Below are 70,796 nucleotides of genomic sequence, written 5' to 3'. Positions count from 1 at the left end.
GATTCTCACAGAAGAGAAGAGTTGGGTTGGTCAAGTTCAAGGATGCTTATTGTAGCAAGCATTCAGTTAAAAACACTCCTCTCTGAGAGTCCTCATTGTTCTTCCACTGGAATTATTTTGTGGTTATAATTTAATTAAAATTACTATCGAGCTCTGTCTCTGCGAGGCTTTTGAAATGAAACCATTGTAAAGAGTGTCACCCTACCTCAGACATGCTACAAAAGAAGAAAAAATGGAGAAGATGATACAAATATGCTATCCAAAGACCATTATTAGCAGAGACCATATCCAATCTTAACACAAAGGAAAGAAAGGATAAAGGCCACACACATTCAACACAGGTTTTGTTGTGGTTGTTTATGGTATTTTCTACACTCAATTCAAGAGGATGTGATACAAGGGCTTGTTGCCATTTTGAAATGGAATGTTAATACTTTCAGAAAAACAGCAGCTGGTAGATTTCTACCTCTCCCTCATCCCCCCAAATTTTGTTTTTTAAAGTTCATGTCACTTTAAAAATCTGAGAGTGACTATTTTTACCTGGGGGTTAAATACCAGTAGTACATGATGGAGGCTTTACAAGCTAAATTTCCTCAATATGATGGAGGAAAATTAATTGTAGCTTCATCAAATTGCAAAATGGGAAAGGGCCTTAGGGATCTATCTAGTTCCCTGTTTTTGCAGGTGAAGGAACTAAGACCTAGAGATATGAGGAGACCTGTCCATAGTTACACTGGCTAGTTAGCTGCAGATGTAACTAGGTATGGTATTCTTGGCTTTGCCTCAGGGTCCTGAATGTAGAGGGCACTGACTTCTTTTGTAGCCCTTCAGCAGCATAGAAAAAAGAAGAGCTCACCACCAAAAGAGCAAGAATAATTGTTATGATGGGGGCAACCAAGTGGTGCAGTGAATAGAGCACCAGCCCTGGAGTCAGGAGGACCTGAGTTCAAATTCGGCCTCAGACACTTAACACTTACTAGCTGTGTGACCTTGGGCAAGTCACTTAACCCCAATTACCTTGCCTTCCCCCCTCCAAAAAAAAATAAGAAAAAAAGAAGAATTGTTATGAATCCTTTCCCATCCCTATGTCATCCTCAACTGAGGGTATACCACTTCTGTTTGTTGCTATTTGCCTCCCATAACAGTTTGTGAATGTAGTTTCTCCCAGTGCAAAGATTCCTAGTTATGTCCTTGATGCCAGACCTCAGAGTAGAACCCAGGGCTTCTAACTTGCCAGGAGGGGTATTCTGGAGCCATTGCTAAATTTTCTAGGTGAATATTTACACTTCAGAAATCAGCAAAGGTTACAAAATCAAGGCTTGATTTATTTTGCTGGTTGTCCAGATTTAAGAAAGAGAGAGAGAAAACATTAATGATGCAGATTCAATCTAAAAGCGAGTTTTCCTGTGTGCTATCCCCTCCCCCCTGCCTCACTCACCCCAGAGACCCTGTTGTTAAACATTTACTCGACAACCTTGCTTGAAAGTCAGTGTTAGTTCTCTGTGGTGAATAGCTGCCTCAATCTCACTTGAATTGTATCTCCTGCCCCAACCCTGTACCTACAGTGCTCTGCACACAGCAGGAATTCCATAAATGTTTGCTGAACTAAATAGAACTGAAGAAGCTCCTCTTTAGTCCTCCCTTCTTTTACCTGGATTTTCTCCTTTGAATTAACTTGGACACGATCCCTCCATAGCTCTCTTTGTTTGGCAATTCCTCCTTCCTCCTGGATCCATGTTGCCTGGAGCCACGGCATTCGGAAATCTTCCTCATGTTGGTACACACTCATTTCCTGCCTAGCCTTCACCTGCTTTTGAGGTGGCTGCAGGGCAGGTGGCTATAACTAAACCCCCCAGGCCTTTTTGCTTTTGCCCCACCCCTTCTTCAAGTTCCCCCTAATCTCTGAGTATTGGACCTATAGAAGCAAGGACCCCATAGTGTGACACCCTTGGACATGATGAAAAGGGCCTGCAAAATCCTAAAAGGCAAGGGACCCAACTAGCTACTGGGGCTCTTACTCCTGCTCTCCAGGAGGGTCCAGAATGTTACTGAGTTGAAGAGAAAGGGAATTTGGAATTAGTTGATGGAAACAACAAGTTCGTTGTATCTGGATGAGACATGGATTTTCAGAGGCAAGTTGACTTGGGAGGCTGGAGTAGGGCTTAAAGGTATTTAATTAAAATACTTGCTTAAAGGTGCATATTATAGCTGCCTTGGCAAAACCTGTTCTCAGCTAGTTGTGAAGTCGGAATGGGGCTGCTGAACTAATTCACACTATGGTGTAAATGCCTAATACCAAATTATTGTGTAAATGACTAACAACTTAAAGGCCAGTTCCCTCCTAAGGAGAATTTGAATCTTAATGGGGTAAAACCTGAACCCACATATATGAAATTCTAATGGACGAATTTCAAACATTAGTGATGGGTCACTGGTGAAGATTTGGAAGCAGATAGCGTATGAAATGGAGTTGGAAACGTCAAGCCTTCCTAGAGCCCTTCAAATCACAACATATAAGCAGTTGCTTACATTGCCTACTCATTAGCAACCTTGCTCTCTTCTCTCCTCAGCATCGGAGCAGTGTGGCCACAGTGGAAGGATCTCAGGACTGGGAAGCAGGGCGGGAGGGGAGGCTCTCTTGCTTCCTAGTTAACTAACTTTATTTATGACTTTGGACCAGTCAGTCTCTTTAAGCTTCCTCTTTAAATGAGGATAATGATACCTAACCTGCTCACTTCCAACCTGTCAGGGTCCCGGTGCAGATCAAATGGGTGCACTGTATGTGAAAGTGCTTTTCAAAACATCAAAGGGAAGTCACCATAACCTAAGGAAGACTTGGTAGATCATAGAGAGGACCTACGGGCCTTCTCATTCTCGTTTCACAGAGTTGCCCAAGCTCACTTAGAGGGTCAGTGTTGAGGGTAGGGTCGTGAACTCAGGTCCTTTGACTCCAGTCAGTGATCTTTTCACTGGACCAGGCTTACGAGCCCCAGGGAAGTAATGTGATTTGCCCTGGGTTTTCCAAGGTACGCAGTTGCCAGGCTCAAGATTCGAACCCCCATCTTTTTGGTTCCAAGTGAAGCACTGTATCTATTATGCCAATGTTGCCTCTCAGCCACAAAGGGCTGCCCGTATGTAGGCATCATTTATTACGGGAACACGGAGCGTTCCTAATGGAAGAACAGGCTGTAACAGCTATTTCCTGTTGGCACTCTGATCACCGTCAGGATTGCTCCACTTTAATCGCCTGCTGGGGTACACTACCCAACAGATGGAAATGGTCCCTTCCCTCACAGCGCTGCATCATCCTTAGCCCTCCTCCGGCTGATTTCCTTTGGGTATATGTAGGAGAGGTGGGGGTGGGGAGAGAGTGGGAAGGAGAAGGCACCCTTCTTCTCTTCTGAGCTGGGGTGAGGAAGCAGAATTCCTTTCCCTGAGATCAGCTGAAGAATCAGGAAGCAATCTGGGGTGGAGAAAACCCAGTGTAATGACTTCTTTAGTTCTGTTGGGTTTTAATCCAGTACCTAAACTGATAGAATCTTCTCATCAAGGGACCCGAATTCCCATCTCCTCCCTAATGACATTCCATGAGGACTGGAATAAATTATAGAGAAACTGTCCACAAAAATAATCATTTTTTCACATAGCTAGCTTTAATTTTTTTTTTTACAACACTTTTACACACTCCATCTCATCACTTCCCTTCTCAATAAACTACAGTGACTCCCTATTACCTTTAGGATAAACAATGAGCTTCTCTGCCTAGAATTTAAAACCCTTTACAACCTGGCCCCAACCTACCTCATTATTTTATTATATTATTATATATTATTACCCCGCCTTATTATATATTACTCCCCTTCAAGTTCCATATGGTCCAGTCAAACTGGCCTTCTTACTCATCTTCATACAAGGCATCATTTCCTCATCTCTGAGTCTATTACCTGTCTTTTTTTCTTGGAGGCAATCAGGAGTTTAAGTGACTTACCCAGGGTCACACAGCTAGTAAGTGTCTAAGGCTAGATTTGAACTCAAGTCCTCCTGTCTCCAGGGCCGGTGTTCTATCTGCTGGCCACCTAGCTGCTCCACTAATCTTTTTCAAGATTCAGTTCAAGCAATACCTCTTACATCAGTCCTTTTCTGATCCCGAGAGCTGCTAGTGTCCTCCTACCAATCACCTTATAATTACTTTTAAGCCATTTTATATACCTACATATATACATGTATTATTTTTAATCCATTTTTATATACCTACATATACACATATTCTCTCCCCCAACAGAATGTAAGCCCCTTGAGGGCAGGGATTGTTTTCCTTGTGTCTTTTTAACCTTGTCACCTAACAGTGCCTAGCTCATAGGGCACTTGATGAATTGTTGTCAATTTATTGACTAACTGTGGGTATCCTCCAAGGTTCTGTCCTGGACTCCTCTCTGTTTTCTCTCTAGACTCTTTCACTCAGTAGCTGGTAATCTGTTTGACTCCTATGAGTTTAATAATCATCTCCATGCAGGTGATTCCCAGATCTCTATATCTAGTCCTAGCTTCTCTCCTGAGCTCTGGTCCTGCAACACCATTTTGAATGAGATGCCCCATAGACATATTAAACTCGACATGTCCACATGTCCAAAGGAGAATTTATCATCTTTACCCCCAAACCCTCCTCTTTTCTCAGCTTCCCTATTAACTTTCAAGGGCACCACTATTCTTTCTGCCATGAAGGTTCGCCACCTTGGGTATTATCCACAACTCCTTCTAGTCCAATCTGTTGCCAAATCCTGCTGCTTCTATCTTCCTAACATTTCTCACATAGATTCTTTTCTCTATACTCACAAAGCTACCTCCCTGGGACAGGCCCTCATTACCTCTCACCTGTGCTATTGCAATAGACTTCTGGTTGGTCTCCTTGCGTCAGGACCATCCATCCTCCACTTAGCTGCCAAAGTGAGCTTCTTAAAGTGTGAGTGTGACTATGTCACCCCCTCTCCTCAATAAACTCTAGTTTATTAACCTTATAACCTAATATAGTGCCTAGCTCATAGGGCACTTAATGAGTTCTTGTCAATTGATTGACTAACTGTGGGTATCCTCCAAGGTTTTGTTCTGGACTCCTTTCTGTTTTCTCTCTAGATTCTCTCACTCGATAGCTGGTAATCTCTTTGGCTCCTATGAGTTTAATGATCATCTTCATGCAGGTGATTCCCAGATATCTGGGCTCCCTATTACCGCCAGTATGAAGTATGAAATCCTGTTTGACATTTGAAGCCCTCCATAACCTTGCATGTCCTGTCTTTTCGGTCTTTTTACGCCTTCATTCTACACTTTAGTCCTAGAGGCAAATTTGCTATTCCTAGCATACAATAACCTTGTCTTACTACTTTTTTGATGGCTCTTCCCCAAGCTGGGAATGCTCTTATTTTTGACCTTCACCTTTTAGAGTAACTGAGTTTCTTTAGGACTCACTTTAAGTATCACCTTTTTTAGGAGCCTTTCTTTGGTCCCTCTTCTCCCCTCCAGCCGCTAGTCCTACCCTTTCTAAGGTTAGTTTCTATCTACTCAGTATTTATTTTGTTTGTTCCAATTCATACATGCTGCCTCTCCCAATAGAATATAAGCTCCCTGTGGGCAGGCACTGTTTTTTTTTATTTTTCTTTGTATTCCCAGAGCTTGGCATGGTACCAGGCATGTGGTAAGCACTTATTAACTGCTTGTTGACTGACATCCTTTGCAATGTTGTGAGGTAGGTAGGGCTGCTGTCTTGGTCTTCTTTGAGAACCAAGGATAGACAACAGTAGGTTGGGCAGGTGTTACCGTTTCCCTTTGGAATATGGCGAAATTGAGTCTCAGAGAAATGACAATAGCTAGCATTTACACAGCACTTTAAGGTTTGTGAAACCCTTTGCAAATCTTGTCTCATCCTCCCACAACCTATTTTACAGATGAGGAAGCTGAGTCAGATAGAGGTTAGATGGTGTGCCGAGGGTCACTCAGCTAAGAAGTGTCTGAGGCTAGATTTCCTGACTGCAGATCTACTGTTCTACTCTCCACTCTGCCAACTAAGTGACTTGTCCAGGATCACACAGCAAATGTGTGAGCGGGACCGTGACAAGAACCTACAAGTCCCCTAACACTCCTCATTTTTTTTTTTACCATCTTGAGTTTCATCCTAGTTATAACCAGAGACAGAGATGAAAAAGCTTCCTCTGAGAATGATGGGCTCGTAGGATTTAGATCGGAAAGGGATGTTTACAGTCACCTGCGGGGGTGGATCCTTTTAGGATTTGTTCTGTGAAGTTTGGATTCAGTCAAAGGGACGCACTTGAGGACCTAGAGGGGCACATGTGGCCTCGAGGCCACAAGTTCCCCACCCCCGAGACCATTTCCCCCATATTCCAGATAAGAAAACTGAGACCTGGAGAGGCTGGTCTTACAGTTCCAGATCTGTAGTAAAACATTTGATGTCAGAAGATTTGGATTCTTATTCCGTCTTTGCAACTTTATCACTTCGGGCAAGTCTTTTAATTTTTCCCGGCCTCAGTTTCCTCATCTGTCAGATGAAGGGTCCGAAGGAGGTGGCCCTAGAGGTCTGCCTAGACCTCGATCCCACAATCCTGCGAAATCCAGGGCTCTGGCCACTGCCCCATGGCTGCCTCCACTAACGCCAGCCCTGGACGGATTCCCTTTCGAATAAACACAGACCCCTTTCATTGCTTCTCATGGGAAGCTGCTTGATAGTAGGAAGCAGTTCTCCACTTGGGAATTTCCCCCATTCAGCCCACTGGCTCGGTTCCTTCCCTCTTGTGCCACCTTCCACAATAATGCCCTTCCTCGAGCTTGTTCTCAGACACTGGACTTCCCTGAGCGGCTTCCAGGGCCCTCCTTCGCACGTCTCTGGGCGCCTCCATTCAGTCCCATCTTTCTCTCGCCCTGCCCCCAGCCCCAGCCTCCCCCCAGCCAGAGCCGCTGGTCTCTCCGGCCGGCGGTTGCCTCTGCTCTCCCCTCGGGCGTCCTCCGCGGCTGCTCTTCCCTCCATTACTCAGAGTACCTTTCCTGCTCTCCTCTGGCGCCTCTGCCACAGCCCAAGCCCACCCCCCTCCCCTGGCCCCATTCAGCCTCTTCCTGCGGCTTTTCTTCTCCTCTCAAGTTCAGCATGCGCTCCCGAGCCCTCTCCCCGTCGCTCAGTGCTGATTTGTTCCTCTTTCCCCAACCCTCCCCTTGGCCTCCTGCCCGCAGCCTCTGCCTCGAGGCTTCATGTTCCCGCTCTCCCTGCAGGCCGTCACGCCGCAGCCAGCACCAAGGCAGGGGCAGCCTTCCCCGACTCGGGGATCCGCGGGCCCGCGTTTTCTCTTTGCCCCATCGCCTTCCCAGGGTGACCAGAGGTGGGATGCGGCGGGTGGGGGTGGGGAGTGCGGGAAGCCAGGCTATGGCTGTTGGCCTTGATGGGCAGAAACCCACGGGGGCTCTGTTTGCCACAAAAGCGACTGAGACCAAATGATTCAAACAGATGCCATTTGTTCCCTCCTCACTTTCCCTCCCTTGTTTGGATCACTCCCCCTCTTTCTTTCCATCTGCTTGGATAATTCCCTTTTTATTACTGTGCAATCGGACCCACGGCAGGCCCCTGCCCCTTTAAGAGGGCCTGTCTAGTGAATGTCAGTCAACCCAGCTGCAGAGCTTCTGGGCTAGGTTCTTTACTTGCTAAAAGTGTCTGCGTTGGGGTCAGGGTCCCTTCTATCCAAGAGATGGGAGAGCCTCATGAGTCAGCCAGGAAAGAAGAGTAGGGCCGTTGTGACTAACTCTGGCTCCAAGACCAAATCTGATCATTAAATTCAGCAAACATATATGAATGAATGAAGGAAAAACATCTATATATCTGCTCTATTTTTATCATCCATTTATCTATCTATCTATCTATCTACCTCTCTATCTGACTCTCTATCTGCCTCTCTCTCTCTCTCTCTCTCTCTCTCTCTCTCTCTCTCTCTCTCTCTCTCTCACTCTGTCTCTTTCTCTCATACACACACACACACACACACACACACACATTTATCATACCTAATCTCTCTGATGACTTCCAGTCTCTCATCCACACCTGCCTATTGGACATCTTGAACTGGATCTTAAACTTGACATGTGCAAAACTGAACTCATCATCTTCCCCCTCACCTCAAACCTTCCTCTCTTCCAAACTTCCCTACCCTTCACTCACTCGGGCTTGCAATCTAGGAATCATCCTGGATTCCTCATTCTCTTGTACCTTCCATAGCCAATCTCTTACCATGTTTTACTCACATTCTACCTTGGCAACATTTTTCATAGATTTCCTCCTTCTCTGATGCTGCCACCAGCCTGGATCAAGCCTTCATCATCTCCCGCCTGGACTACTGCACTAGTAGTACTATTTGGTCTCTCTGTAATACTATTTGGTCTCTCTGCCTCGAGTCTCTTCCTGCTTCCATCCATCTTTCAGTCAGCTATCAGTGATCTTTCAAATTGGTGGGTCTTAACTATGACTAGGCCACTGCTAGTCAATAAATTCCAGGTTCCCCTTTACCTCCAGGGTCAAACATAGAATTCTCCATTTGGATTTTAAAGACTTTTATATCCTGGCTTCTTCCTATCTTTCCAGTATTCTTACATCTTACTGTTTTCCATGTACTCTGTAATCCAGAAATTACATCCACCTTAGTTATTTCTCACATACGATGCTCCACCTCCTGACTCAGGGCATTTTCACTGGCTCCAAAGCCTGGAATTTTCTTCCTTCTCATCTGTACCTCCTGGTTTCCCTGACTTCCTTCAAGAATCAAATAAAATTCTACCTTCTTCAAGAAGTCTTTCCTCTGATCTCCCTTAATGCAAGTGCCTTCCCTCTGTAATTATATAAATATATACATATATGCATGCATTTAAATATATACACACATTATGTATTATGTTTTTATATCACATATTTACATGTTATATATTACATTTATGTATATGGACATTCTATACTATATTTATTTATATACATACCTTATATATTACACATATATACATATATACACATATGTATATATCTTATTTGTAAATAATTGTGCCTCATCCCTCTTAAATCTTTTCTTCCTCCTAACCACAACCTTCAATCACTCCACCCCACCTCAATGCTTTTCTAAGCCATCTCATTTTCTGACTTTACCTTTAGCCCCTTCAAAATCTCAATCTTTTGATTAATCAGGGCAACTTTGACATAAGGTTATAGACTTAGAGCTGGAAAGAACCACTGAGTCTAATTTCATAATTTTATATATAAAGAGACTGAGGTCAAGACTTGCCCATGGTCACACAGCTAGTATCTAAGGAAGTATTTGAACCAGCTCTTCCAACATCCACATGCAACACCCTACCTGCTACACCATGCTAGAATTTGGAATCCCACTGTCCTATTACCATGCATCTTTTTTTCCAAACCCTAGCTTATCTTGGTACACTGGAGCATCACCATTCTTCCAGTCATCTGGGCTCAAAACATAGGAGTCGTTCTTAACTCTTCATTCTCACTCATTCCCCATATCCAATTAGTTGCTGAGTCTTGCAGATTTCCCCTGCACAACCTGTTTCACATGTGTCCCTTTCCCTCCACTAATACTGCAGCTGCCCCAGTCCAGGAACCAGTTACGACTTTTTTGGAGTATTTCAGTAGCCTCCTAATTGGCCTCTCTACATCCAGTCTCCCCTGCCTCTGAGCCATCCCCCAAGCCATAGCTACCTAATGGATACTAACTAGGTCCTGGTCTGACCATGTCCTTCCTCTGCTCAGACACTGTCAATGGCTCTCCTATTTGCTCATTAGGATAAGATATAAAGTGTTTTGCTTGGAATTTAAAGAGCTTTAAGATCTGGGTCCAGACCATCCTTCTAGGCTGATGATCCATTACTCTCCTTCATGTACTCTCTTCTCAGCCAATGCGTCTTCCCATTCCTTATACACAGCATCCTGCTCTCTATACCTAGAATGCACCCTCTCTCCAATATGGCCTCTTGGAATACCATTGTCTCTTCAGGGCTCTGCTCTGGTGCCACCTCTTTCAAAAGGCCTTTTCTGACTCCTCCAGCTGTTAGTTCCTTCCCACCCAAATTAAGATGTATTTACTTTGTATATATCCTGAATTTACTTCTTTGTGAACGTGTAAGCATCCCCTTGGTTGAATGTGAGCTCCTTGAGGCCAGGGGCTCTCTCACTTTCATCTTTGCTGGCCTATGTTTACCGTAGTTCCTGGCCTGTTGTAGTCACTTAATAAATGCTTATTGATCAATGAATTGAATAGATATAACTGACGTGGGACTGTGCTTATTTGCCCTTCACATGGTCTATTAAAGAATCACTTTGATAGTGGATTGTTTCGATGAGTGTTTTTTTTTTTTAAAAAAAAAACCAAACATTTATACCAACAAGGCCAATTCGTTGCCAGAAGCTCAGAAAACAAATACATTGCCTCTTTCCAGTGGATTTACAGTATGAAACAGAAGGATCTACTCAGTGAGTTCAAACTTCTGATGGACAAAACTGAGAGATTTGGGGACTATCTGAAATGCTGTAGCTTTAAATGCATTCATTTTTGGTCAGGAAAGAGGGGTGGAGACATTCGGGTGTGAAGATCAGAAGTAAAAGAATATGGCGAGAAGGAAGCTAAGTAACTACTCTGCCTTGGAGCCAGCGTCAGGAAAGAGAAGAGACAGGACGCACAGAAGAGCAAGGCTGTAGTTTGAGAGAAAATCTGCAAAAAGGTCTTGGAGGTGGGGGAGGGGGTGACAGCTCCAGCCCTGTCTGCCAGCTCTAGCTGCACTTCAGGCCTGTATCCTAGCAGCTTTAATTCTCTGGATTTCAGAACAGGGGGATGAAACATCAATCAGGTAAAGGTGAGGTACTAGCAAATACGCCCTTATTTGGAAAAGCAGCTAAGGCTTCATCTGATGGGAGCCTTATAAAGTTTCCGTGTTGAGGCAGGTAGGTGGTACAATGGATAAAGCCCTGGGCCAGATATCAGGAAGACTGGAATTCAGATATAACCTCAGATACTGACTGGCTGTGTGACCCTGGACAAATCACTTAATCTCTGTTTGCCTCAGTTTCCTCACCTGTAAATTGGGGATAATCACAGCACTTACCTCTCAGGGTTATGGGGAGCAATGCGATGCTTATAAAAGGGACTTAGCACAGTGCCTGGCACATAGTAGGTGCTCTATAAATGTCATCTCTCCTTTTGAAATTCTACCCCTCTATTACACACACCCACATCCACACACCCACACATGCACACACACACACACACACACACACACACACACACATGCCTGTACAGAGTATCAGTCTGGCATCATCTTGGCTCTTCATCCATTTCTCAGAAGGAAGAGAAGACCACATTGTGCGGGTGAATATGGATACAACAGTGAAGTAGACAGAAGTTATCTTCAGGGCTCTCGCTTCCTTTACTGTTGTTGCAATTGGGTTGGGAAGGTATTTTAAGTTCCATTGTCCTTTAAGAAATATGATTGGTTCTGCTATGCACATGGCATGCTTTTTTTTCTTTCTTACTTTGTATTTAAGTTTCAATATTTAAGTTTACATTATGTTTTTGTTTTTTTCTCTATTTTGTATTTGTGTTCTAGTAAAATAAAAAAAGAAATTAAAAAAAGAAATATGATCAGGCACAGGCTGGGATCTTTGAATTTGTTTTTTTAGATATTTTGATAATTGTATTTCAATATAATTGATTTCCTTTGTAATTCTACGTATTTTATTTTAAACATTTTAAAACATAGGTATCCATAGTCCTGGACTGGAAAAAGGATCCTTGACAGAAAAAAAAGGCCAAGTCTCCAAAAGGAGACTTAATAATGAAATCCTAAACAATGAGTGAGTCAAAGAGCAAATCACAGAAACAATTAATTATGGGAAAGAAAATGATACTGATGAAACAATATAGCAAAATTTCTGGGATGCAGCTACAGAAATCCTCAGGGGGAAAAGTCTATTCTACAAACATACATGAACAAAATAGAAAAAGAGAAGATTAGTGAACTGAATGTTCATTTGAAAATTAGAAAGCCAACAAATAAACTAACCTAAAATAAGTACAAAAGGAGATATGTTAAAAATTAAAGGAGATATAAGTCAATTGGAAAAAAATTCTAGAAATGATAAATAAAACTAAAAACTGGTTGTTTGAAAAGACTACAAAAAAATGACAAACCTTTAGACAATTGATTAAAATGAAGAGGGCCGAAAAATCAAATCAGCAAAATAGCAAACGGGCAAGGTGAAAGCACAACAGAACTAGAAGAAATAAAAAGACTGATCAGAACCTGACATGTACAATTATGTGTGAACAAAACAGAGACCACAAAAGAAAGAGAGGAATACTTTCAAAATCATAAAATACTCAAACTAGTAGAAGATCAAACAGAGACCTTAAGTCACCCAATCTCAAGAAATGAAATAGAACTATCTGTAAAGGAACTATGGAAATGGGAAAAGAAAATTCCTGGACCTGATGGATTTACAGGAGACTTTTGTCAAACGTTTCAAGAACAATTAGTACCAATACTATTCAAATTATTCTCAAAAATTGAGAAAGAAAGCACCTACCAGATTTCTTTTACATACCCAAGCCAGAGAAATGGATAAAGCACAGATGGAGAATTGTATACCCATGTCATTAATGAATATTGACTCAAAAATCTTAAATAAAATCCTTTCTGACAGACTACAACCAGTCATCTTTGATACACTAGATACCTTTCCCAATAAATATAAGACTGAAATCAAGGATGCCCACTTTCCCCACTACAATTTTATATAGTTCTGGAAATATTAGCAATAGCAGTAAGACAAGAAAAAGAAATTGAAGGTGTAAAGATAGGTAAAGAAGAGAGAAAACTATCTCTTTTTGCTTCTGAGATGATAGTTTAATTTAGAAAATCCTTGGGAATCAGCATGGATAGTAACTGAGACAATAGCTTTAGCAAAATTGCAGGCTACCAAATAAACCCTCAAAAATCAACAGCATTTCTATATAATAACAAAATTCAAGAGACAATAATAGAAAGGAAAATCTCATTTCAAATAACTACAAAATGCACAAAATATCTGGGAATCGGATTTACCTAAGTACACAAAATACTAGTATAGTTTTAATTGCAAAGTTCTCTTTAAAAAGAAAAAAAAACAATTTAAATAGCTGAAGGAATATTCAGTGCCCATGGCTGGGCTGTGCCAATACTATAAAAGTGACAATACTACAAAAGTTAATATACATTCTTAATACTATACCATCAAATTATCAAAAGGATACTTCACAGAACTCAATAAAATGATAATAAAATTTATTTGGAAAAATAAAATGTCCTTAATATCAAGGGAGATTATGAAAAGATGTAGGGGTAGAGGGGAAATAGCACTTCCAGACTTCAAACTATATTATAAAGCAGCAGTCATCAAAACCATCTGGTATTGCTTAAGAAACAGAGAGGCAGATCAATGGAACAGGCTAGACAAGGAAGAATAAGAAACAATGGAACTCAATAACTCAATGTTTGATAAACCAGAGAACATAAATTACTGAGGAAAGAACTTATTTGATTTTTTAAAAATCTGTTGAGAAAACGGAAAAGCAATCTGGAAGAAATTAGGCTTAGGCCAACTCTTTGCACTATGTTCCACAATGCATTCTAAATGAATACCTGACTTTAATATTAAAAATTAAAAGATAAGTAGATCATATGCCCCTCACAGCTTGGGTAGGAGATATATTCTTAACCAAGGGGGAGGCAATTACAGAAGATAAGATTGATTATTTTGATTACGGGAAACTGAAAATCTTTTGTACAAACAAAATTAATGCACCCAGGATGAGAAAAGAAGTGGTCAACTGGGGGAAAATGGGTTCCTAGACCTTAGGTATCCTGTCCTCACACTAATTTCCCTCACCAGTCTTCCTAGAAGACTTTCTCCTCCATCAGTGACCAGGTTCCACTATCTTGGAGAGATAGAAGAAAACAAAGGATAAAAAGCCCCTATTTGAGGGATCAGTCCTCAGATAGGTTTGGGGCTAGGATTACCCTGCAGTGAAGGGTTATAGGCCTTAGTGGACTGACTGTGCTCAGAGACTGGACTTAGGTGGCAAGGTGGTCCTGATGTCAAATCCATCAAGAAAGTTTATAAATCCCTAGAAGCTTGGTCTCTGCAGCTTTGCTCATTGCTTGGGGCTATCTCACTAAGAGCTTTTGTATCTGGCTCCCCAGTGCTTAGCACACAGAAAATAATGCTTTTTCATTCAAAATCCCTGAATTCCTTCCTAATCTTGGTGTGACTATTTGGTTAAACTTGCATGTTTTCCCCTTGGGCTGCCTCTCCTGTATTTGAAATAATGCTCCAAACTCACAGAGGACTAATCAATCAATTAATGATGTAAGCATTTATTGATATATAATATGTAGTTTTAATATAAGAAATTAATAATGACTATTAAATGCCAGGTACTGTATTAGGAATTGGGGATACAATAATGAAAATGAAAAAGTGTCTATGGGGGAAGACACTAGAATCTACAAATTAAATAAAAGCCCTGAAGAAGTTCAAAAGTCAAAAGGGGTAGTCAGTCAACTAGCATTTATTAAGGTCCTACTGTGTGCCAGCTGCCATGCTAAGAGCTGAGAATATAAAGAGATGGAAAAAATCCCTGCTTTCAAGAAGCTCGCAATCTCACGGGAGGCACAACATGCAAACAGTTATGTACACACAAGACATAGATAGGATAAATTGGAGATAATCACTGGGGGAAAGCATGAAGATTAAGGGAGATTGAAAAAGCCTTCTTATGGCTTGAAGGAAGCCAAGGAAGCCAGGAGATGAAGATGAAGAGGGAAAGCATTCCAAGCACTGGGGATAGTCAGTGAAAATATCTAAAGAGACCGGGTGTTGTATTTGTGTATGCTTTGTATGCTTTTGTATGCTTTTTATGCTTTTTGGAGGACAAACATGTCCTCCATTCTCAAAGAAGACCAATGATATCGTGAGGGTGATGTCTTAACTGGAGGGTGAATTGGATTGAAGTGAGACAGAACTTTGCAAAGTCATCAGCCTCACTCTCTCCTCCAGTCATTGAAGGATTTGAAGAACAGCTAGGAAGTTAGTGTCACTGGATTGAAGGGTAAGGGTGGGAGGTTGAGAGGTGGGAGGTTGAGTAAGGGAAGGGGTAGGAGGTTGAGTATAGTGCAAGAAGACTAGAAAGGTAGAAAGACTCAATTGATAAAGGGCTTTAAAAGTCAGAGGATTTTATATTTGATCCTGACGGTAATAGAGAACCACTGTGGTTTCTTTAGGAAGATCACTTTGACAGCTAGGTGGAGGATGGACTGCAGTGGGGCAAAACTCAGCAGGGAGATCAACCATCAATAGACCATTACGAGGTGATAAGGAGCCTGCACTTGGGTGGTGATAGTGTTGGAAGTACAGCAGGAATGACGCTCCCATCTGAGAAGTTTCCCCACCCCAGTCACAGACCTGTCTCTCCCCAGTCTTGGGGCTAGCCAGTGTTCATTTTCTCTCTACTGCCAGAAGACCCCTGATGTTGTTCTGCAAGGCAATTGCCTCCTCTTCCTTGGGTCTAGTTCTGGTGTCCCATTTTCCTGGAAGCCCTTCCTCATCCCTGTATCTCAAAGTGACCTTTCTCTCCTCACATTTTCCTTGAATACTATGGCACTATGCTTTGCCCCTTATACATCTGTAAATCACTCTCCCAAGTTAAATTGTAAACTCCATGCGGGCAATATGAACCCAAGCAAATGTTTGTTGGATTGAATTAGTGTCCCAAATTGTTCATCAGAAACAACTTCGAGTGCTTCCAAGGTCATGACCCACTGGCCTTGCTAATTGCTTGGGTCCTTTCCCTTCCAGAAGAAAACTTTTTTGAGAGCAATGTTTATATCATATCTGTTGGATCTCCAATGCCAGGGAGGCTCACTCTGAGCCCTGCACTTGTTGCCTTTGCCTGCACCATTTTTGAAGCAGGGTGCTACAATTAAAAGAATGCCAACTCTAGACTCAGGGGATCTGAGTTCATATCTTGCCTCAGACTTTACAACCCATGTGACTTTGGGGAAGTAGTCACTTAACCTCTCTGGACCTCAGTTTCCTAACCTGTAAAATGAAGGGGTTGGACTAGCTGGTCTACAACCAAGTCTAAAAGCCCACCTCCTCCTAGATGCCTTCCTGGGAAAAGTTTCAGTTGCTTAAAACTATTTTCTGCCTTACTGAACAATTAGAATCGTATATATCTGAGCTGGAAGAGACCTCAGAAATCATCTGCTCTAGCTCATACCTCAGTCAGTCATTTGGTCAATAACATTTATTAAGTATCTGCTGTGTGCCAGACACTAGCACAGGGGATCAAAACAAAGGCAAGAGGTGGTCTGTGCTCTCAGGGAGTTCACAGTCTAATGAGGAGATAACATGTAAACAATCATGACAAACCTGCTATGAGAGGATAAATAGGAGATAGTTGACAGAAAAGCAAGGTACTAGAATTTGTGGGGGTAGGAGTGGGAAAGGCTTCCTGCAGAAGGTGGGATTTTAGCTGGGCCTTGAAGGAAGCCAGGAGGCAGAGATAAGGAGGGAGAGCATTCTAGGCATGGGGACAGCCAGTAAAAATGCCCGGAACCAAAAGATGGGGCATCTTGTAGGCCAGTGTCACTGGAACAAAGAATGCATGTGTGGGGTAAGGGGGAAAGGGGACATAAGTTGAAAGAAGACTGGAAAGGTTGGTGGGGGGGAAAGTGAGGTTAAAAACTCTGGGCAACAAGCAGATTTTCTTTTCCTTTTTTTTTCAGATTGAAGCAGATTTTTCACTTTATATTTCTTGCTTTTTTGCAACATAACTAATATGGAAATATATTTTACATGATTTTACATGTTTTTGCCTTCATAATGAGTGGGGGAACGGTAGGAGGGAGGGATAGAATTTGAAACTCAAATTTTTAAATGAATGTTAAAAATTAACCAATAACAAACATAAAACAAAGTAGGCAATACTTCCAAGCAGATTTTCTGTTAGACCTCAGAGGTGACAGGGAGCCAGGGGATACAGAAGGATGGGGTTAGAAGGGAGAGAATCCTGGGCTTGAGGAACAGCCAAACCTAGACAAGAATCTCTTCTACAATATATTTGACAAGCCATCACCCTTGCCTGAAGACTGCTTGTGGAAGGGAACTCATTACCTCCCTGGGTGGCTCATTCCACTTTGGGAAATCTCCAAGTTCTTAGCAAGATGTGACCAACATCAAACCTAAGTCAGCTTCTAGGCTCCTTCCACTGACTGCTTTTGCTTCTTTCTCCCAGGCCAAGCCATACTAGGCCAATCCTTCCCTCTCCTACATGGCAGCCTTTCAAACACTTGAAGACATCTATCATGTCTTCTCTGAGTCTCCTCTTCCCCGAGCTAAATATCCCTGGTTACTTTAAGTGGGCACGCTTCTCTATTCTGCTCATCTCTGTCTTACCAACGTCCATCCTAAAATGTGGCACCAGAACTAGACAAAATACTTCAGATATAGCTTGATCGAGTCAGAATATAAGATAATCACCTCATTGAACTCTCATCTTGAAATTAAAATATTATATATATTGTTGATATATAATTAATATAGCCTAAGATTATATGGTCTTTACTTATTTATTTTGGCTGCCAAATAACACCATTATTGAGCCACTTCTTCCATCTTATGTTTGTGAAGTTGATTTTTTTGGACACAGATATGGGGCTTTATATTTCTTCCTATTAAAATTTTTTTTTATTGAATGTGTGATGAGTGTAATTAGGCTGCAAAATGGTAGAAAAGAAGAATTATACAGTATAAGCAATGTAAAGGTATAATCAAAGAAATATATGATCAAAAAAGGTGAGTTGATTACAGGGGTAACTGTATATTGAGGTTGTTGTGGCATTGAGAATTAGAGGAAGCTCCCTTGCTGTTCCTCACATCTCTTGACTCTAAGCATTTTCATTGGCTGTCTCCCATGCCTGGAGTTCTCTCCTTCCTCACCTCCATGTCCTGGCTTCCTTGGCTTCCTTCAAATCTCAACTAAAGTCCCACCTTCTGCAAGAAACTTTTTCTGATCCCTCTCAATCCTACTGCCTTCCCATTGAGGTTATCTCCAATTTATTCTGTCTATATCTTGCTCATACATAGTTTTTTACCTCTAGTCTCCCTCCATTAGATTGTAAGTTTCTTGAGGGCAGGGACTATTTCTTTCTTCTTTCTTTGTATTCCCAGCACTTAGCACAGTGCACAGCATATAATAGGAACTTAATAAAGTCTTGCCGACTTAATATTATTATTATTTATACTGAGAAAACAAGAGGAGGCAACAAGGCACAGTAGATAGAAATCTGCCCCTGGAGGCAAGAAAACCTGGGTCAAGCTCCAACTCTAACACAGTCTCTGTAACCTTGGGTAAGTTACACTTTCTATGAATGTCAGTTTCAGAATAGCTGCCAATCTAACCAAGAGAGAGTTTCCTTACTAGGGTGGAGTGACTTGCTCTTGCTCTGCCCTTGTTTTCTGAATTAGGATTTTTTTTGTTCCTATTCCTATTTAAGCACAGAATTTGTCTTTTGCTTAACATACTTCAAGACAACCCATTCCCGTCTCTCTTCCCCTTGAGCCCAACTCTACTCTGCCTTCCCATGTGTCACCGCTTTCCCTATTTTTGTAGTTTTACTCAACTTATTAATTCCCCCCCCCACTTATCTAAATCTTCCCTCCTTTTCCTCTCTTAGTTAAGTAACTGGATAAAATCCTTTTCCCCCCTCCTTTTTACCTTCATTGGTTTGTTAGTTTTCTTTTTCATTTTCTGGGGCTCTTCTCTCTTTTTAATTTTTTTCTGGGCCCTTTTCTAAAAAGGATTTCATTCCCTTGTTCTCTTCATGAATTCCCTTCTCTTTCTGTATAAATTTTTTCCCTCTGATTCATGGTCCATAGACTTATTTTTTTCCTTCTCTGGTCTCTGTGTTCCTTATGGAATTACAGCTACTAACGTATCTATTTAGAAGAGTTCCCTCTTCTAAACAATGTCTATGTCATTGCCTTGTTGATATTGTCCCTCATTCTCTCTCTCTCTCTCTCTCTCTCTCTCTCTTTTCTTCTATTGTGCCTCATTTTTAGAAGCATTAATTCCTCCAGCTGATAGTGATGATAGAAATATTATCCCACAATAGAAATTTTGCAGTGTCCTCCATCGTTCAATCCTCATGATCATGGACTTTTCCATTGGCCATGCAATCTCTGCTTTGGGTCTACGATCTACCACCCTTCTGGATGTCTGTGGTCCTCAGAAGCTTCAATTCCCTTCCCCCTGTGTCAGAGTTCCCATTTCCCATTACCATATCAGATTTCCATATCTGTCCCCTGCATCGGAGTATTCTTCAGGGGGACCATCTCCCTCCACCAAATCAAGATTTCCTCCTTCCTTTTCCTCTGTTTTAAATCCCTCTTTTTGCCCCCCTCACCTATTCTCCAGTAGTCTTGTCTTCTTCCTGAGAGACCATAGGTCATCATTTACCATAGACCTGATTACCTCCCATTCTGCGCTTTCGGGCTTTTCTGTCTTTTACCACTTGTACAGAAGGCTAAGGAAACGCTGAAAGAAAGGCAAGAAGGAATAGGACGATAAGTACAATAACCTACATTTCTAGGCCTAACACCACTTGTCCTTGCTTTGAATGAGAGAAATGTTTAGGGAGGAAGGTTGGCATAGTGGAGAGATGGAAGCACTTGGCATTCAAATCCTAGCTCTGTCATTTACCACCCACTTTCTAGATCTCTGTTTCCTCATCTGTAAAAGGATTGGACTGGATGGACTTTACATTTCAAAACCCTGTGGTCCCATGAGTGCTTTGCCCATACTGCCTCTACCAACATAGATAGTAACTTCTGCTACACCTTAGTAGAATATCTTTTTGAATTGTAGTTGGCAAGAATATAATAATACACAATACATAATAATAACATATTATATATATATATATATGTATATATATATATATATATATATATATATATATATATATATATATATATATATCACCTGCTTTGCTTCTCCCCTCTCCCTCAACTAAACCTGAGACTCTCCATTCCCCTTTCCCACCCCCACCCCACTATTCTGGTGATGCATTACTCTAAACTTAGCTAAGCCATCTTTCAATGACAGATGCACCGGCCAGTACTCAGACACACACAGTATTCGAGGCTTTGCCAGCTTGGTAGGGCCAGCCAGAACTCACATTCCACTGACACAGCCTTCCAGGACCTCGGCACCACAACGAGGCATTGGAGGAAGACTTTAGCAGAGGCCTTGCACAGAGTAGGAGGGCACAGCATGAATATTTGTTGAATGGAGGCAAGCCTACTCTGGAGTGACTGGAGGCTAACTCCTTTTTCTTGGTACCATATACCTGTACACTCTGCTGTCATCTCTTGTAAATCTCCAGGGTTGTGTGGGGATGATACATTGGCTGGCCTGTAATAAATGTCTGTCAGACCACCAAAGGATCCCAAGCTATAAAAAGTCTTAGAGATTTGCTCAGTACAGATGAATAAAATCAGGCTGGGAGGGATGATATAGCTTATTGATAGCAGATCCAGGAACGGAACCTCGGTCCCCAAGTTCCAAATCCAGCCTGCTTCCCGATACACAACCCTGCCCTGCTCTGTCTTGCTTTCTCTGGCTTTGATCCCCATATTCCCTCCTCCCCTACAGAGGCCTTGGGAGATACAACCACAGGGAGTCTACAAAAGCACAGATGAGAGACACATCGGAACCCTGCCATATGCAGACAGAACAACTTTATTAAAAATGCAGCTGTTAGAAAAACCCTCAGAGGGGATGTCTGATGCAGACAGTGGCTGGCACTGAGAAGTACAAATCTTAAATAAACTCATCAGGATAGGCACATGCAAATACATTTTTTCTTTTAAAAAAAAAAAGAGAAAAAAAGTTCTTCCTTCTCCAAATAAAAGAATACAATAAAGAAAAAACCCCCACTGATTTGCCAGTTTGTTTGGACTGCCTGCAACTTTGGAGAATCACGTGACTCTCAGCCCTTTTGAGGCCATTTCTTGGCTAGAGAAAGAGTGATGGGGGATGGAGTTTTAGTAGGGATTACCTGGTTCTCTTCCTGGTTCAGAACTGGACTGCCCAGTTGAGTTCTCATAGTTCAGTTTCTTCCTCCAGAAGATGGGAAGAACCCAGCTGATATAGAAAATATACTGAATCTGGCATTGGAGAGGGCATAGAAGGCACTTAGAAAGCAGAGCACAGAGATGGTGGAGGCAGTCAACACCACGGTCTGCCATTATGCTTTGCATGGTTTTGTGGCTGGCCCTAAAAAGGATTAATGTCACCTCCAGTTCTGGTCATGGGAAAAAGTGCAGCAGGTGTGGGCAGCTGTCAGCTACTGGGAAAAGGGGGCTAATGTTCATAGGCTCATAGATTTGGAGTAGAGGTCATGGAGGCCCAGAGAGGTTAAATTACTTGCCCAGGATAACAAAGTTGGCAAATATCTCAGGCAAATTTGAATCTGGGTCTTTCAGACTCCAAGTCCACCACTATTCGCTCTACCATTTTCTCCCCTAGCAGGGTGAGGGCCCAAACTTTTTCTCCAATATAGTCCGTTTTTCTGTGGACACGGGGAACAGGAGCTGTGGGAAATGCCCCTTTAGTTAATACTGAATGGAAAGGTCTCTATCTTCTGGTTGGACCCCCCACCCCCAGCCCCCAATCCCCAGCTCCCAATAGAAGTAACAGTGTAGCTCAGAATGCTTCTCCAGGGCAAAAAATTCCCATCTTGTCTTGTTCTAAGCATTTGGGCCTGTTGGGCCAGCAGCTAGGGAGATTCAAAAAGCCTTCAGAAAGAGCCCTTGAAGGATGACCCCATCTCTCATCTCTAGTGTCCTGCTGCAGCTGACAGGAAGTATAATTCTCTGGTTACATGAGAATTCTGACCCTTTTTTCCCACTGTGGGGACACTCTGGGATCCAGGCAGCAGTTGGCCTTGGGTTCACCAAAGGGCTTTTCCTGGCAGTCAGCTGGGCTGGAGGAATGGTCACTGTCGACAAGCCTCCCTGGTGACATTGGGCAATGGGTAGGCGAAGAGAGAGAAGTCCAGAATGTACTTGGGCAAAAGCTCCTGCAGCAAGGCCCTGGGGGTATTGCAGAGATGGTAGTGGAGGCTCTCGGGACTGGCTGGTCGATACCAGGCCTGTCGGGAGGGGAATCGAACTGTGGGTGGTGCCCTCACCCACTCCAGCACTTGGTTGGCATCAGCTTCCAGACGCTCATAGAAACCCACAAAGTCATAGTGCACCGCACAGGGTTGGCACAGCTGGTACACGGGCATCCAGTGCTCATTCATACGCTCTGGCTCTTCATCCACCAGGTATCTAAGGAACTCGGGGAAGGTGACATCATCACCAGCAGGGCTAGGGCCTGCACCCACACGGTAGCGGCGGACAATCTCAGCACCATAACGCTGCTGGTATTCCCTGATCTCACCAAATTTGTTTCGGTAGGCAGAGAGGAGGCGCTCCATGGGGTCACGAACAAATAAGAATTTGAAATAGTGCTGTAAACGGTAACGGATCTCCTCTGGACGTAGGTCAGCCAGGAACACCAGGTCACTTCGATGGTCCATCTTGAGCCTCACATCCACACTGTCCAGGGCACCAGCCAGGACCTTGAGGACACGCTTCCAGTTGGAGCAGGCCACTTTGGGGACATAGCAGTAGAGGAAGCGGTACTGGTCACTCACCAAGATGTGCCGGAAGAGAGTCCGACGCTGCCCTGCTGGGAGGTCCCAGGGGTCGCGGGGCATACCTGGCTGCCCACAAACAGCCCGTAAGGTTCGATTCCTGACATCCTGTCGCACCTGGTGGTCCGAGTCTCCAGGGTCCAGCTGTATATCTGGACCTCCAGCTGCCACCCTACGCCAAACAGGGTCCATTCTGCCGTGGGGGTGCAAAGGTGGAGGCTTCATCTCAGCCAGGATGCCCCTCTCAATCATAAGCAGCAGCCCACTGGAGGCCACTATCACTCCAAACATCAACATGGAGGGGAGAAGCAGGGGTGGCCCTCCTGACCCGCCTCGACTCCTTCCCGCGACCAGGGGAGTCCTCCTTGATGCCCGCCCCAAGGACTCCGTGCCCTTCGGGGCTGTCAGTGGGGTGAGAGGCCGAGGAAACATGGGTTTGCTCCCCACTCCCGGTAGAAAGACCTATTCAAGTATTAGCTTTTACGGGTTGGGGCAGTCACTTGGAGACAACTCAGTTTCGGGCAGCTAGGGAGGGGATGGAGACACTGAAAGCAAGTCCAGCTTCAGGCCTAGCCTAGTGGAAGGGTACGGGCTGCTGTGCTCAGGCTCTAGGCGAGAGAAAGCGCCGGGGGTCTGGGAGGCGGCCCTGGGAGGGGCACGGGGCGCTCGACTCGGGCCAGGCGGAGCAGCTCCGAGGGGGCAGCTGGACGTTACCGAGTACGAAGCTGCAGACGCCGCGGTTCGGGACGGCTTGGGCAGGAGGAGGGAAGCAGCGGAGGCCGGATGTCCCGCCTGGCGCAGCTCCCCCTTCTCGGGCTCGGCCCGGCCCCAGCTGTGACATCGAGCGGAGGGCGGGAGGAAGGGCTCCGCCCCCACCCAGCCGGGGCTCAGGTTGGAGGCTCCCCACCACTTCTTCCCGCTCGGGATACATCCCGCGCCTCCAGTCCCAGGCCCCACAGAAGGGGTCCCGGGGAGGCATCCGAGCACCGCGGGGTCTAAGGTTGGGGGCGTGACATCCCTCTCCCCTCGTGGGCCAGAGAATAGGAAGCACCCAAGGCTATGAGTGAGCTCAGTCCTCAGTAAGCCTGGCAAGGGTCCTTAAAGAGAGGAACCCAGACGCCCTGCACCTCCCCACCAGCTGCATGGACAAAAGAACCCCTGGAGTCCTCTAAAACGAATCGGGGTGGGGTGGGGGCGCAGCCAGGATTACTCAAGGACCTCCAGGCATTGGCAATCCCTTTACTCTCCTTTCACCCCGTTCTTCATCACCCCCAGCTTGATGACTGTAGATCATCAGCTGAACACCCTGGTGTGCCCTAGTACGGAGGGGGCCTCCATGGGAAGGATGGAGGATGGGCACTCCCTCTACTTAGGGTTTTTTCCCTCCACAGACGCTTCTCCTGCCTGGGTTCTATGCTGTTAAACTTCATTCAATCTGAATCCCGGAAAGACGAGGGGCTGTTGGTCCAACCTCACAGCCAGGCTATAACAGGACTGGGATTCAGATTAAGCTTTTGGCTTCCCATTTTGAAGTTTCGCCCTCGGTAGGCCTCTCCCCACTCAGCCTCCCAAGTCCCTGCAGCTGCAAGCTGTTGGACACACTTTTCCTTCAGAGCATGGGGAGTTGCGCCATCAGGCACATTTGCAGCTTGGTATAGTCGGTGGAAAGGGGCATTGGCTTTGGCGTCTGCAGGCCAGGGGCTTCAGAACCTTCCTCTTCCTCTTTTTGCCTCTGTGACCTTGGCCAAAGCACTGATCTCCCTAAGGCTGTTTCCTCCTCAAAATGAGATGGGACTGGATGTATTCTTAGGTCTTTTCCAGCTCTAGAACTATGGTCCTCGGACACTGACCAACACTATCACCCAGGTCGGCTCCCTTCACTGAGACAGTGACGTAGAACAGCATGCCTTGCCCATCCACTACTGCAGAAATCACTCATGTATCTGACATGAGGTGGGGAGGGACCCAGCAACAAAACACCAGGGCAATGAAATCCCCTAGCTTGGTACCTCTGGAATAATTGTTTGACTGCCAAGTGAGGAGTGGGGGGGGACCACACGAAGAAGAGGAAGGAGCCAAGGCTGACTCCAAGATTAGCCCTAGAGTGCTGGAGAGTATGGAATACCATCGAAAGAATGAGGGAAGAGTTGATTGGGGGAGGAAGTGTCTGCACAACAATGCAGTCCATTCCAACAGAGTGGCAATGAATTGGTAGGAAGGAGGTGGGTTGAATTGTCTTTCCAGATTTTTCCTGGTGGTTCTTCACAGGGCAGGGTTGGCGGGGGAGGGGCAAGGTTTACATTATTGCAAGTGATTCTCAGGTCAGTGAACATCTACCAAGTTTGAAAGTTACATATATATGTATTCTTTGCACCAGTTTTACTTCTCCAGCAGTAGATAGTTTAGTTGATGGCACCTGTCTGCTTCTGTCATAACATTGGTGCGCCCGATGCTGTTCCCATGCTGCCTGCAGGCGAACTCCCTAAGAGCAGGTACAACGTCTTCTGTCACTACAGCTTCGTCCAGGATCTTTGTTGCATTCACAAGCTCATTGCTAGATTACCTTTCCCACCAATGTCCCATGGGCAAAATTTGTGCCCGTTATCTTTCCCAGGCTGGCGCCAAATGTATCTCTGGTTCTTGCTCCCTCCCAGGCATACACTCCCGAGGTACACAGGAGAGGATGATGCTCCTGGGGCTGTTGACCCTGCCCCTGGGAATACAACCTCAGCACAGCCACTTCCTCTTCAGGTAAATAAATTCTTAGGGGAAACAGTTGACAGAGTATTACCTTTTACCTGTTCTACACCCATGACATTTAAACACTTACTATATAGTTTCCTAGGTACAGTAACTAAACCCACCTTATGGGTTGTTGTGAGAATTTATGTAAGACACTCTGCAAACATGGAAGCCCTGTGTGAATCACTTCTCTGCTATCTCTCCAGAAGAGACTTCGGTCATTGGTAAACTGAGATTGAGAGCTGAAGATCACAGTGAACCAAACCAGCTACCTGTGAGTCACCCTACATCAGTGATGCATTCCCTGACTCATTCCCATTTTCAGATGGAGATGGGTACTATTTAGGTCTGAGTTAAAACAATTTAAGAGGCATTTCTTCCCATCCCCATGCTTAGGTAAGTTATTGGAAAAGGATGGAGGGCAGAAAATTCACCTAAGTGAGGATCCATGAGTCATCTGACCTACCCCTTTTCCTTTGCGTGGCACAATAATCGAATCGATACTACCATTGCTTCTGGGCTGGGCACATCAACCATCAAATGTCCAAGGGCCTCCATCACCCTTCCTTGGCTACCACTATCCCGCAAGTGTTATCTCTGCTTGAGGGCATGGATTGTATCCATGATGCTTGGGGTCATTGCAAGCATTTAATTGCTTATTCATTCAATCATCTTAGAGATCTTCAAGATCCAGACCCTCCACTCCATTCCCATAAGAGTTCAATCCTTGCCCCAATCACTCTCCAATTTACCCCACAATTTTTGCTGGGGGTGGGGACGGGGGGTGGGGGGGGGAGGAAAGTCCTCTGTACTGAAAAGTAGCATTACAGGGGTTAACACACAGACACATGAAACAGACTCACAGGCAAAAGATGACACGACACCAAAGAAGTGAACCTTTTCTAAATCAATGCAATTTCTCAAATTTATTTTTTTTTCTTAAAGAATTACTTCTAATTTCTCTGTCAGAAGGGGGTGAGAGGGAAGGTTTCTCCCCCCTTGTAAACACTGAAATACAGATCTGGGAAACCAGGGGAGACACAAAAAAAGTGCATTTTACAAAATTATCAACTAAAATATATTTTACATGGATTACACTTCCATTGAAATTCTACCAGCTGCATTTTCAGTTTCAAAAAATATTTCCATATCTAAGAGATTAAAAAAGCATGAAAGTCCTGGGTGGCAGCAGGGTACCCTGCCTTGAGGAGAAGGGACCCGAGGAGCAATGTCTCTTCCCTCCCTGGTGGGAGGGTGGGCCTCCTTCTGGAGGGCTAGGGGAGGCTTAGCTTTTTCTCACTAGCAGGATCACTGAGGATCCTTCGGGATGGAGCAGGTATCTGAGGATACCCCAGCTGCTGGGCAGCATTCAGAGCTCCAATCCCAAGCCTCCCTCATCCATTATTCCCCTACTGCCTGCTGTGGGCAAGGTGCCCTGAGCATCCCAGGATCCCCATCCCTCCCAGACTGATTTTTTCCCCCTAATCAGCTTATTTGTTTGAGGGGCCCTCAGATTCCTCTCCTCCTTAATTGGGCCTGGGCTCCCCTCTTATAACTTCTCTGTACCCTAGGGACCTCATCCACTCTTTAGTGGATATGAACTGTCCCTCTCCCTCCCCCCCACCCCAGAAGCCTCAATATGAAGGGATATAGAGAGGACAAGGACAAAGCAGGGGCGCCACAAAGGCCTTGAGAAGTTCCGGCCTTGCACAGGCTATCCCCAGATCAAGAGGCTCTCTGCCTCTCACACAGCCTGATCCCTTCAACTCCCCATGAAGCCACAGCTTCCCTGGGAGTGAGGGTGAGGAGGGCAAACACATTGGTGTGGGGTGGGCAGCTGGCAGCCCAGCTAGAGGCAAGACCCATGGTCTCAGCCTTTCCCTCCCCCATCACAGTCCCTCTTTGGTATGAATAGGAAATAAACAGGGCCTGCTCACTGCTGCCACCTCACCCCACCCCCCCACCCCCACCCCGGCCAGGCCCAAGCGAGAAGGGGGTGGAGGGCTCCTAACCTGCTTTTTTCTTGGGGGTCATCCCTAGGAAGAAAGGTGAGGTCAGAGCGGGGCCCTCAGCTCAGGCTAGAAAGGAACAAAATGGAAAACCCAGGTCCCTCCCTAACTCCAAGAGTGAGTGGCTGCAGCTCTCAGCAGGTCTGCGGACTGATACAGTGTTGATTCTCATTCTGGTTTAAATTAGTGCAATCTACAAAGGGCTTCCGGGGGGACTGACGGACGGATGGGTGGGTGGGCAGGCGGGGGAGGGGGGGAGTGGTGGGCCACCCCTCTCTCCTTTGGTTTGTTTTAGGACTGGGCTCCGAGAGTTGGGTGTTGAAGGTCTGCAGGAGGCTCTGTAGAACTGCAACGTGTAAGGCAAGAGGGAAAAAAGTCTCCAGCAAATCAGGTAGTATTTTTTTTTCTCTCTCCCTGACCCCACCCCCCTCCCAAATACCCACCCTCCCCGAAACAACACACACCCTATGTTGGGCAGTTTCCTTCTGGGAGCCCCTGGGCACCTTCTCTGTGCCAGGAGGACGGGAAGCTGGACATCTTCAGCCAGGCAGGGCCCATGCTGGGCTCACTCCCGCCCTCACCCCATGGCAGCAGTACACTGTGGGGTGACTGGGATGAGAAGTGGAGATGGGGATACTCCAGGGGCCTGGGCCTGGAGAGGGGGTGGGGCAGGCCCCTAGCTTAGGGGGAGGGAGTCAAGTGCTGAAAAAGACAGGCTCTGGCTTTCTGAGGCATGAGCTCAGTGGTCTGCTCAGAGCCTGAAGGGTGGGGACAGAGCCACTGGGAGTGGGCAGCAGCTGGTCACAGTGTGGCGAGGTAAAACTGGTCTCCCATTCCCCCTTTCTCAATGAGGGCAGGCTGCAGTGCCAGGAGTGCTCCCCTGCTGCCCTGTCCTGCCCTACCTTACCCCACCCCCTTCTGGGCCAAGCTTCATGGCCTCGGGAGAGACCACTCCATCCAGGCATTTCTTCCCATGGGACCACTGGAAAGATTTCCTGGGGGAGCCTGGTACCTTCCTTGGACCCTGGCCTCTGCTAGGCCAGAACAGATATGGCCTGCTCAGCTCCACCCACCCTCAGCCAAAGCAGACAACACTTCCCCTAGGTCCCTTTTGCTCTTTCTAACCAAGTGCTGTGCTTTGAGCTGCTGCCATCCTTGCCCTGGGGAAGCCATGCTGGCATATAGGGACCCCTCCCAGATGCCCCTTGCCAGGTCTTCCCCTTGAGCTGGGGATTGGGCGGCTACTGTGGGTTCTTGAGGATGCGGCCATGTCGGAAGTCATAGACGTGGCGGCAAAGAAACACCAGTTCAGGGTCTGTGTCTTCGGGCACTGTGCGGTGGGGTGGGGTAGAGTACTCTACCGAGGGGGGCACCAGCGCTGCTCTCTGGCCAGGGAGACCTTCACCCCGACGTTTTGCCAAGGCACAGAATCTGTGGGGAACAGTAAGGCCATTATCCTGGTTTCATCCCCTGAGCCCTCCATCTAGGATATAGACTCTTGTCCAAGAGTCCTCCCCTCCAACCCGCCTTCCTTCCCCACATGGAAACACTACCACCTCTGAGCCTGCCCACAACAAACACCTTCCAGTACTTCCACTGTCCTACTGGAAATCAGCTGTGCTTGAAGAGGACCCCAGTGGAGTTTTCTTCCTGCTAGGGAAGTGCTGAGGACAGGACCATCCTCCGGTTTTCAAGGCCACACCCACCCTGTCCCACCAGGACCAGTCAATGGTTTGTGAAGAGGATCCCCCCAGGAGAGTCAGGTGGAGTATCAGAAAGTTCTCTTGGGCCTCAGAGGTACCCCTCAGGCCTCTATAGGGCAGAAGGAGGAAGGGGCTGACAATAGCTCCCTCTAGGCCATGTCAGGGGTCTTGTTTGAGGTGGTGGGCTTGAGTGGGTAGAAAGAACCACCTACCTGCAGTACTCTGCAAAAGTCAGGACATAGCACTTCTCCTCAATGCAGGCCACACTGTTCTCATCCTGGTGGCGGGATGCAAAGATCTCATTCTGCCAGAGGGTGGAGGAGGAAAGAGGGAAGTAAAACGTTTAGACACTGAGAAGTGCTTTCTGTAGTCATAGCTCAAGCCAAGCAGAGTGAAGAGAAATCATTACTCCCTTTCTCCCCTGGAGAAAGTTTAAGCTGCTATTCCTGCAATCACCCACAATGCCAGGTAGTCGTCTTGTCCTAACCATTCCTCCAGACCAAAACCTGAACTCATCCCTACCTCCTGAGCCCTACTCCATTTTCCATTCAATGGGGGAATTATAACTGAGGCCTCTGTCAACAGCTTTCTTTCCAGAGGCTCTGTATGGAATCTGCTAGGTGTTCCTGCCATTTTATCTCATAGCCCTGGTTCCAGCACTGGGGTTTTATAGCGGTCTCTTTCAACCTAGTCACCTGAGGAGCCTAGAGGGAGGGATAGGCTCCAGATCTTCTCAAATCCTCACTCCATCTGAAATAGACTGGTCCTAGCCTAATTAAAGAAAAAAAAACCAAGCAGCAGCAAGAGCCTTAGAGCTGGCCTTAGAGCCCAGAGAGAATGAGAGCATCATCAAAAATAGAAACCAGGCATCCTAACACTTAGTTAAGGGCCTTCTCCCCTTGCTCCAACTTCTTCCTGGAGAACTTAAGCTAACTTTGAAAGGAATTTGGGGTGCTCACGCAACCTGATTAACAAGAAGGACCGTGTATTCCTTCCACACTGCCTTTCTCATAAACTCAGTCTTCAGGAGAGACTTGCCCCGACTCCATTTCTATGTAGCTAAGCAGATCCCTCTTCCTGCTCAATTTAGCCAGAAAACCCACTCTGCAATCTTTAGGTTGGAAGCGATCAATAGGAGAAATGAAGATTCTAGCAGGTTCTAGACACAAGTGTTCCACACAGGCCTGCAATGTTTTTAGCAACATTCCTCTCCCTTTAAATGAGGTGCTGCTGCTCCCTTCCCCCCAAGAGCCAGAAAGGTCCAACAGGAGAGGGCTGGTGGAGAATGGCAAGAATAATCCCCAGTCTTATAGAGGTGCATACTTTCTAGGGAGCCCTAAGAAGAGAAAGCTAGGTTCTGCCTCCCCGCCCCCAATTCCATCCCACCCTCCTTGCGGCCCGCACCTTTTTCCACCCATCCCAGAGATCCACGGGACAGCCCCATTGCGATCACTTTTCTTTAGTTTTCAGGTGCTCACCTGATGCATGCTGGGATTTCGGCCTCCCTGAGTATGTTCTGGTCTATAATACCACAGTAGACTCATCATTAGCTCTCCTGGGGAAAGATAATAGAAGTGCTCAGGGATGGAGTTGAAAATCCTAGAAGACTGGCCTCAAGTTCTCAAGCTCTTGTCAATTCGGGCTAGAGCTCTTTGCCCAGATTAGATTTTGGTAATGATTTCTCACGATTCCAATGCTGCCCAGAGCACCTGACCCCTCTCCCTACTCCTAGCCTGAATGAGTTTATGGCATGGGAGGACCTTCAAGGGAGACAGGATAGATGCTTGGGCCTGAAGGTGTATGGACAGAACCTGAAGAGAAAACTTAATGAGGCATCCAGTCCCTGAGGTGTTATCTTCCATAGCTTGAGACTTCACTACCAGAACCTTAACCCAGTGTCAAATTCCAGGTGTCATTTGCTTCCTCTCCCTGGGTTAATACCTGTTTTAGGGTCCTCCCAAAGAGCAGAGATCTTGGCCACATAGGGCATGGATTTCTTTCGTGGTCCTGACTTCAGAAGGACTGTATCTCGGACCCGGATCATCTCTCCATCACGTTCCACTGCCTGGTAGCTCTTTCGGATGGCTGGTCCTGGTTCATTCTAGGCAATGATATAGGTGGGTTTCAGATTTTGCAGTCTTATAACAGGAGAAGAAAGGAATTATAATCCTTTTGACATATACACTCCACCCCCACCCAAGGAGAGGGAGGCCAAAGGAGTACATTTACCCTGCACATCTCCTTTTCAAGGATTAGGGTAGGGGAGAACTCCCAGAGAGAGGTTAGGAAATGAGGTAAGAAACTTTATGGGACCAACGCTGTAGGCTCAGGACATTAATTATCCTACTTACTGCCATTTGGTCCCTCACTCTCATATCTGTCCTGTGACATTCCATCATCTCGTCTCCCCAGCATACACCTTCTGGTTTGGGGCAATGACATTTTTGGGCAATTTCAATTTGGGGTTTCTTTTAGGAAGTGACAGGTGGACTTTACTTTCATTTTTGCCTCTGGTTCTAATAATTCTGAGTAGTTTTCTTGTTTTTTCTTGAGTCATGATGTCCGGATTTTTTGCTCAGTCATGCTTTTCAGGAGGTCTAATGATCCTTATATTATCTTTTCTTGCCTTGTTTTCCAAGTTATTTATTTTTGATGGTTGATACCTCACATGTTCTAATTTTTCAGTCTTTTGACTTTGTTCTAACATTTCATGTCTCCTTCAATCTCTGAGTTTTGCATGCTCCATTCTGCTTTTTAGGTTGTTCCCAACTTGAGTCACATTTTCTACCTTCTATTTTAAGCTGTTTATTCTATTTTTGACTCAAGAATTCTAATTGCCTTTTTTTTTGTCTCTTGCTTCATTTCTTTCATACATTCCTGGAGTCCTTGGTGCCATGCCATTTTCCCTCCTATTTACATGGAATTATTCTCCTAAATTTACTTCTTGGGCTTCTTCTAAGCCATAGTATTTGAAGTTTTCTTCTGTTTGCTCGTGTCTCTAGCCTCAGCTCCTAGACTCTTCCTTCACTCTTGGATGAGGTAGGTAGGTCCTGGTTCTTTCTCTGATAATACCCTTTTCAACATTCTGGATGGAGTGGCTGAGTCCTTCATGCCATTTTTCACAATCCAGGCCTGTAATAGGGTGTTAGGGCTTCGGCTTCTAACTGCTAACAGTCTACCGGACTTGGTCCATTTCCTGGATCCACTGGATATCAGCGATCTCACTGGCTTCAGGTCTCCTAGAAGGACCTCTGTCTGCTAAGGCACTTCTGCTCTGTCTCTGTTTGCTTGGGAAGTCACCCATAGGGAGCTGGCTTTGTCCCCTACTGTGGCTCCTGAGATCCCACTGGCTTCAGTCATGTTTACCAGAGATCATGCTGGCTATAGGTTTCCTTGGAGCCACCTGACCAGAAGGCCCACAGGCTTCTGGCCATCTACTTGTGAAACCCTGGCCTAGATGGGGGAGCTTCCTGGTGTTCTCCTTTGAGTTTAATGAATATTTCCTTCAATAAAGTAATCGTCCTTGCTATGTTGTCTCTCATGGGAGCTACTAACTTGACTGGAAGCTTTTAAGTAGCCATGTTTACCAGGAGTCTAATATCTGTTTTCCTAGAGGAGTATCGAAAAGCTTCTTGGAGTGGTTCCCATTTTATGAAGTAGGAAACAGGAAAAGGCAGAAGTTCTGTGGGAAGACTACCCAAGGATGTCCAGAGAATTAGTAGCAGGCAGACAGAATCCAATACCTATGATTACTCATGCTTTGCTCAGAAAAGGTAAGTGACTTGCCCAAGGTCACTCAATAGCAAAATTATGATTAGAACCTGTCTTCTGACTTCAAATCCAGCATTCATTCTCCCACACTACAACCGCCTTAGGTGTTTGTATGGTCCCATTCTGGAATTCACCAGCTCCCATGAATTCATGGCAGGACCATGGGAATAGGTGAGAAGGGTTTAGTCTCTTTTCCACCTTTCACAGCTTAATGCCCCAAAGAGCAGTACAACGTCCCAAAGAGCTCTGTCCTCTGTTCCTTGCTTCCCCTCACCAGGTGTTAGATACTCACCACAACATACACAGCCTTTTCGCAGGCAGTGCCAACAGGCACCCAGCCATTGGTGGCCCGGCGGCGCTGAATGCGTTGCTGCTTCGTGTGGCTGTGCCCACTCACTGCCTTGGTTTCAGAGGGATGCAGGCAGCTGGGTGCCGTACGCAGGCCAGACTTAGAGCCACTAGGAGGCTTTGCACTTTGCGGGCATGCCCGGGCCATTGTCTGGGGCTCCGAATTGGGTGTCTGCAGATGGGGGACGGGCTCAGCTGCAGGCGGCACATTGGGCACAGGACATCCTGAGAGGGGGTGTGCAGGTGAAGCTGGATGACCAGCCACAGGGATCGTGAGGTCCAGCTGGTCCAGAGACCTGCAACTCTCTAATGGGAGAGGAAGGGAGAATGTCAGGGAGAAATCTGTAGTCCCTTTCACCCATGTTTCCAAAAGCTTAGTCCCTGATCTAAAAGAGAAATTTTGTGATCACAATCACAGGAGAACCATTGGAGCTTTACAAAGAGTAAAAGAGTTTTAGGCTGTTAGTTATGGAAGTACAGTATCAAGGTAACTGTGTATATAAAAAGATGGGTGAGACAAGAGAAGCCATATACTTCCTGCCTGGTGTGGGCTGGGAAGGAGAGGAAGGAAAGGTAGCAGGAGAGTCAGGAGGAACCCTGCCCTCATTTTTCAGGGCTCTAGCCCAACATGGAACCTGGAACAACCAGTCTGGTCAGAGCCCATTGGTCTATAAAGCTGTTTTATAGCCTTCTACAGAGAGGGTGGAGAGGGAGCCACTGGAAAGGCCCAACAAGTCAGTGCCTCCTTGACAACTCACGCTCCTAGAAGCAGGGCAGAGCCACCTGGAATAATGACTGAGTTATTGCCCCAGCTGATTTGGTCACCTCCCTAGGAAGATGGGAGGAGCTCTAAGTTGTCAGTGTCTGAGCTGGGAAGAAGAGACCCCAAAAGTCTTGGCTGCCCACTTCCTGTCCAGACTTTTTCTGGCAAGCAGAATCACAGAATTTCAGAGTTGGAATGGACCTGAACAGCCATCTAGTCCAACTGATATCCAGAAAAGAATCTGTTACAACATAAATAACACAGACTCATTCAGCCTTTGTTTGAAGACCTTCATGAGAGGGAGCCCACTGCATCCTAATGCAGCCTACTGCACTTCTAGATAGCTCCTACAATATACTTTCCCTAAAGTCGAGCCCAGATAAATTTGTTTCTCTGTCACTTCTACCAACTGCTCCTCAAACAGAACATGCCAGAGATAGCAAGTCCAAATGCCACTGGACTGGTGTGCTTCCTGAAGCACAGTAAGGCTGCCTAAGTGGGACATTGGGAGGGGTCTGCTTCTGAGTCTGCCATTGAGACAAGGCAGCCTCCCTGACCCACTGAGGACACCAGCTCTACACACAAGCACGCTGTCCAGGGCTCAGCCTCAGGAGGAGTTTGGTGACTTTCGTCTTCTTGGAAAAGGGGCAATGCCAGCCTGTAAACTCTGAGACCAACGAGAACTCCCCTATTCTTTCTCATTTGAGGATTCTACTCTTTAATTTTTGAAAGAGATTTTTTTTCCTACCAAAGGCATTATCTCCACTGTCTCTGTATCCTCTCTAGTTAGCCTGGGAGGAAAAAAAGATACAATAGAAACAGAGTCATCAGGCTTGGAACACATTTTCCTGAGGTGTTTGTGTCTCAGTGAGACACCAAGAGCCAAGACTATGGGCTTGGGTACTATCATGCTTCAGCTGTGGGAATCCTGACCTGCCTGGCTTCCCACTTCAGCCCACACAGTGAAGGGGCATGTAAGGGAGGGCGGTGGTCCCTGGCACCAAGGCCAGCATGCTTGAGGTTATAGCTGCCTCTATCTACACTCCCAATCCCATGCCCCCTCCACCTTTCCTGCCCAGGGCTCAGCTCAGCACTCCCTATGAATGCTTCTGTAACACACGCTGGTCAACACATGCTTGAGGCTTTCTGCAACAGGCACAGAGTCATAGGATTCAGCTCCCAAGGGGAGAAGCATAAATGACAAGGACACAACTTGACAAGAACAACATGCTCAGAAGGCAAAGCTACATCGGAAAAGGCACCAGCATAGCCCACTCCACACTCTTAACTGCTTCTAGGAAAACATATTGGCCGAAAGCAGCTTTAGGAGGGCAGTCTGCTAGGCTGCCAGAGAGGCCCTGCCTCTCATCAGTCAATGTTACAGCAGAGCTCTGGATTGTTATGGTAACATTTGGTTACACAGGTTATCAAAAACACATGTTACAAAACTATATGCATCTTCTTCTACATCTACTGGTAGGCAGGACCCTCCAATGGGCATCTCAGGGGGCACATGGAATTAAATCTGCCCTAGGTCTCAATCATACTACATTGAATTTTGGGGTACCCAAAAGCTTTGACCACAGCACAAGTATTTGCTACAGGAGGCCTTTCATGATCCCCCAGCTGCTAGTGCCTTCTCCTCTTAGATTACCTTCCATCAAGTACTTGTACATTCATGCATGCACGTGTACACATGTACACACACACACACACACACACACACACACACACCCCTATATATCTTTTGTGAACTTAGTTGTTTACAGGCTGTCTCTCCCATTAGAAAGTAAACTCCTTGAGGGCAAGCATAGTTTCTGGCCTATCTTTATAACCCCGCTGCACAGTATAGTGGCAGAGACACACAGTGAGCAATTTTAAATGCTTACTGACTGTTGACAAGACTACCCAGCTATCATAAAGTCCTGGCAGATTAGCTGGGCACAGCTTTAAGGTCAGACATGCCTAAGCAGTCTTGATGCCCACCAAGGGAGAAAGAATAAACTGAGGTTCTCTGCCTTAAAGACCGGACCTTGCCTGAAAATGCCAGAGCCAAAACTGTCCCTACCGCTTGGGGCCAGGCTCTCCTAGCACCAGCAGAAGGCTCTCGGATGACCAGACTGTCATCTGCCACGACCCTAGAGTGACACTATGCCACAGGTAAAGACCAGAAAGGCAACTTTCCCAGAAACTTCTTACCTGCTGCAAAAGGCATTTTGTAGGGACAGCTGCCATGAGTGGCATGGAGGCTGCTGACACGACTAAGGGGCATGGGGAGGACCCCGCAGAGGCTGTAGCTGTTGACTCCTTCTCCTTCTTCTCCACAGCAGTAGCGTGATGAACACCAGGGAGGGTGCTGGAAGGGGGTCCCTGTGGGCAGGGAGCTGGGGGCCACCAGAAGCCCGTCACAGGGAGCAGAAGGGGACAGCTCTCCCCCCTCTGGGAACACGGGGCAGGGCGAGTAGCCCCCACACTGCAGTCCGCTTTGACCGTAGCACAAGTAAATCCCGCTCAGGGTGGTGAGCTCAGGGCCGCCGTAGAAGCAGCCGAAGTCGGAGTGGTTGCCGGGCACAGGCAGTGGGGGAAGCTGGGGGAGAGGGAATGAGGGCTGGTGGAGGTCTTGTTTGGGAGTGGGAGACTTCTCTCCTGGGCGCCCGTACTCTGGCTTCATGGCAGCCTGCCCGCCCATCAGCAGGGGCAGCCGGTGGTACAGGTCCCCAGGGCTCTCATAGGAGTGGCTCAAGGGTTCATAGGGTAGGGGCTCTGCTTTGCCACATAACCTAGGGGAGCCAGAAGAGGCACCTGGAGGCCAGGTTCCCTCGGGGGGGATTTGCCAGCTGGGTAGTCCCTCCGGCCCTACTAGGCTAGCTTCCTGCTTAGCCTTCACGCAGTTTTTCCGATTGGCTTTGGCCCATTTAATCCTCAGTGTCTTAGGGCCTATAGAGTCAGACCGACCATCCCCATCAGGGTGGTTTCGGGGGGCACGATGTGGCAGTTCACGCTCCTGGCTCAGCTTGAGGAAGGCTGCTGCATTCAGGCTGGCCAGTCTCTTGGGAGCAGTATCACCTTCCCGGCGGGCACCGTCTTCAAATACTTCCTCAGGCAAAATGTCCTGGCTACTACCCTTGAGTCTTCCTGCCCTAGTTCGGCTCCGTCCCTTAAAGCTTTTGGGGACTGGCTTCTCTGGTGAGGCCCAACTCCCACTTACTTTATCTCGGGCCCTCCTAGTTTCCCCTCGGCATCGCCGGGTAGCAGCAAGCCCAGCCCCATCGTCCCGCTCTAGGAGCAAATTATTAAGGGCTTCAGCATTGAGCGAAGCCAGACGCCTCTTTCGTGGTTCCTCGGGAAGGGTGTTATCAGTACCAGCATCCTGCTCCCCACCTGTCTCCCCCTTGCCTGGCATAGGAGTCTCGGGCAAGCCAGGTGCAAGTGGCTGCAGCTCCTCAACCCAACCTGAGGCCTCCACGCCTCGGGGGCTGGCCACATGCTCCAGACGGGTCAACAGCACTTTGCAGGTCTTGGGCTTGCCTGGGCCCAGGAGCCGCTTGCGAAGGGGATAGTTTTTTCTAAGGTCTTGCAGACTGGGGAGGCTTGGGACCTCCGGAACAGCTCCTGGCTCATTGCCCTCCTGCCGCTCCATCCTCTTGCCTTCCACCCGAAGTGGCTCCCGGCCAGTGGGGAGAGAGCTCAGCAGGGACAGAGATTTCCTCCGAGCATGCGTCATAGAGCAGCTTCTGGACCTGCAGGAGAGACAGCAATGGTAACAACTGACAATCCTATACAGCACTTCCCACCTCCTGTTTCATTCGATCCTTAACAACCTCGTGGAGTAGGGGGCATACAGGTGTGATGAGGAAGCAGGCTCTTGCCCATGATCACACAGCTGCTAAGAGACAGAGGAGGCCTGAAGGTGAGGTTCCCCTGGCTCTCCAGGCTAACATCCTCGTCACTACACCTCTCTCTGACCCAGCCTAAGCCCACTCCCATCCTCATCAACTCCTCCTCGTAGTCATTTTCCAATTTTAATTATCCCTGCTAGCTCCATTCTGCTCACTATCAGGACTCCAATGCACCACCTGGTCCCCAGTTTTTCCAAGCCTAGATTTTGTTCCCCCCTCCAACTCTCCTCTTTCCAAATCACTGATTGACAGGGATAGTCCAGAAGGCCTGTGTTCTATCTCAACTGAAGGAAGGAATGCTCTCCTCCAAACCCCACTTCCCCCATTATCCTCCTAGCCCAAGGCTCCCTCCCATCTTGTCCATATTCATGGAAGGAAAGGGAAAGGAATATCCATTCAGAAATGGAAGAGAAGCAGACCCAGGGACCAAGGGAAAGAGAAGAGAATCCAGCCTGGTACTCTACAATTCACTCGATCTGGGGACTGGATACTAAGGAGTAAGCAAAAGCTGTTATATAGCAATTAAGGTTATATAGCAATAATCCAATTTAGGAGTAAAAGGGAAAATGGACAGAGGTGGTACTTCTGGCCTTTAGTTTCTTCCCCTATGAAGGGGTTGAACTAGATGACCTTGAAGGATACTTTGAGTTAAAAAATACTGTAAGAAGAGATCTACTTCCTTCTCACAAATGGGGAGAGGGGCCCTGCTGGGGTGAGTAAGAAGCTGGTCTAATCAGTGTCGGGCATTTCTGGGTAAAGGACAACCTGGTCCTTTCTTGCCTCATCTACCCTCCTCCAACCCAAAGGTTCCAGCCATAGTATGAACCATGCCCAAGCCAGACATTCCAGGATCTAGATTCTGTGGAGAAAAGGACTTCAGGGAGTCAGAAGTTTGCTCCCTACCCAGCACCCAGGCCAAAGCCACCACCTCAAGCTGGCTCTTTAAGGGCTCCCATAGGCCAGGAAGCTGGCACCTAACCCTGCGGAACCATCATGAAATCTGTCCCCAGAGGCTCTGATTTTCCTTGGAAGGGCAGCTAACAGTCTGTGCTTGGGGAAGGGAAGGGAAGGATGGAAAGCTGGCAGTGTGGGACCCTTCAGTCCCCCTGTGGGTACACGTATATGTGGAAGCAGTTCCAAGTCATAGACCCAGAAGCAGATGCCTTAAATCTCTGTTTAAACACAAAAGGATTCAGGAAAAGGAAGAAGCAAAGAACAAGTCAAATAAAAGTTAAGGGGCTGGAGCCTTTCCCCTCTCCTGGCAGGTCCAGTGATTTGGTATTCTTCCAGCTTAATAACTTATTCATACGGTGCTTTAACCTGTGATGCGGGGAGCGTTAGTATTACTACAACTACTTAATACATGAGGAAAATAAGGCTAAGAGAGCCGCCCAGAACTCTAAGTGTCAAAGCTCGGGCTGGAACGCAGGGGTCCTCCAGACTCCCATGTCCATATCTTGCCACAAAATCATGCTGCTTCTTAAATCAGAAGACACTTGGGACCACAGACCCCAGAGAAGAACAAACCAGATGTAGGAAATTCTTCCTTAATGCTGTGCTCAGGTCAAAGCATATGCACATGTGACAGGTAGCCCAGAACCTTGCTCTCACATTTAAGAAAGCCAGGCACTGGGGAAGGAGCCCATGGGCAGGAAATCTTTGCCCAGCAAGAGGCTCCAAGGACTTGGACAGGCAATGGATAAGGGGAACCTAAACTGGTCACAGGGAGTCTTGGAACGCCTGTTCCCTGTCAGACCATGTAGCAGCTACAGCCAAGGCACGAGACGAGTTTCTAGCTTAAGGCCCGACTCATCAGAACCTAGGTCTCAGTGGGTAGCCCACAGGGGCCCAGCTTCTCCAACAGGCTAGGCGACAAAAACCCAATCCTGGCCCCAAGGTTCCTCCGCTCCTTTCTGCCTGCCCTCAAGGCCGGCCCATCCCCACTTCCCACCCTTTCCTTCTTAATTTCCCCCACCGCCATTGTTATTCACATACACTCCACTCTAAAGAACACAGAGTTAGAGTCCCTGCTGGGCTAGGATTTAACCCTGAAATTCCCAAACGGGAGCTGGGCTCAGGCTTCCTGAAGCTTTCCTTCCCCAGTGACACGCCAAATGCCCATTCAAGAGGACTAGGATCAGAGTGCAAGGTGAGCACTGTCCAGCCAGCTGGGCCAGCACAGCCCTCAGCTACTCAATGTCAGCCTGAGGAGAAGTGGGCTAATGGGGGGTGGGGGGGGAAGGGCTTTGGGAATTGTCGGAAGTACTCCCCTCCCTGCCATAAACCAGCCTGATCAGCGTGGGCGACCCCCACCCCAGAGCCCTGACTCGGCAAACTGGAAAGGGGAGGCAGTGTGCCAGGGAGAAAGCTGTGGCTTCATGTGCTGACCTGCCCTGGCCCCAGGATAGGGCCAAGAGCAAGACACTGGGGCAGAGGGAGGGTGGGGTGGGGGGAGGAGAGAGGCAGGTCAAAACTAAGACCCTTTCCCCAGAAAGCTCAGGGGACCCCAGGAGGTGGGAAAAGAAATGGAGTTCAGAGGGGTGGCTGAGCTATGGCTGTGGCGGAGGCTCCCCTCCCCCCTCAAAGTCTAGGCAGAGAGCCCACCAGAACAGAGGGGCAGGGGATGGCCTAAGGCCATGGAAGCCAAGCTCACCCAGACTGGTGGCCGTCACATATGTATGCATACTGAGAGTCAAAGCCAAGCTGGGTACATAGCTACTAAGTTGGTAGACAGCCATCATGCAGAGATCCAACTGACCCAAACCAGGAAGGCTTGGCCCTTGTTCTGAAGCAGACCCAAGAAACAGCCAAGGCCAGAGGCAGGTACTCAAGGAACACCTGTCAATTAACTGAATGCGTAGGTGACCTCAGGGCTCAGTGTGCCCTTCCAGAGCCCCAACCTAGGAGCCTTCTCCAGCATGTAAACATGACATCACCAGCGAATTAGGAAAGGGGGAGTAAGGGTCTCAGGGTTGTGCTTCTCTCCCTCCTCACAGCTCTTCTCTGGGCCTGGACATGTGAATTCTTTTTTCATTTGAACAAACAGCCAGCTCAACAGCCCCAACATTCATGTTTTCCAAAGACACATACCTACACTGTCTGGTCAGGCAGAGATGTCTCTCAATTGCTTGACCCTGCAGCAGATAAACACTGCAACCCCTCTGAGCTTGGGATATGCATGGGGCGGGGCTCTCCTCGTACCCCGCCCCAGTGAAGTTATCAAATCCCATTTATCTCATTGAGAAAACTCTAAGCCATCGAAAACATCACTGCAAAACCACCCCAGGTTTTTTGTAGGACCCAAACCGTGAACTGCCCCCTCCCTCACCCCAGAATCATCCAAGTAGAGGCTGGGTGATTTGGCTCCAGCTTCCCTTGAGCATGCTGAGCTGTGGGCTTTCGAGGCACGCCGAAGAAAGAGTGGAATGAGTCACACTTTGAAGCTTGACGTGGGAACTACCGAAGCAGCTTTTCCCTGGGGTGGAGCTGGGCAAGGGAGAAGCCGCTCACAGCTCTTTGGACAAACCCCCCACCCCCTAAAGGGTCTAACCTAGTCCAGTCAAAAGACAGTCCTAAGAAATCAGAGTAAGGTATGAATCTCATCACAGTTAATTAGGCTTTCCCTCTCATTTATACAATGGATCAACCACTAAGTACGACTATTTAGCCGTTGGGAGTGGGGTGCTTACTAGGAATTTGATTCTATCACTGCCAAGAGCCAAGGAAGGCAGCTGGGCTGATCCCCCACCCCCACCCTACTGCTAACTCTCTGGGTTCTCTCTCCTTCTAAGGATATGGTCATTGGCTAGCCCCTAATTGCCACTCCCAATAAGAAATTCCAAGGAAAGTGATGCTGGGGAACCTGATTCTACAATCTAAGATGTTTCTTGTGCCCTAGGGTAATGTCTAGCCTGTGAACACTGGAGAAAACCAGCCTAGCAGTTTTTTCCTCGGTGTTTTCCCCTTCTCATCAGACATCCAGGTAGTATGAAACCCTGAGGAAGGGCAACCAGGAGGCCAAGGCCTTCAGGAGATATAGTAAAGAACATGTACAGTTTATGCTTGTCAGGAGGGAACTAGTACGAAAGTTACTGTTTTCTTCTTCAATTGTAGGAAACTCAATCTCAGAGAGATGACTTGTCCAAAGACAAGTAGCTAATAAATGGCAAAATCAAAAATCAAACTCCATTTCCTCATTCTCAATCCAGTGCTTATCACTATACTACACTGTCTTCAATCTGTGAACAAAGATGTAGGAGGCTAAGATGTGCCAGACAAACGTCATCCTGGCAAATCTATCAGTCAGAAAGACCTGGGTTCAAGTCCTGTCTCAGAAACACAACTCCTTGCTGAAATCACTTAACCTCTCAGTACTCCAGGCAAATTAGACTATGAGTTGTAGAGCAGGAGTACTTCTACACTGGTAAAGGGAGTCTTCAAAAAAGGAATTCTCTACATCAGTGAAAACACAGGTCCTATTAAAAAAACAAAACAAAACAGTCCCTCCCTCAAGGAGCAAAGGAGCATTCAATGTGAAGTCACCCCAGAGACAGAGCAAACCAAAAGTCTCCAGTTATCCGAGGCAGTGAGGTTGAAGTCAAGATGGTAGAGACCAAGAGCCAGCTCTCTTCGAAAGTCAAAGTACGCTCTTTATTAGGGCTCTGGGCCTCAATTTTGTTTGTCTTGTGGAACAGGACTGGAAAGAAGAGACTAGGATCATGGATCTGGAGTCAGAAGGGACCTTAAGAAAACACTGAGTTTAACCCCCTCATTTTACAGACGAGTAAATTGAGGCCCACAGACCACTCGAAAGACCTGAGAAGAAAACTTCACCTTGATTCTATACCCTAAAGCTGAAGGCTGGTCTGGAAGTGGTATGTTCTATCTAGGCCTTCCCCTCACACTGTCTTAGGATAACTGTAACTAAAAAGGGCACCGACACATGGCCTTTCCCTTCTCTCTGCAATCAGTACCATAAACCAAAGGTGGTTAGGACTAAGGGGGTGGCAGAGGAAGGACAAGCTGAGGGAGGGGATATTGTTGGATCCTTTTCCGATTTCTAGTCACATCTAGTCACACACTAGTATGTATCTGGTGAGGGAGAAGGCAGGTCAGGGAGTGCTTCTGAGTCACCACAGAGAACCACTCCGCTGCTAACCTGAACTGCCACCATTAGCAGTTAAACTTGCCTAGTCCCATCAGCTTCTTTTAAAATGTAAATATTCCCTCCATGGGTAGCATATACATTCTTAACGGTGTGGATTTTAGGCACTTTGGGATAGTAGAAAGAATACTACATCAGAAGATGTACATTTCCAAGTCCTCTCAGGTAAATACAGAGATAAGTTATTCAAGATTTATAACATTAGACAAACTCCCTGGACCTCAATTTCCTCACTTGCATAAAGAGAGAGATCATTGAGTCTTAGATGTAGAACTGAGAAAGATCGTTAGAGGCCATGGAGTCGGACCCCCTCGTTTTAGAGATGGGGTACTGGAGGCAGAAAGAAGTTAGGTGAACTGCCATGGTCACACAGTCAGTAACTGTTTAAGGGCAGGATCTGAACTTCCCCTTCTCCTGACTCCAAGTCTAGCACTCTATACACTACACCATGCTAGACGAAAAGATTCCTTCCAGAGCTAAATCTTACCAGTTCCTCAGCTTTTTCCACCAAACAGAAAGGACAAGGAAACATGAGAAGACTGGAACCCTGGGGGTGGGAGTAGGGGGCAGTTGCTGAGTTATGGCAAAAGGGCACAGAAAGGGGAAGGTGTCCTTATTAGGCTGATTCTCAATTTGGCCTAGAGTGAGAGCCATGGGACACAGGGCTGGGGGCAGGGAAAGGTACAGAACAAACATGCAGGGAATTCCTTGTTTTCCTCTACATCCTCCCAGCTGTGCTTATTGTACTAAAAGTGAGACTACTTAACCAACTATACCAAGGGTGGGGGATCAAGAGAATCATCAATCGTCAGCTATCACTCTGTGATTCACAGCGGACGATCCAAAAGCCATCTTGGACGGCTGCTTGGGTCTCCCCCTCCTGTCCCTCCTGCCATCTGGGCTTGGGAGGGCAGAGAGCTCCCTCACAGCTTGGGAGCTCCCTAGATGAGTGACAGCAGCTGGTTAACTTCAGAAGCACTCTGGGTCTGTTCCTTATAGCCCTTCTCTGTATTAAGGGTCTGCACCTCCAAATGAGGCCAACTCCCTTTCTTCTCATTTAGAAAATGAAGAAATTCTGCTTGCATACCGAACTCTGCCATGCTGTGATAATTCTACATTTTAAAAGTCCAAGCCTCACACCTTGAGAAAATTGAGATCTTCACTCCTTTCTAGTTGTGCTGAGTGTGGTGTGAATTGGGGTCAGGGATCTCTTACTCCAACACAGCCTGAAAGCCCGCTCTCTACCTCTATGTAGAACTTCAAATTTAGCATGGTAAAACCAGCCAAGAGAAATACTTTTAGCCTCTTCGAGGAGGTGGTGGGGTGTGGGTAGGTGTGGGTAAGGGAATGTGGATTTTACTCCCAAATTCACTGTGAGCTCATGTCCAGGAACCACAAAGCAGTACTGCCCCTGAGATGATAGTCCTCCTCAGCCCCGTTAGGTGTCTAATAAAAAGCTTCATCAGTTATTCAATCCATTAGGACAGAAAATGCTAGACAGTGGCAGATAATACAAGTGACAGAAAATGAAAGCTGGGGTCCAACATAACCTAGAAGCAGGCTTTTCCATCCACCCTGGAAAGCGCACCTAGGAACAGCTTCTCTGAGTTTAGGCTCTACAGTCAACGTCTTAGGAGTGCCACAGTAGCATGTTCTTAAGAATCAAACCTTCCTGGCTGGGAAGGAATGGTGGGATGTTGTCCTTATTAAATTCACCAGACAATCCCTTCTACTATCTCAACACCCTCTGAGAGGATGCTGCTGTACTGGTCTCACCATAGCCTACCTAGATCACTGATGGGTACACACCAAGAAAGCTTTGCCCTGAGGAAAGGTGGCAGAGGCAATGAGGACAGCAGTATCTCCTAAGTGGGCACAAGTTAGACTGTCTTTTTATCCCCCCTTTTCCCTTTAGCACCCAGCATAGTGTCTGGTACATAGTAGGCACTCCAAATAGGGTTGCTGAATGAATGAAACCTAGACACTGTCCTGGCATGGCGCATACACTCAGGGTGCTCTGGGGAACAACTCCAACCACCGCCACCTGACCCTGTTGGAAGGTCTGCCTCACTACCCGCTTGGCCTTGCTGCAAATAGACTGGCCTCCCTTTTCACTCCTCTTAACACTCCTACAAGTGATGTTCCTAAGGTGCTGGGCCTCAGTGTGCCTTTGAAGTCTTTCTGATGCCCAGCCCCTTGTCCCACTACCTTAACCAAAAGCTCCAGTTTGCCCAGTTGGGTATCTTGGTACACTGACCCAGCAAATCTGGGATCTACTTCTCTCTTGTGGTTGGGAAATAGCTTTAATTTGCCCTAAGTGAAACTATAGAAGCTTTTTTTCTCCCTCCTCTCCTAAATGAGCACAAACGAAAAAGGTAGTGACATGATGGGAGCGTTCCCTATGCAGGTAGTGGAATTTTCATTGAAGGTTAAAAAGTGTCAACAACTCTTCTCCCAGAATGGGTCTGCCCACAGGGAGAGAGATGTGACTAAGTTAAAGAGAGGAGCCTAAGGAGTCTAAGTCTATGGCCCCTGGGCCCTAGGTGGTGAAGGTTACCAGCAGAACCAGCTATGCCTCTTACAGCACAAAGCAGATAACTTAGTTTATAACTTGTGCTTCACTGTAAGAAGCTACAAAGTGAGAGAAGAAACAAATTAGGAAGTGATTATTTGCATCACAAAGGCATTCTTCAAAGGATTCTTTAAAAGGGCAAATTCTCCAACTTAAAATGCTTCCATTTACAAAACTTAACTTGACACACTGCTTTTTTCCAGGTGGGTCATTATTACATGAAAGAAGGCACACCTGCATAAGGGTTGTGGCCACTGAGGCAATAGCCTTGGGCTGTGACCAGCAGGGCCAGGTTCTGGTCCAACGTCTGTCACTATGCCTTCCTCTGGGACCCTAGGCAAGGAACTCAGCCTTCTTATCTCCTTCTACATATGGACTAAATAAAAGCACAGGTTCTTCATCTTTTTTTCTTTTTTATGTCAAGAACCCCTCTGGCAATCAGGAGAAACCTACTGTCTCCTTCTAGGAATAAAGATGTTAAATATATAAAATATGTAGGTTTACAAGGGAAATCAATTATAATGAGACAGTTATCAAAATATTAAAAACAAGTTCATGGACCTCAGATTAGAAATCCCTGGATTAGATGATTTCTAAGGTCCCTCCCAGCTCTAACATTTTATGAATCAATATAAAAAACAGCAACAAAACTTTATAAGTACACAGATCACAAAGGGACATGGAGCAGCAAGGAAGTTGCTATCGCTATTTCATTCAGAGTTTGTATATTTATATATATATGTGTACACATATATATTTATATGTATGGCATGATGTATGTATATATGTATAATGTAGCACATTAGGGGGAATCTCCTACGGAGGATTTAAGAACATTATGGCATACAAGAGGGTTTCAACCTGTACCTCCTGGAAGAAGGAGCCCCATGGCTGAGATGATCTAAGTACCTAGGCAGAAGTAATTCCAATTACATTTTGTTCCTTTCTATTGTTAATCTGTTTGTATTTGTTGAAACTTCTATTTTTAACTAAAAAAATAAGGTCTTCTTTGCAAGTTGCCAAAAAGGCAAACAGCATGTAACATCCAAGTGATGTGGTAGCAAACACTTTGGGCTTAGAGTCAGAAGACAGGAGTTCAAATTTCAGCTCTGACCTAGCTATTCGACCACAGGCAAAGCCTAGGTTTTCTTATTCATAAAATGGGGGTAAAAATACTTGCAGTACTTTTCTCAGAGGATCGCTGTGTGGAGAGCAATCAAGAAAGAAGTTCTCCCACTTTACAAAGGGACGTGAAGCCTGGCACAAGGAAGCTTTCAGGAACGAAGACAACTCATCCCCTCTGCACACCTGTCATCGATGGGCAGATGCAAATCCCTGGGAGTCCACTTGGAGGAAGCTCTGAATTACATGTGACCATTCTGGTCTCTTGATGCCCCTATACTTCTCAGGCTGGCCCAGGAACAAAGTGACTAGTTGGGTGGGAAGCCATTTGCACTGTAGTATTTAACAACTTGAGAGATACAAGGAAGGCAGGGCAAGTTCAGATAAGTTCATTAAGCTCCCTTCATGGGACTGAAAACTACATTTCACAGTAAAATGAAGGGAAATCTTTTTCCCCCCTCCTATACTTTCAATCACAAATCTTTAAGATGGGGAAGACTAGTGCAAAATGTATTAGCGATCTGTTGTACATCATATTCAGGTGATGTTACTGATTGTCTGTCATACCTTCTCTTGTTTCAGGAGCGGGGATGGAAGTTCATGTAGCCAAACTCTTATGCCCAGACTTCTGGCAACCAAGGGCACAAATTTCTAAGACGGCTTGCCAGTTATGGATAGTCTTTGGCTGTGGAAAAGACCAGGCTAACTGGCCCATATAGGGACTGAATATGTGACTGGTCTTATTAGTATAATATTCTAATCAACTGAGATAAAAATAGATGCAGAGAATAGAGAGAAGCCCGAAAAACTTCCTCAACAACCCTACCTCCAGGAAGCAGTTATAAATACCTGATTCATATCATATACATAAAAAGAGTAGGCAAGATCCATACTGTCCTAGGCGATGGGGGGCATGGGAATATCATCTGACCTGAACCCTAAGGCCTTTATTGTTATTCAGTTGTTTTCAGTTGTGTCTGACTTCTATGTGACCCTATTTGGAATTTCTTGGCAAGGACACTTAAGTGGTTTTCCATTTCCTTCAACAACTCATTTTACAGATAAGGAAACTGAGGCAAACTGGGTTAGGTGATTTGCCCAGGGTCACACAGCTAGTAAAATGTCTGAGGCCAGACTTGAACTCAGGAAAGAGAGTCTTCCTGACTCCAGCTCTACTTTATTCAGTGCACCACCTAGCTGCCCTTACCCTATGACCTACTGCCTCCTTTCTTCCCTCTCAGGGATCATGCATTTTTCTGGGCTCAAGATGAGCTCCAATCTTCTCTTTCACAGCTGACAGCACAGTTAACTGCATACATCTCAAACACTCTTATATGTGCATGTACATCCTCTTTACCCCTCCTTTCAACTCTTGCCAATTACTTCAGAACAACACTTCTCCCTCTCCCATTTCATTTGTAAACCAAAATTGACCCTAATCATGTGTGACAAGTTTAAGAGTGGTAGTGCTGATTTACCTTTAGCAAAGAATCAATTAATCAACAGGCACTTATTAAGCACTAGCTACCTTTCTGGCATGAGATAGAAAGCCAAAAATGAATGTCCCTGATATCAAGGAGCTTACAACTTATTAGAAAGAAAAAAAAAAGCTGAAAATTTGTAAGTGAAATTAAACAAAGAACTTGTGCCCATCAACCTCTTGAGCCCTTGATATTATGTTGTCTTCGTAATCCCTACAAGTTTCTATCTGCTTTCTCATTCTCCTCTAAATATGCTTTTCCTCAAAACACCAGCATTCAAGAGAAATAAAAACTAATTATCTTTTAAATTTTATCATGTGTTACAACAGATTTGTTTTCTACTATTTTAGTTATAAATATACAGTATTCAGTTATATTATAGATTAAATAAGTTTTGGGTGCTGGTCTGAAAACGAAATCACCATTTCTAAATTTTTTTCTCCAGAAGAAAACCTCAACAAATAAAACAACATGCTCTGAGTTAAAAAAAAATTAACTGAACTTTTATAATATAACTAAAGCTGGGGACCAACTTTTATTATCTTATAAGGGAAAGGGTTTTTTGGGACGGGGAAAAGAGAAAGAAGAGATATAGGATGTTTCTCCTATTTTAAAATATCATTGTGGAGAGGAGATGATACGACTTCCTTTATAACCTTGGAATTTTCTTTACACTTCTCTAAAATTCTCTTGCTACAATCAACTCTAGCTTTCTTTGTAAAGTTTTATTGATGGCTTTTGATTTTACATATCATTCCTTTCCTGCCCTTTTAGCACAGAAAATATGATTAGACAAAACCAACCAAGATGTTGATTGTGCCACCAAATCCATAGTACTCCCACCGGTGTGCGCCAGGAGTAGAAGGCTGTGTCTCATCATCTGTTCTCTAGGGCCAAAATTAGTCAATTAATCACAAAACATTTCTTTTACATCTGCCTTCCATGGAAATAGAGAATAGCTAACCATTCTTTTCCATAGAACCCAGATAGCTGAAAATATATAGGATTATAGATTTAAGCTGGAAGGGTCCTTTGAGGCAATTTAGCCCAGAGAGGCCATTTGACTTGCCCACACACAGGAATGTCAGAACCTAGATTCAAACACTGATTCTCTGATTTCACACTTACTAAGGACTCTTTCCCACTATATAAAATTATATCAAGTGATCCCTCAGTCTTCTTTCTCTGTATTCAGCAGTTTCAAATCCTTTCCTTTTTCCTTGGTGATAATATCTTCCATTTTTTTTCATTATTTTTCTAGCTCTTTTCTAGATCCTGTCTAAGTTTTCCCCACCTGTCAAGTCATGAAGCCGATACGGTGTTCTAATAAGAGCTTAACCATTTTGAATATAGTTGGATGATGACCTCATGGCTCTTAAATGTCAACCTTGTGCTAGCACATCCTAGTATCATGCTGGTACCCCAATAACAATCTTTCCATTAGTTTATAAGCAAGATCCATCCTCTTTGACCTTTCTGTATCATCTGACACCATCTAACACACACACACACACACACTCACTCTCTCTCTCTCTCTCTCTCTCTCTCTCTCTCTCTCTCTCTCTCTCCCCTTGACACTCTTAACCAGCTGGCTTCTATGACACTGTTCTCTCAAGGTTCTTTCCCCTTTTTTCTCCTGACAATTCCTTTTTGGTCTCCTTTACTGGCTCTTCTTCCTCCTCTAAATGTGGGGCAGGGACCCCTTGTTCTGTCTTCCCGTATTCTTTTTTAGTTCCCATTCTCTCCTTTGGTAATATTGTCTACTCTCATGGCTTCAATCATTGCCTCTGAATCTATATTTACAGTCCCTGACCGACGCTCTGCTGGGCATCTCTATCTGGACGTCCTACCAACATTTAGACTGAACTTCATCATCTCTACCTTCCCCTCCAAAAAAATGAAAAAAAAAAAAACCAGAATTCTCCTCCTAATGAATCTATTTCTGGAGATGGTACCACCACTCTACCAGCAATGTGAGTTCGAAATAGTCTTCTTACACTGTTCCATCTTATTTGTCCCCACATCCAGTCCATGCCAAGTCCTATCTTAATCCTTCCTTCCCATTCCTGTTACCACCACAGTATTGTCTCCTACTAAGCAGCAACAGTCTTCTCTGTCTGGAATCGGTCCTCCATGTTACAGCCATATCAAAGATCTCCCTAAGGTACAGGTCTGATGGCATTACTTATCTACTTCAGTAGGTGCCCCACTCTCTACAAGATGAGACAGAAACTCTATTCTGACATTTAAGGCTTCTCATGCATTGGTTTCAATCTACCTTGAAAAAATACCTAATTTTATTTTTTAATGGACAAAAATCTATTTTCTCTCTTGCTTTCAGCCACTGGAGAAGAAAGGAAAAGAAAAACAAACCCCTTTTAACAAATAAGCAGAGCTGACCAAAACAAATGCCCACATCAGCAATGTTCAAAATGATGTTTCATTCTGAGTCCATCACCTTTTTGTCAAGAGGCAGGTACTAGTGCATTCCATTAGTGGAACTCAAAACCACCTTTGTGATGTTGTTTCACACTGTTTCCCCTTCACAATTTACATTTCGGTCAAACTGGACTATTAGCCTTTCCCCACTTCATCCTAGCCTTTCCCGCCTCCCAGGAGGCACTCCATTTGTGCACATCATTCCAATTCCCTGACTCTCCAACCCCTTTAACCCCAATGCCTGCAACAGCCACCTACATCGTTGCCAGCTGAGTTCCTTTCTTTCCTTCATGCCATATGCACTGTCCTCTTATGTATCCCTACATAAAGAAGTGATCCCTTCCTCCTAGAATCTCTTGTGCCTCTCTGTTTGACCTCTTATTAGTCTTAACTTAGTGGCTTTAACCTGTATTATACTCAACAAGATTATAAACTTCTCAAGGCAAGGAACTGGGTGTGTGTGGTTTGTTTGTTTGTTTTTCTACCTCTGCAGCCTTCCACACCTTACAGTGACTGGCACATGGAATCAAAAAACTAGAGCTGCCAGGAACTTCAAGATCATCTAGTTCAACTCTCTCAATTTACAGATAAGAAAACTGAGGCCAGAGAGGGGAAGTGACCACCAAGGTCACAGAGGTTTCAAACAGCTGAACTGTGATCTGAGCCCAGGTCCTTTTACTTCTTACACTGTGGTGCATCTTAATGTCTTCTGAATGACAATGACCCCCTAAAACAGCATTCTGCAATTGAAATGATACTGGGCAATGGTACATGGTCTAAATGACTGGCCATGGACGCTGCTGCTCTTTCATTATCAGCTCTAGAGCTCTCAGGGCCCAAGGAATTGAGATCATAAGCGGAGGAGGAGGAAGAATCAGTCGGGTTTTTTAAGTTTCCAAGTTTTTAGAAGACTCTTTAGCAATAAAAATTGGCTGTGATCCACAATGACTGAAAAACACTACCCTAACGCACCCCAAAATTCATAAAGAATCAGAGTTGATGCCAGTCACCTGGTCCAATCTCTACCTAGAATGTGAATCTAATCTTCTCCATGGCTGTGTGTGTGTGTGTGTGTGTGTGTGTGTGTGAAAGACAGAATATGAAAATTTTTTAAAGAATTAATTTTCAAATATATTCCTTCCTCTCTTCCCAGACCCAAGAAGAAATATTTTGTAATGAAGATTTTAATATGAAGGGGGAGGGGGGAAGCTCATCAAAACTAACAGAGTAACCATTTCTGGAAGTATACACATTATTCCATAGCCAAAGTACCCTGCATTTTTGCAACAAAGGGAGATACATTTTCTTAACTCTACTCTGGGTCATTGGTCGTTATATGTACGACCTTGGTTTACACAATACATTTACATAATTACACAAGGCTCAGTTTAGATTTTTTTTCAAGTGAAAATATAATTAAATATACTTAAAGATTCACGAAGCCAATAGTTCAAAGCTGAACAGTAATGTTTGTGGAATTTTTTTTTAATGGACAAAATCTCCCCTCCCCATTAAAAGACAATGGCTCCTGGTATGGACAACTGGATGAAGGGTCAAAACATCTACCTCTATTTCCTTGAAAGTGAAAACAGCATTATCTATGATAGAAGGACTACCAAGACCACAGAACGACAAATGATTGTTCGCAAACAGCCAACTATATACCTCGACAGGAAAAAGGAGACCAGTTCGGAACTCTAGGGGTGGGGTCCAGGATTTAAATCCCATTCTCCCAGAACACACTGAGAAGAAAACGCTGGAAAAAAAAAGTCACACCTGACTTTGATCCTACAAGTCCTTTCACTTTACTTCAACAAGCAGGCGTTCCTAGGATAAACCTTGTCTAGGCCGAGGTTCCTTTCTCTCCTTGTGGAAGGGCCTTCAAAAAAGAGCTTAAGGGCAACGTTATTTTTGTGAGACGCTGAGAACCACTCCAGCAAGTGTCCTCCATTGGGAGAGTGGTGGGGTTTGGATGGCCACTCTCCCTTGAGAACCCCACCTACGTCTTCCTCCCCCACAGGGTCAGAGCTCCAATGCCTTAGCTGACCTGAGGGAAAATTGGAGGGAGGTCTGGAGTTTAGATTTTTTAAAGCCATAACAGTAAATTCTCAATTTCTCTGTCTTCCAACTACACTCCTCCTCCTTCTTTTTAACCATTTTACTTATCATTAGTATCTCTATGGTAAGATAGAGATCGGGGGTTAGGGGAGGGGTGGAGAACGAGATGGGTCCAGGACATAAAGGAGCTGAAATTCCGACCAATCTGTTTGACTAGTTAAAAGAAGGAAGGAATTCAATTACCTGGGACCGCCTTCTCCCCCAGGGAATGGGCATCAGCTTCAGTGGTCAATAGCTAGGGAATACCAGGGACCCAATCTGCTGGGGATTTGACTCCTTCCTAATCATGACAGGCTGGGTTTCACCTCTCTCCTCCAAGTTAAACAGGCAGCACATCCTAGCTACAAGCTGGTATATTCCAAGCCAGGGTTCCCTCTTCTCTTCCCAAGACCCCAGGCCTGGTCCTTTTTGGAGGAGGAGCAGCGACCAACGCTCTTCACCCCAGCTTTTGCCCTCACCCCACTGAAGGCCTCGTGTCCCCAGCACAATGGCAAGTTCACAAAGGAAGTGAGCCTCGCCAGACTGTGCTAGCAAATTCCCATAAATACTTGGGCCTGGGGTAGCGCTGCTTATGTAAAATGCTTCCCCATTGAGAGATGCTGCTTTATTTACATTCCTCACTACCCATTCATAAAAAGGAGGCCTTTTAAAGTCGGAGCTGTTCGTATAACGCTCCATAAACCCAGCAGCTTCAGCTGGCAGTCTCAGACCCAGCCTGCTTCTCAACGCCAGAGATTTTTTTTTTTAAGATTTTTTTTTCCCCTTAATGGCTCACCTTGCGACGAGGCATTGAGGCCAGATGCTGCCAGAGCAAGGCCAAATGGAATAAGAGCAAGATAAAATGAAAGAAAAAAAATCCACACAAAAATCCTCCCAAGCCCTGAGAGAGCAATACTGAAAGGAATGAAAATAAATTGAAAATTCCTACAGAAGTCCAACTTGGAGGGGGGGGGCGGGGAGAGAACAGGGAGGTAAATAGGGAAGAAGGGCGGAAAGGAGAATGTTGAGGGGAGGGAGATTCCATACAGATTTTCCCAAACTTCCTTTATAAATGACAACACTTTCCAGTTTCCCATTCATCCTTCCAGGTGCCAGAGGGTGTGGAGGGGATTTTTTTTAAAGCTGAAGGTGGAGACAGTAGTGGGGATTTTTAAATTGAAGACAAGGGTAAGAAAAAAAAAGGATCATTTATGCTCCTTGATGAAGCTTCTAGGTTCATATGGGGAAAATGAGAATAAGTTATCCAGGCATTGCTTTAGATGAATAAAAATTATGCTGATGCCTAGTAAATGGAAGAATTGTGTCCAAGGGCCACAGAACAAAGCAGCCTGGAGCTAGAAAGGAACCCCAGTTCTAAACTGTAGTACCTCTTCTGAGCTACAGTAGATGAGGAGAAAAGGTGGTGGTTTCTTTGATGGGGGAGTGGGCTTTGTTGCCATAGTAACAAGAAGAGGTATCCTTCCCTTCTGGAAGGAAATGCTAGTCCATTTATCATCAAACTGGGCACAAAAGGGGATAGATAGGGGGGCAGGAGAACTGAAGAATGTATTTTTAAGTATCTATACTCAATGCAGTCAATAGTCTTATAGTCCATTCTCTATATGAGTTAATGTTGGGCAGTAACAGAGTTCCGAATTTGATAGGATTCCTAATTACTTCTTTTCAATTAGCTTTAATTATGGATAGATCTGTTTTCAAAGGACCTCTGTCCCAGAGTAGCAGAGACACAGTGCCCTCCCTCTACACCAGACTGGAAAATAGGAATCCACAAAATCTAGGAGCCTCTATTCTCTCCTTCAAAGTATTTTTCCCTTCATTTACACCCAAGAATGAGAAGAGATAAAACACATGGATTCATTTAGCATGGACGACAAGGAAAATTGCATAACGACAGCTAAGTGTGTGGGTGGGGGGAGATGGTCTGGTTGAGTAGGAAGAAAACAGGATTACAACATTTTCAGATCCATCTCTATATGGTGTCATGAGGCCAATCTACTAGACAGTAATCATCAAAAATGCAGAAGACTAACACACGAGTCCACAAAATCCCAGAATGCTAAGAGCAAACTAAAATACAAAAGAAAAACCTTAAAGTAAGAAGGTAGCAAAACCTCATTTCCTCCCCCATCAAATGACCCAGCATGTCTACCTCCAATGAGGAAAGGTCAGAGTCCCTTAACAGTATACAAAATACTGGGTATTTTGGGTCAAGTGCTTCTCCAGCCACAGTTCAATAGCATTCTTCATTCATTCACGACAAAATTATTCACTGAATGCCTATGTGTGCTAAGCGCTGCAAGGTATAATATGAAAAGGGAAAGCACACAATCCCTACTCTCAAGAAGCCCAGAATCTAACAATGGAGACAAAACCAAAAAATACGTGAACCAACCAGAAAACAATTTAAAACCGAGTGCTTTATTGGCACAGGCACTTCAGTACTGTGGAGTTCAAAGAAAGATAATTGGGAGCTAGGGATAGCCAAGGAAGGAAGGAGAACTGGAACTCGTTCTTGGAAGATGGGGGGGAGGTGGCATTTGGTTGAGGTAGGGGCAACGTTCTGTTAGCGGAGAATTTTCCCCTAAAGTGGTAGAGGAAGGACTGCCCACCTGCTTGGCAGAGTAATAATAATACTGATAACAGCTAATATTTTATATAGAAGTTACTATGGCATCATCTCATTTGATCCTCACAACAACTCTGCGAGGTAGATGCTATTGTCACCCCCCATTTTACAGGTGAGGAAACTGAGGCAAAAAGGTTAAATGACTTGCTTAGGATCACATGGCTCTTTAAGTGTCTAAGGTCGAATTTGAACTCAGATCTTCCTGATGCCAGACCCAGTGCTGGTAGTGCTGCGCCACCTAGCTGCTCCTAGTAGAAGGAAGTAGTAAAGAGAAAAGGTTGCAAGGGCTTAGAATTTAGAGCTGAAAAAGACCTCAGAGAGTCCAACCCTTCCTTTACAGATGAAAAACTGAGGTGCAGGCAGGTTACTGATCTGCTCTGCTCAATGTCACATAAGAAACACGCATCAGAGGTGGGGTGGGAACCCAGGACCACTGGCTCTAAAGCTTCCTCTTTACCATGCTGTCTCCAATAAGAAGCTGGACAGTAGATGCCTTGAATGCCAGGCTAAGGAATCTGGGCTATATTCTGTAGGCAAATGAAAGCTATTATAAGGTTTTGGGGCAGGGAAATGACTGATTAAAATAAAAGGGTTCTGACTATGTTGTGTATGTAGGGTGTTCTGGGGAGCAGGCTGGAATAATGAGAACAGAGCATAGTAAGATGCTACTGAAAAATCCAGCCATGAAGTGATGAGGGCTGAACAAGGGTGGCACTCAGAATGAAAAGGGTGAATCAACAGAACACACATGGAAAATTTCATTGGTCAAACTCTCTTAGAGTTAAGCTCCTCTACAACATTGGCTGCATGTGATTGTGGTGGCTTCCCTTAAGGACACCCCATCAGGGAAGGAGCAAGTCCACCGTACAGCTCCATTCTGAATGCCAGTTGTTAGAAGACTTATCTCATGCACAGCTACCAAAACAGATGAGTGACTTGGAATCTCAGCCCCTGGAGCCCCATCAGGGCATGAGGACCTAGATTCTCCACCATTCTGGGGTGTTTATGTACTGAAACCCTTTCAGTTTAAGTTGCATTCTCCAGTCCACCAAATTTCCCTCAATTCGGGCACTGAGAGCTGCTCATGTTCTGGCCCAGAGGCTCCACCCTCAAGGGGGAGATGGTAGTGCAGCCCACACTGCACCACTGGGAAGACTGACAGTCTGAGCATCAGCAGCTTCCCATGAGCTGGGATTAGATCCAACCAACAGCTGGTAGTAGCTCTTACTCAACACTGCCTGAGGTGGGATTTGAACTCAAGTTTTCAATCCATACCCTCTACAGCCTGTAAGCCTCTCATTCTCCATGTTTGTATCTCTTCTATTAAGAGAAATGGCAGCTGAAGGGGAAAAAAGGACTTCTGGGAGTGTTTACATGACCAGGAAGATAGCTACCGATTAAAGCCCAACACTGATGTTGGAGGAGGTGTCTACAATTTAAAAGAACAGAGGGCAATGGCTCCCACCCCACCCCCACTGTCCACAGAGTCCTCTTGTGGTAGTGATGCACTCTTCCCTGCAGGACACTATGTCCCTCTAGGGCAAGGTTTAGTCTGATAGGGACCCCTTCTTCCCTTTTTATGGAAGTTTTATGATGGGGGCAGGAAGAATCTGGGGGGGGGGGCATCTCGAGCTAATGACGTGTTTTTTTCTCTTTTATCATCAAAATCTGGCCCTAGGCTTTATTAATAACCTCCAAAGTCAAAATGAGAGCATTTTTTTCACTAACTAGGAGAGCATTTTTCACTAAAGGAAGACACTGCTGTGGGGCGCTGGAGCTCATTTTGTGAGCCCTAATAGAGATTGGGGCTGTGAAAGACGGGGTATCAGAAATGTGCTCCTAATCCAATTTATTCCTCTCAAATTTAGGGCCCTAACCAGAGGAAGTCAATTAGGAGGCTAGGGCTGATTTGCAAGTCTTTTACCTGAATCTGAGGTCCTGTTCCCCGATCACCCCACTACACATAAGTCATTCTCTCCCAGTACCCTTTTTCTGGAGCTGTTCCCCACAGGGCCACATCTCTCTGCTACTGAAAGGAGACCTCCCTCGTTGGGGCTCATGTTCGCTGCCACCCCCAGGAGGAAAAGGACCTTCAAAAAATGGGGCAGGGCCCCCTCCCCGATGTCTTCCCCCTCCCTCCCACTCCACTCCGGGGCTCCGGGAGCGCCTCCCTCGCCAATCCGGGCCGAGGGGCCTGCCTGCCTGGAGGAGCGCAGACGTCCTGCTGCTACCCCGCCCCCGCTCCCCTCGGCCCCCGCCGGGGCCTGACCCCAGCCGCCAGAGCCCTTCCCGGGAAAGAGCCCGACAATCCAGGGAGCCGTGGCAACGGTACCGCGGCTCCTCCTGCAGCCAGGACCCTGGAGCCCTGGGCCCGCTCCTCCGGCCCCGCAGTCCCCAGGGTCGGCCGAGCTGTCGGGACATCCGGAGGGTGGGGGTGGGGGTGGGTGCCCCGGACCCTTGCGCCCCTACCCGACGCCACCACCTGCGCCCCGCTCCCTCGCGGGAGCAGCCTTTGTCCAGCGCTTCTCGGCCGCGTTGGCCCCTCCAGCCGAGCTGACCCAGCCCCCCAGGCCGCAGCCGAGAGAAGACGGCGGGGCGGAAAGGGCAGGGCAGGGCCGGGCCGGGCTCCGAAGCCCGGGCCCGCTGTCACTTCGACGCGGCTCCGACAACTTCAATTCCACCCACCTCCCCCCAAGCACCGCGGCGCCTCGGACCCGGGACCGTAGCCCCGCTCGTCTTCCCCTTCCCCCCCGGCTCCGCTCTCCTCGAACCTGGTCCCGTTGCGTACCCAGCCCCGAGCCTCCCTAGCTGCACACGGCGGTCCACGCCTCCTCTCGGCTCGGCCCGGTCCTTGGTCCCCGCCCCCCCCTCCCCAGCCTGACTCTAGAACCGGCTCCTCTCCACATCGCGGGCCCTCCGGGGGCAGGCGCTTCCCGCAGCTGCGGGGCCGCCCCGGGCCTCGGCCACCCGCTCGGGGGGCTGGCGAGGGGGGCGCGGCGGCCCTGGGAGGGGAGCGGGGACACTCGCCCGCGCCCGAGGAGCCAGCCCCGGGCTCCCGAGGCGCAGTGGCCAATGCCCCCTACCTCGGCTGCGGCCCCAGGACGCCCGCCCGCGGTCGGGATGCACTCCGCCGGCCCCTCGCCCCACCCCCTCCACCCCCCGCCTCCCGACGCGGGCAGCGGCGGCGGCCCCGGGGGGCTGTCACCTCGAGGCGCGTCGCACTCCCCCGATGGTGGGGACCCACCCGGGCGCCAGGACTCCCGGGAGAGAGACGGCCCGCGCGGGCGGTCAGCACCTGCTCTGCGTCCGTCCGTCTGTCCTCATCCCCGAGCGGGGGCGGCGGCGCGTTCGGCGGGGCAAGCGAGCGATCGAGAGAGAGCAGGCGGACGGTCCCTCTCTTTCGCCTCCCTCTCTCCCTCCCTCCTCTCGGCCCCCAGTCCCCTGCCTCACCCGACTGGTGGCGCGGACAACCGGGCCCAGGACGCCCGCAGGCCCCGGCCGGGCTGGAATCCGGCGGCTGGAACCCCCCGGGGGCGCTCAATTCCCGGGCTCCACGCTGCTGCGTCAGCGCCTCCTCCTGGGGGCCGGGGCCGGGAGGGCGGGCGGAGCGGGGGCCGCGACCGGGCGGGGCCGTCGGAGGAGCGGGCGGGCCAGGCCGGGGCGGGAGGGCTGCTGGGGCCGTGCAGGCGGGGCGGGCGTTCAGACAGGCGGCGGGCCGCGGGGCTAGGCTCCGAGGACCGCTATGCCGATCACAGATCGCCGTTCCCCCAAACTCCCCGAGAGCGGAGCCTCCGCCGCCCTCCTTCCTGCTTCCTCGTCCGCAGCCAATCGGATTATGGCCCTCCGCCACCTCCACCAATTAGCAACAAGCCCTGGGCTGGCCCCCGCCAGCCAATCCCGGCCCTCTGTTCCCCCTCCCCGCCCCGGACCAATCAGAGCCGCCCCCACCGGCCGGCCTGTCCCAACGCAGGGGGCAGCACGAGGCTGCCGGGGGAGGAGGTGCGGGGAGTGGCGGAGAGGAGGGGGGGTCGTATCCAAGGGGTGGATTTCCTCCGCCAGCCCCTTGTACCTCTCTCTTTCCTGGAGCGCCCCCCAACCTGGGCCCTCACCCCCAATGGTCCAATCCCCCCAATCAGCCGACCCCCAAGACCCTCTCCCCAGAAGCTCGCCCCAGCTACCCCCCCAGGAAAGTCTTACGTAGCTCCCCCCCCCCCACCATGCTAGCATTCCCCTTCCCGTCCCCCACCCCCACCCCCTCCATCTCCCGCCCTCCCGCCCAGCCACCCATCCAGGGAAACTGCAGGAGGCACGGACACACCCCACCCTCGCAGGCTCCTGCTGCCCGAGGTTAAGCTAGAGGGAACCAAGCAAGAAATGAAACAAGATTGGAGCCCCCTTCTGCATTAGAGACCCCAGACCCTAGTGATAGGAGCCCTCTTTGCAGGGAGCCCAGTCTGCCTCACCCTTCCATCGTCCCCTAGCACAAGTCTCCTTTTCCCTTGCAGTGAGGTCAGCCCCTGGCCACGCCGCTCCCCCCTCCCCTTCCAAGCTCATTCCCCCCCCCATCTTCTCCTCTTGACCCCTCCCCTACCGGCCCCCTCCGTTCCAGATCCTAATTCTCCCTCTTCCGATGCCTTTTTTTTTTTTTTTGCTTAGCTTTCACCTATTTCCATCTCGCGGCAAAGGCAAATGTGCGTTCCCCGACACCGCCACCCTTCCCACCCTTCCCACCCTCCACCCGCCATCAGCCCCATTAGGGGAGTCATCAGGAGAGCTCCCTGAGCAAGGGGTGGGCAGTGTGACAGTCCCAGAGGGGCTACCTCGGAGTCCTCGAGCCGAGATGCAGTTATTTTGGCAGGTGGGAGTCAGAGCTGTGTAGACACATTCCTGGCTCCCCTCCCCCCTCACACACAGACACGTCCCCAGGAGCCTGAGCATGACTAGTCAACCCGGTGGGCACGGGAGGCAGAGCTCAGACTATGCATGGCCGAGGTCTCTCACCTCCAACACCCGCTCTTACCCAGATCGGGTGGGGAGTCCAAACGCCGAGGCCGGGGGGAGAGGCGAAGAACAATCTAGATCCACTGACAGTCTGAAGACCGGGGTCTGGGAGCAATATGCGCTGGGCCCCAGGCATGGGAGGGAGTAACACCCGAAGAGAACTCGGTCAGAAGAAACCAAGCCTCCTAGTAACCTAAGCAACCCTCCCGAGGGCTGCGGGGATCATAGGAGCATAGATTTTGAACTGGAAGGAATCTTAAAGACCCAACCCCCTCATTTTTCAAGTGAGGAAACTGAGGCCCGGAAGAGTCACACAGATTAGGATTTGGAAATGGGTGTTTTGAGCCCATATCCAAGTGCTTTCTTTGGCTCTGAAAAGGACCTTAGGGGTCATGCAACTGAACCCCCTCATTTTTACAATTAAGGAAATTGTGAAGAGAGTGATTTGTGCAAGGTCACATAGGCAATGAAAGTGGGGATTGGAACTCAGGTCCTCTGACTGCAAATTCTGTGCCCTTTTCTCTTGTTTCCCCCCACCCCCCTTCCTGCCTTATTACTGCTTTTCCTGACACCCAAAGGTAGCTCCAAAAAGATCAGAGCAGCTCCCTCTTCCCAGCCTTCCCCCCCAAAAATGCTTACCCATCCCATCTTCTTCCGGAGCCTACACTGGGGTCCTTGCCATCCCTAGGAGGGGTTGGTTTAGTAGGTTTAGTAGGGGAAGTGTATGGTTGGAGAGATAAGAATGTGGCATTAGAGATCTCTGAGAGGGTACGGAGTTATTCTTAATCCCTTAGCCTTTGCGATCCTCTCCGGAGCACTACTAAGTGACGACTAAGCCCCTCACCCCAAACCGTGAATAGAAATGCTCTCTCTCTCTCTCTCTCTCTCTTTCTCTCTCTCTCTCTCTCTTTCTCTCTCTCTCTCTCTCCCTCTCTCTCTCTCTCCCTCCTCTCCTCCCTCCCTCTCTCCCTCTCTCCCTCTCTCTCTCTTCTCCCTCTCCCTCTCTTCTTCCCTCTCTCTCTCCCACCTCCACAAAGCAAACTAAGGCATTTCTCCCTTCTCCCTTTCCTCACTATTTGCCCCTCATGGGCGAGGTCCCAAATTAAGTCCTCCTCTGAACCAGAGACAGCTAGCTTCCTTAACACTTGCTGAGCTACAGGCTGTGCCTACTCCCCTGCCCCTCCCTTACTTCCATCCCGGGGGACTAAGGGAGTAGGCTGATAACCCCAGTCCTGCCCCCACCCAGTTAGGGATTGTTGGTGAAGAAACAGCAGCAGTCAGCAGAGCCTTGTGCCCCTGTGCCTTTAACTGAACCAGGAGAGAAGGAGAGGGAAAAGGAAGGGAAGGGAAGGGAAAATTCGGAAACACACAGACTCCCTGTCAGCAGCTGCTCTCACTTGGGAGGGGGCAGGGAAGGAGACAGGATCTGAAATGAGGTATGGGCTATAGAGGGGTTTGGTATCCGAATGCTCAATCTTGGTTGCAGGAAGGCCAGGTTATGAGAAAGCAATGGTGGCAGGGGCTAGGTAAGATGGAGTTTTACCCCTCCTCCGTCGGACAGTGAAGTTTCAGTGCCCCTCTCTGTGGCACATTGAAGGAGAATGAATAAAGAGCTGCAGTGGTCCTTTTGGGAGACAGAGGAGGCATGGCTATCCACTCCAGACTGTGTGCCCGCTCAACCAGAGAATGTCCACTGAAAGAACTGGCCCCCATACTACCCTGATGTAGATGGTGAACCTTCAAACCTCCTGGAGGTTTCATCTGATGGGGAACGGTTTTGAACCTTAGTCTAAGAGGTGAGGCCCAGGACATTCCACCTACATGAGTTACTCAGACTCTCCTCCCTGCCCCCCCTCCCCGCCCAAGCCTTAATGGCCCAAAATCCTGAAGCCAGAGGAAATAATTAAAGTCCCCAACAGCACCTGTTATCTCCGCCCCAGCAGTCGAAAAGCAGATGCCCCCCAAAGCCTGTGCCATTGTATTCAAAGATGAACACATGAACTCTATTGCTGTCCTTGTTCACTGTAGGAAATGAGACCCATCTTTCCCCGCTCTATCCTTTGTCCCTAAAAGAGGCTTGTGGAAATCGGCTTCCAGAACAGCCAAGGTTTCTATAAAGCAGGCACTTGGGTGAACAGAGAATCTAAATTCAGCAGCCTCTCCTTTCAAGGCCTTCCTTCCCTCCCTGAATCCCTCAGCCTCAGGAGGCCTTATAGACTCTTCATCCATCCCAGAGCTCCCTTTAGACCTTAAACGATCAATCACTCCCCCAGTCCCATAAGCACCTATTATGTGCTGAGCCTTGTGGGAGGATCTCAAGATGAAAAGACAAAAATGAAGCAGTTCCTGCCCTCAAGGAGTTTACATTCTATTGGGGAGACAACACCCATACACAAAAACTTGTACTAAATAAATACGGGGTAATTTTTTTGTGGGAGTCAGTAGTTGTGGGGGCAGGGAGGGGAGGATCAGGAAAGATCTCATGTAGGAGGTAGAATTTGAGCTGAGTTTTAAAGGAAACTAGGGATTCTGAGAGGAAGAGAAGAGGAAGAAAGGCATTCCATGCATGGGGGACGGTATGTACAAAAGCACCAGTGACTAAGGATGAAATTGGCTGGACCATAGGGTGCATGACGGGAGTGATTCTTGGCTCCAATTCCCCCTCCCAGTCCAAAGCCCCCAAGACCAAAGCAGAGAAGGACTTCAGGAGCTGTCAGAAAGGAAAATTGGTACCAACTAGATTTCCCTGAGGGTTAACTCTCCCTCCTCCCCTCGATTTCCCTGGGGGTTAACCCCCCTCCTCTAGGTTGGATTCACTGTGGGCTCCAGGGTGGGATAAAGAGTACTCCCAGCATTCCTCTCCCTGCCAACGAGAAGGGCTAGGAGAGCAGAGAAGATGCAGAAAGGAAAAAAAAAAAAACATGGAGTGCTGGGGGAACACAGTGAACACCCCTCCCCCGCCCCTCCCAACTGAACTGGCAGCCAGAAGAGACACAAGCTGGTCCAGCAGGCACCTCCCCCCAGCTGCTGCCTGGCAGTGAGTCGCTTGTGGGTGCCCACGGAGCTCTGTTGGGTGTTCAGACCATGCAACACGCGCACGCACACACACGCACACACACAGGTCCACCATAGGAGAGACCTTGCCCCTCCTCTCCCCCCCATCCCCGCTCTACCCCCCACACCTGGAAGTCCACCCAGAGGGGCTGCTGCTCCTTCCCCAATTTCCCTCCTGAGACTGGACAAGGAGGGATTGTCCAAGAGCCCCCAAGGTCACCTAGCCTCAGTGGCAAACCCTGGAACCCCAGCAGTCCCAGGGGTTACTGAGTAGAACAACCGTACTTGTGGGGAGAAAGGGTGGGAGTGGAAGGCTGCTCCGTGTCTCCCTCTTTAAGGATTGCTAAACCAGGGGCTCTAACACCTTAGTACTCTCCCCTAACTCCCTTCAAAGAAAAGCCCTAAGGGCGGGTAGAGTAGGAAAGCTGGATTTTTTTATAACCCTTATGGCTCTGACCCCTCCCTCTTAAAGGGGTTGGATCCCCCCCCCCCTTAAAGGGATCTTCGGAAATTATTTGCCCCCGTGTAGGTAAACCATTTAAATGCTGAAAGCTGAGATCCAGCTGCTCAGCCTGGTGGCCACCTGCCCCAGGAAGGGGGGCAGAGGTGCTCAGTGTTACCTATAGACCCTGGAACTGCAGAAGGTAGTACGCCTCCAAAGATAACTTTGAGTTCAATGCCCTCATAATTCAAGCAGTGACTCCCCTAGTGTAAGGATTTCTCCCTCTTTAGGCTTTCATGGGAGCTAGGGGTGGCAGTGAGAAAGGTAGGGACGTGGTGTAGGGTTGGGATGGGACCGAGCCTGGCTGGGTCACTCCTCGGGACAGAAAGAACTGCTGTGGGCCAAGGCAGGGATACACCCAGCTCCCGTTTTGGGGGAACACATGTCCATTTGCCACCGTGTCCAAAACCCCCATCTGTCCAGCACCAGCCTCCAGATTGCTGGCCGGGAGAAGAATATTTGCAGACTGTGTCTCCCTGCAGAAGCTGCTCCCTCTTCCCCTCCCCCCCGCTGCCTGGTGCCCTAGGCCCTCATCTTTTGGGGATCTCTTTTCTACCCTTCATCCCTGCCCCTACCGGGAGGGTTTATGGCTTCAGACTCTACCCTCTCCTCTCCTTCCATCCTCGGGTATCCCCTGAGCTTCCCATCCCCCCACAGATCTACATCCCCCCCTCCCCCCCAGGACTGCCAGAGACATTGGCAAGAAATTGCTGGGAGGGGGTTGGGGGATGGGCACACTGCAGCTCCCAGAAGCCAGGAGCAGCATCCCCTCTCTCCTGCCTGTTCTCTACTTCATCTTTTTACCTTGTCTGAATGGCTGGGATTGGGGGTTGGTGCAAGATAATATAGGGGAGGGGGATGGGCGAAGGTCTGAAGGCCACCCCATCCCCGAGACAGGGAGAGAGCGACAGAGACCGACTCACTCTCGACTACCTTGTTCTCCCCAAGGACTGGAGAATTCCTTCGGGAGGTGTACTTTCCGTAGCCTCTAGAAGCTGCCCAAGGCTCTTCTGGCCCCTCCTAACCTGTGCCATCCCTCAGTGAGAAAGGATTCCAGGGAACCGCTGCAACCCTTCCCCCTTCCCCCTCCCACTGGGAACCTGGGCTCCTGAGTTCTCTGACTGCAGGCTGGCTCCAGCTCAGCCCCTCCCCCTCTTTGGGCTTCGTTTTCTCCAGAGATTAACAGGCGATGTTTGTCCTGAGGGAGGGGGTAGTGTTAAGAGTCCACTCCTGAGCACCTGAAAGGACCAGTGGGTGAGTGGCTGAAGAGTCAAGTGGACTGGTGCCTGACCCATTATACATTCCCCAACCCCAGTACCCTTCGGTGGCTCGAAGATCTGATAGATACCCCTCTTCTCTCTCCCCGGTTCTCTAGTCTAGAGCAGAACCCTTAACCAGTGGTCTGTAGCTAGATTGCAGAGGGTCCTTGAACTTGGAGGGGGGAAAGTAACGTCTTTATTTTCCTTAACCTCTAACTGAAATTTATCAATTGCTTTGATTTTGGATGTAGGCAGCAAACATTATTCTGAGAAGGGAGGTTCATAGGTTTCCCTAGACTGCCAGAGCAATCCATGACACAAAAAAGGTTACGAACCCTTGCTCTATGGGATTAATTTAACTCAAAACTACCTGGAAACATTCTCCTCTTCTTTCTTTCCTCTCTCCTTGTTGGAAAGGTTGGACCAGAATGATCACTCCTTTGTGGAAGCAGCATGAACCCTTTCACAATTCTTTCCCAAACTCCTACCCCTCCAACATCTAGTTCTCTCTGGAGAATCTACATCCTCTTTCAGCTCTCCATTCTCTCCAAATCACTGCCTTCCCCTTCCCCTGGTCCCTGACCATCCCCAGGGTTGCTATTATTTCCAGGAGGAACACCTCCAAGAAGAAATTGAAGCCTGAATGAGGAAGGAGAAAAAAAATCAAAGAAAGTAGAATTCCATGGTCTCTTGGTTCTATTCAACTTCTCTCTCTTCCTTACCCATTCCTCTTCAGGAGTTGTAACTGGGAGCCATGGCTTAGAATGTGGGAATGATGGGCTTCTGGCCAGGGATGGAGTGAGTACATCTAACAAGGCCCGGTGAAAACATAGATTTGCCTGGAGTCTTGCATATCTAATCAAAAAAGCTTTAAACTGGAAAGGAAGTCGGAGAGAGAAAACTTCCAGCATATGTCCACCCAATTAGATGCCATAGACAATAGTAACTACAGTGTAGGAAGAACAGCAGTACAGACACCCAAGAATTTACAGGTGGCAAAAGCCAAGAAAAGAATCAAGGTCTCAAATGTCTATACACAAATTCATAAAGTATAGGGCCAAAAGCAAAGAACTGGAACTCTTAATGCTAGGAGGCAAATTTTGCCTCTTAGGCATCTCTAGGTCTTGGAAGAGAGGTAGAGATGGAAGACATTTGCAGGAGCTCTTTCTCTCTGCTCAAAGCAAGGCAGCTGAGGTAATTTCTTGACTTGCCTTAATAATAATTTTTCAAAAGGTGGAAGAAGCAATGAGGGGAACTCTTATTCAGGACCTGGTTCTCACTAAAGAAGAGGAACTAAGGTGGAAGTGATGAGAACCTTGGGGAAGGTGACCACTTCATTTTAGAGTTTGTGTTAGAGAAGGAGAAGAAAGGGGAACCTGTCATGAACCCTAGATTTTTAAAGAGTAGATTTCAATGGTTTAAGGGAAGGATAGGGAAAATCCCATGGCCTACCTGGGGAAGTCAGCCCAGGAGGGGTAGGAAAGTCTCAAGAATTGAAGTTTTGATGACAGGTAGAGAAACATTCTGAAGAGAAGGGAAAAGGGAAGTTGTTGAAAAATACTGAAGTAAATGAACAGGGAATTTATTTTTAAAAACACACGTGTAATGATTGAACATGTATAACCTACATCAAATTACTTACTGTCTATGGGAGAGGAAAGATGAGAGAGAAAGGGAGAGAGAAAATTTGGAACTCAAAATTCTAATAAAGAATGTTAAAAATTGACTTTATGTGTAGTTGGGGGAAATAAAATATTATTAAAAATACATATGCAGAAGATAGAAACAAGGATGATTAATGGTACAAAAACATAATGCAGTTTTTTTAAGAATGATGTCAGGTCCAGTCATGACTTCAATGCACTATTGAGGAAGCATGCCTTCTCTTCAGAGAGGTGGTGGGCTTTAAGGAATAAAGAAAGGAATTTAGGAATAATTAATGTTATTAGATAGAGCTAATTCCTGAATTTATTTTGCTTGGGCCTGGAGTCAAGAAGACTTCTCTTTTTGAATTCAAACATTGCTCAGACACTCACTAGCTCTGTGACCCTATTTGCCTCAGTTTCTTCATCTGTAAAATCACGTGGAGAAGGGAATAGCAAACCACTTCAGCATCTTTGCCAAGAAAACCTCAAAAGGTGTCTGACGCCTGAAAAATGACTTAAAAAGCAACAGCAACAATTCTTTGATTCAAGTTAGAGTTTTCTTGGAGTTAGGGGAGTGACTGGAAAATAACAGTAATGTTTTAAAAAGAGCATCAATAAAGCATTTATTTAATTAAAAAGAATGGTGTCGGGAGCTCAAATGCTTAAGATGGTCTGAGGCTGTTGAGGAAAACTCAGGATAACTACAAGGAGTTTTTCTATGTCAAGGAAAAGTGGAGAATCAAAGAAGAGAGAGGATCAATGATCAGGGTGGCTAGAAAGACACCAGCCAACAGAGGGCAAACAGAGGTACTCAATATTTGCTTTATTTCTGCTTTTTTCTGCCAAGAAGAATAGTCTCTGAAATGAAAATGACAGAGCAAAAATGGCTAATAGAGATAAGATATGAGATATGAGATAAGAAGAGGAACATGGTAGAGCACAAATAGGGTTAGGATTGGAGTCAGAAGACCTGGGTTCAAATGTTGGTTCTGCTACTGGCTATCTGTATGACCTTGGGCAAATCCCATACCTTCTCTGAGCCTTGGATTCCCCATTTGTAAAATGAGAGGGTTAGATGTGATGGTCTCTAAGGTCCAACTCTAAATCTATGATCCTAGTCTTCTATCTGAGATTGTAAGGGGCTGCTTCGCTGTCGCTGAGGAATTCAAGTCACTGGGCCTAGATGAGCTATGTCCTAGGGCAGTGAGACAATTGATCAATGGGGTAGCTGAGCCACTTCCAAAGATTATGGAAAGAGATTGGGGCTTGGGAGAGGTGCATTGGGATGAGAGAAAGGCAAATAGTGTCTCATTATTTTTTAAAAAGGGAAGAAATTAGATTCTGCCAACTATAGTTGGTCTGTAAACATATATTAAGTACTTACTGTGTGTCAAGCACTTCACTAAGTGTTGGAGATAGGAAAAAAGGCAAAAGACAGTCCCTGCCCTCAAGGAATTCACGGTCAAATGGGTGTGTGTGTGTGTGTGTGTGTGTGTGTGTGTGTGTGTGTATGTGTGTGTAGAATAACATGCAAACCTGAGTTGGAACAAGATATTCACAGGATATATTGCAGGTAATTAAAAGAAGGAAGGCACAAGAATTAAGAGGGATCAGAGAAGGCTTCCTATAGAATTTAGCTGGGCCAGTGGGCTTCACTTCCATTCCTGACAGAATTCCAGAAGCTATTATTAATGGATGGTTAATAAATATATAGAAAAGTTAAATGCTGATCACAAAGCAGATGATCACAAAGCAAGCCAGGCAAGCTTTATGAGAAACAGGTCTTGGCAGACTAACCTCATTTCCTAGTTGGTGCAGTGGATAGAGAACTGGAACTGTGGTCCAAATCCTGTCTCTGACACTTACTAGCTAGATGACTCTAGGCAAGTCACTTAACCTCTCCATCAGCCTTACTTTCCTCTCTGTAAAATAGGGTTAATAATGCCCCTATCTTATAGGGTTGTTGTTGAGGATCAAATGAAATAACATAGGTAAAGTGCTTTGTGAAATTTAAAGCACCATATAAACACTAGCTATTTTTTGGACAACGTTCCTAAGCTGGAAGACATAAAGTATTTGACAATCCCTCACGCAATTCTTCTGGACAGGATGAAGAGATGTGGGCTAGGTAATGGTACACTTAGAAGGAGTCCATAGCAGGACCCAAAGAGTAGTCATCATGTTAATGTGATCTTAGAAGGAGGTGTATAATGAAATCTGTGCTCCCTTCCCCTCCCCCCGGGGATCAGTGCTCAGCTCTGAGTTGTTTAATATTTTTATCAATGACTTGAATAAAAGGACAGATGGTATACTTATCAAATTTCATATGACACAAATCTAGGAGCAATAACTAACATTTTAGATGTCAGAGCCAAGATCCAGAAATATCTCAAGTCTGGGCCAAATTTAATGAGATGAAATTGAACAGGAATAAATGTAAAAATCTTACAGTTGGGTTCAAAAAATCATCTTCCCAAGTACAGGATAGTGGAGTTGTGGTTAGACAGCCGTTCATTTAGGAAATATCTGATGCTTTTAGTGGCTTGGAACTAATATGACTCAACAATATAATAAAATAGTTGCCTCCTCACCGCCATCCCAAAGCTAATGTGATCTTAGGTTACATTGAAAGCCTTACCAGCCAGGACCAGGTTGGTGAGAGTCCTGATGTGTTCTTCCCTGGTCAGATAATGGCTGGTGCACTGTGTTCAGTTCTGGACACATTTTGGGAAAAACACAGACAACCTGGAATATCTATAGTCACCAAGATGGTAAGGTAGCATGCCTTTTGAGGACCAGTTGAAGAAAGAGGTGCTGTTCAGCCCAAGACTTCAAAGGGAGCATAATAGCTGTCTCTGACTATTTGATCAACGGCCATGTAAAAGGGGAGATTGGGTTTATTTTGCTTGGCACAGGAAGGCAGAACAAGGAGTGCTGGGGGAAAGTTGTGAGGATGTAGATTTGGGCTCTATGCAAAAACAAATAGAGGTCTCCAAAATCAGAAAGAGCTGCTTTGGAAGGTATTGGATTCCCCCTTATTTGATATCCTCGGGCAGACTAGATGACCACTTGCCAGGTGTATTATAGAGAGGATTTTTGTTTAAGCATGGGGCCTCTGAGGAACGATCCCGACTGAGCTTCTGTGATTATATGATTCTGTGAGATTCCCTAGGGCCGAGTTTGTTTAATTCATGCCGTTAGTGACTGGAGGCATGTGTGTAAGCGAGGACAGTGTTGCCTGATAATCATTGGATAGAAAAATCTTAGAGGAGTGAGGGAAATTTCCATTTCACTTTTTTTTTTCAGTTGATAAACATTTATTAAGCATCTACTGTGTGCCAGGCACTGTGCTAAACGTTGATGCTGAGCTAAGCTTGTGAAACAGTGGAAAGAACAGTGGTTTCTAGAGTCACCTCTCATGCAAAAAGGACCTGTGTCACCTGGGACAATCTACTTAACTTTCCTGGTCTCAGTTTCCTAATCTGTAACATGAAGGGATTTGGACTTGGTGGTCTCTGAGGCCCATTCCAGCACTATGTAGATCTATGGTCTTGTGATACCTTCTTTGAGATTCTCAGCTATCCCCTTAATTTGATTTTTTTTTATTTCTGTTCAGTCATTTTTCAGTCATGTCCCACTCTTCATGACCCTGTTTGGAGTTTTCTTGGCAAAGATACTGGAGTGGCTTGTCTTTTCCTTCTTCAGCTCATTTTATAGAGGAGGAAA

At 46.9% G+C, this 70,796-nt stretch overlaps 3 protein-coding genes across 3 annotated transcripts; 1 reads left to right on the top strand and 2 right to left on the bottom strand.

The window, feature by feature from the left end:
- Window positions 1-20,856: 20,856 nt before the first annotated feature.
- CHST14 (carbohydrate sulfotransferase 14) lies at window positions 20,857-23,658 on the bottom strand. Its single transcript, XM_036734299.1, has one exon. It carries the CDS (start codon window positions 23,281-23,283, stop codon window positions 22,147-22,149), a length of 1,137 nt encoding a protein of 378 aa, XP_036590194.1. The 5' UTR covers window positions 23,284-23,658; the 3' UTR covers window positions 20,857-22,146.
- A 2,829-nt stretch (window positions 23,659-26,487) lies between these two features.
- On the bottom strand, window positions 26,488-59,129 carry BAHD1 (bromo adjacent homology domain containing 1). The gene is made up of 7 exons (XM_036734266.1): window positions 59,059-59,129; window positions 36,387-37,927; window positions 33,369-33,730; window positions 31,247-31,406; window positions 30,784-30,860; window positions 29,518-29,609; window positions 26,488-29,033 (listed from the first exon to the last, which is right to left on the bottom strand). Exons 2-7 carry the CDS (start codon window positions 37,909-37,911, stop codon window positions 28,844-28,846), a joined length of 2,406 nt encoding a protein of 801 aa, XP_036590161.1. The 5' UTR covers window positions 37,912-37,927; window positions 59,059-59,129; the 3' UTR covers window positions 26,488-28,843.
- Window positions 57,708-59,832, top strand: LOC118829815 (basic proline-rich protein-like). The gene is made up of 4 exons (XM_036736684.1): window positions 57,708-57,936; window positions 58,007-58,392; window positions 58,485-58,954; window positions 59,046-59,832. Exons 1-4 carry the CDS (start codon window positions 57,708-57,710, stop codon window positions 59,830-59,832), a joined length of 1,872 nt encoding a protein of 623 aa, XP_036592579.1.
- The last annotated feature ends 10,964 nt before the right edge of the window (window positions 59,833-70,796 follow it).

The sequence above is a fragment of the Trichosurus vulpecula genome, chromosome 8, assembly GCF_011100635.1.
Source record: "Trichosurus vulpecula isolate mTriVul1 chromosome 8, mTriVul1.pri, whole genome shotgun sequence".
Taxonomy (NCBI): Eukaryota; Metazoa; Chordata; class Mammalia; order Diprotodontia; family Phalangeridae; genus Trichosurus; species Trichosurus vulpecula.
Note: the sequence above shows the minus strand (reverse complement) of the source record. Positions and strands in the feature narration are given on the sequence as shown.

Coding starts and splice junctions, on each gene's coding strand:
- CHST14 (XM_036734299.1), bottom strand. CDS start 23,283: ATGTTTCCTCGGCCTCTCACCCCACTGACAGCCCCGAAGGGCACGGAG.
- BAHD1 (XM_036734266.1), bottom strand. CDS start 37,911: ATGACGCATGCTCGGAGGAAATCTCTGTCCCTGCTGAGCTCTCTCCCC. Junction 30,861..31,246: donor TTGGGAGGACCCTAAAACAG/GTATTAACCCAG, acceptor ATCTTTCCCCAG/GAGAGCTAATGATGAGTCTA. Junction 29,034..29,517: donor ACTTTTGCAGAGTACTGCAG/GTAGGTGGTTCT, acceptor TGTTCCCCACAG/ATTCTGTGCCTTGGCAAAAC.
- LOC118829815 (XM_036736684.1), top strand. CDS start 57,708: ATGGGGCAGGGCCCCCTCCCCGATGTCTTCCCCCTCCCTCCCACTCCA. Junction 57,937..58,006: donor TCCAGGGAGCCGTGGCAACG/GTACCGCGGCTC, acceptor CGCAGTCCCCAG/GGTCGGCCGAGCTGTCGGGA. Junction 58,955..59,045: donor CCGAGCGGGGGCGGCGGCGC/GTTCGGCGGGGC, acceptor CTCGGCCCCCAG/TCCCCTGCCTCACCCGACTG.